Genomic DNA, 72089 nt, shown 5'->3' with positions numbered 1-72089 from the left:
GAAAACCATATACATAAAGAGAAGTGACCAAATTACACATCTACATTAGATACTTTTAGTATCTAATTAGATACTTTTAGTATTAGTATCTAATTAGATAAAAAGTATCTAATTAGTATCGATATTAGATACTTTTCCAAAAGTAGATATGTTCTTGTGCTTTCATGTCAGTAAAGGAATAGATATTTACAAATACTCCCAGAAGCTCAGTCATAGAACCTTGCAATTTCAACTCCTCCTCCCACAGGGAAACTGGTAGATAGCCTCTGACATGGCTCCCAATGATCCTAGCTTCATTACACTATTCCACTTCCTAGTATTCACACCCCTGTGCAATCCTCTTCCCTCTGACAGTGGGCTGAGTCTAGTGAATTTCTTCTAAAAATATGGTGAAAGTTGTGAGGTTTTACTTCCATGACTAGGCTATAAAAGACTGATCTCTCTCTCTCTCTCTCCCTCCCTCCCTTCCATTCTTGGTTTGGTGACACTGGTGCAGCCAGTTGCCATGGTAGAGACACTCACATGGCAAGACATTGAGAGTGGTCTCTAGGCAACAGCCAGTGAGGAATTGAAGTCTTTAGCCCCAAATTCATAATGATTAATGCTGCCAACAACCATAAGAGTAAGGTTGGGATGTGATCCTTCCTTGTCAAGCCTTGAGATGACTGCAGTCCCAAATGGCACTTTGCAGCAGGGAGAGACCTTGAAACAGAGGACTCACCTAGATTCTTGACATTCAGAGTCTGTGAGATAATAAATGTTATTTTTTCAAGCACTAAATTTTGGGGAAATTTGTTTTGTAGTAACAGATAACTAATTCCGAAACTTTAATCTGACTTCTAACACCATAAATTACTACTGTCTTTCATCTTAATCTGAATTAAATTATACAGGATGTTTTGTTTTTGTATTTCACTTCTTTTGCTTAACATTATGTTTTTATAGTCGTTCAGGTTGTTGAGTTCAGTAAAAACATATTACTTCATATATTAATGAATAGTTTTCAATGTGGTTGTCTGAATTTATACTCTCACCATCAATGTATAAGAATTTCCAATGTTCCACATACTAACCACCGGTTAGATATGTCAGACATTTAGAATGTAATCATCTTGGTGAGGGTGTGGTGAGTGTAGTAAATGCAGGTTTACTTTGCTTTTCTTTGATAATCAGAGAGTTTAAGGATCTTTTCATATCTATCGCTTATTTGGATATCCTTTTTGTCACACCTATTCAAAACTCTTGTTTATTTTTCTAGTAGGTTGTCTTTTTTATTTCTTGATATAAAGATTGCTTTATATATTCTGAATTTGAGCTGTGTGTATGTGTGTCTGTGTGTATAGATCTAAACTCATCAATTCTTTATTTCTGTTTAATGTTCTGCGTCCTATTTCTCAACCCAGAGGATGTAAAAATAAAGTCTTTGTTATTTTCAAAAAAATTTATTTTTTCTTTCATATTTTGATCTACAGTCCACCTGGAATTGATTTTTTTTAATGCCAGCTGGTATTGAGCAGTGCACCTCCTGGATGTTCACCTGGCTTAAAAGGAGAAATGATCAGACATAGATTATATACTGATTCATGGCCTAATGGACAATGGTTTGGCTGGATGATCAGGGACTTAAAAGGAACATGACTGGAAAATTGGTGGGAAAGCATTTGGAGAAAAGGTATGTCTACTGTTCTCTCTGAATGGGTAAAAAACATGAAGATATTTGCATCCTGTGTGAATTCTCACCTAAGTGTGACCCTCAGCAGAGAAGGATTTTGGTAATCAAGAGGGAAGGTGGCAGGGATGGAGGTCATACGTGGGCTCAGCAACATGGACTTCTGCTCACCAAAGCTGCTCTGGCTACCACCACTGCTGAGTGTCTAGCCAGTAGCAGAGATCAACACCAACCACTGACATGGCCCATGATACTGCCTTCTCTGCAGGTAATGCTTTTGTCAAGATTACTATCCGTGGACTTACAGCATGCCTTATCCACCACCCTGGCATTCCACACAGCATTGCTTCTGATCAAGGAACTCACTTCACAGCAAATGAACTGTGACAATCGGCCCATGCTCATTGAATTCATTGATCTTACTGTTCCCCACCATCTTGAAGCAGCTGGCTTGATAGAACTGTGAAATAACCCTTTTAAAACTCAATTACAGTGCCAGCTAGGTGTCCACAAACCTTGCAAGGCTGGGGCAGGTTTCTTCAAAATACTGTATATGCTCTGAATCAGTGTCCAATATATGTTGCTGATTCTTTGACAATCAAGACTCTTGAGTCCAGGAATCAAGGGATAGAAATAGGAGTGGCACCACTCACTATTACCACTAGGAACCCCCTAGGAAAAGTTTTGCCTCCTCTTTACACAACTCTATGCTCTGCTAGTTTAGAGGTCTTAATTGCAGAGGTAGGAATGCTTCCACCAGGAGACACAATAAAGATTCCAATGAACTAGAAGTTAAGACTGCCATCTGGCCACTTTGGTGTCCTTGTGCCTCTGAATCAACAGGCAAAGAAGGGAGTGACAATGTTGGCTGGAATGATTGACCCTGATTACCAAGGGGAAATTGGACTACTACTCCATAATGGAGGTGGGGAAGAGTGTGTCTGGAATATAGAGGATCCTTAGGGCATCCCTTAATATTACCATGCATAATTGTTAGCGAAAGTGGGGTCCAGCTGCTCTCCACTTGAAAGCCAATAAAGAGGCAAGGTTGGTGGAAAGGACAGTTTGCTTTATTTTGGAGGCCAGCAACTGGAGAGAGGTGGACTTGTGTCCAAAGGCCAACTCCCCCCACTGATAGTCAGTGGGAAAGAGCTTTTAAAGGGAAGTTTCAGGGATGTATAGGCAGGAGGAGGGGTCTACATGCAGAAGTAGCACAGTAAGCTCTGGCAGTCATCTTGAAATTGGTTGTGCAATGGGCTCAGCATCATCTCGATTGTTTTAAGTAGTGAATCTTCAGTTCCAGGATCGGTTTGTTCCCATTTCCCTGAGGCCGGTTGTCAGAATTGTGGCAGCTTATGTCATGGCTACAGTCTGGTCATCATGTAGTTAACTTCTTTCTCCTGGTGGGGGTCTCAGTACCTAGAAGACAGCTCACACGATATGGCTCAGAATATTATCTATAGCCCTTGAAGAGGGAACTAAAGGTCCTTGTCTTTGTTTAATGTCTAAACTAATATTATTTGGTCTTGTTTGACTGTTTTCTTTGCTTCTATATTTTCTCACTTCTCTGATTAAACTTATTCTTTGGATAAAGTTTTCCTACAGACAAAAGGCAGGCAGAGGACATGGTGGGGAAGGACCAGAGGCCCTGCTCCGTTTCATAATGATTAAGGTCAACAGAACACTAAAACAACCCAATCCAGGCAGGACTACTAATGGTCCAGACCCTTCAGAAATGAAGGTTTGGGTCACCCCATATCATGTAAAGAACCATGACCAGCTGAGATGCTTGGTAAAGGCAAAGAGAATATGAAGTGGGTAGTAGCAAAAGGTAGTTATACATACCACATGACTAGTTACAGAAACACAGACTGTAATTGTCATGAGTATTTCCTCCTTATTTAGCTATAATATGTTTGCATGTATGTGTATATATACAAATTTTTGTTTTCTTTCCTCTCTCAGTCTTTCAAGTAACATAAGACTTACTGATTTTACATCATAGCTTTAAGCACTGTTAACTTTACATCACAGTATTTAAGTTATGGGATATCAAGGAGAAGAGTAAACATTACTCAAGAACTTTACCTCCTTTTCTGGGGAAGGGATTAGTGCGCTTTTGAATGTGTGTACTATAGCTGTATCATGTTATATGGAACTATGACCTTGTTATTGTCTTTATTTGGAGAATAACTATGATTTAAGGAACTGTGTATGGGTGCCAAATTGACAAAAGGTGAACTTATGATGGTTAATCTTATGTTTCAACTTGACTGGCTTTGGACTGCCCAGATTAAACAATATTTCTGAATGTGTCTAAGAGGGTGTTTCCAGATGTGATTAGCATTTGAATCAGTGGACTCAGCAGATTGTCCTCTCTAACATGGTGGGCAAAATCCAATCCACTGAAGACAGGAATAGAACAAAAAGTATTGGAAGGAGGAATTCATTCCTTTTTTTCCCCTGCTGCTTCACTGTTGAGCTAGAACATTTCATCTTCTCCTGCCCTTGGAATGGAATTTACACTAATGGCTTCCCTGGTTCTCAGGCCTTGGGACTCAAACTGAATTCACGACCAGCTTTCCTGGGTCTCCAGCATGCAGATGGCAGGTCATGGGACTTCTCAATTAATTACAAGAGCCAAATCCTTAATGTATGTGTGTGTGTGTGTGTGTGTGTGTGTGTGTGTGTACAGATAGATACATAGATAGATAGACATATTATCTTTTTATTTTTATATCTATCTATCTATCTATACACACACACACACACACACACACACACACCCCTACCTCTAGATAGGTAGGTAGGTAGATAGATAGATGGATAGATAGATAGATAGATAGATAGATCCATCTCCTATTGGGTCTGCTTCTCTAGAGATCCTAACTAATACATCCCCTAAAGGGAAAATCAGATCAAAGAATGACTCCATTTTATTCCTGTGATATGACATTTAGGTGGTTCTCCAGGGCTGGCTGAGACCATACTGAGTCATTGTCTGATCTATTGTAGCATGAATTTTCAGTCATGGTGAAGGTGAACACTCAGTTTTTGGATTGGAATTTATGTGAGGTAGAGTTGGAAACAGCAGCTCTTATAAACCCTACTCTCAAATGCAGGCTATATAAAAATCATGCATTAAGTGTAGTAGATTCCATTAAAGGTGTACTGAAGGGGGCATCTCTTTTCCTAAGACTTCTTTTCTCATCACAGCTTTGATGGGTATACAAGCCTTCTGCTCCACCAAAACTCATTCTCTTTCTACCTTGATGACTCCATTCTCTCTTCCTTACTCTGTCTGCTTTCCTCTACTCACTACCTTGCTTTTTGGAATAAACAGGTTTCTACTGGGACTTACATCCTTGTATTTGCTACCTCTGCTCCAACAGGCATGTCAATAAATTTTTACAGACATGAACATTTCCCCTTCCAGCAAGAATTTTGGTGTGAAATGTTCACTACTAAACATATGCTTTACTTTTTATAATATGTTATCCCAGTAGCTCTTCCACTGCTAGAGAGTAGGGGGCTGAATTAAAAATGTGGGGCATTGTAAATTGTGCACAGACACCTGTGCTCTGGAAACCATGTGAAAAAATGTCCTACAGGAGTCCAGAGGCATGCGGCTTAAAATGAATTATACATTTTGCGAGCTCTGAGCCTTTGGTGATGTTTCCAGACAAGCAGAAGCTGCATGTGAAATTTTTCTAGCCAGGGAAACACAGGGGGCCACAGTGGAAAAAGGAGGTTATCTAGTAACCATCTTCAAAGCCATCCTCAGGAACTGGCTTCATTGTCCTTTGAACAATTTTTATGCAGTCTGGTACAAGTTTAAATATTTTAAGAGTCATGTTCTTGTTTTGCTAGAACAGAAGAGCAGCTGATTTCCTAGAATTGAGCCTGTTATAAAAGTAACTGTTTGTTGCTTTCAGTTTCAATATGAATTCCATCCCAGAACATGCTGTTTTGAGTAACCTTGAATTGACCTAAGGGATTATTTTCCTGGCTGGAAAACATTGAGTAGGAAAACATTTACAGTAGGTCATTTAACAACATAATATCTGGAAATGCCTGTAACTTTTGGGGGCTATGGAGGGAGTTCCAGCGCTTCCCTTTTATTGTTGCTTTTCAGGAGCAAGTGTGTGGCATTTAGATCTTTTAAATCTTTCTACAAACAGGCTGATCAATACAGGAAGCTGCAGAGGGAACAATTGATAGGGCTGATATCATGACTTATAATCATTATTTTTGATTGTTTTCAATTCATTCTCCACTCAGTAGGCAGTGATTTAAAAAAAAAAAAAACACACAATGAATTCTGTTGTTTTTATGCCCAAAAGTTTTAAAAAGTTAAAATCTTCCAGTTGCAGTGCGTATAACATCCAGTCTCCTCTGTGACTTGCAAGAATCGACATAGTCTGGCTCCCGCCTACCTCCTCTCTAAACCCAAGCTATCTCTACTTTACCACATGAGCCTTCATTCAGGACCAAACACACCAAGCTGTTCCTCAGTGAAGCGTTTTGAACAAAGTCTCCTTCTACTTGGAACTCCATTCCCTCCTTCCTTTCCTGACTCAATTTTCTCCTAGTAAAAATTCATCTTACATGGAAGCATCCTAAATGTCCATCCACAGATGAATGCATAAAGAAGATGTGGTACATATATATTCCATGGAATACTACTCAGCCATAAAAAAGAATGAAATAATGCCATTTGCAGCAACACAGATGGACCTAGAGATTGTCATACTAAGTGAAGAAAGTCAGACAAAGACAAATATCATGTGATACCACTTATATGTGGAATCTAAAAAATGATACAATTAACTTATTCACAAAACAGAAACAGACTCACAGACATAGAAAACAAACTTATGGTTTTCAAAGGGGAAAGCGGGAAGGAAGGATAAATTAGGAGTTTGGGATTAGCAGATATAAATAACTGTATATGAAATAAACAACAAGATCCTATTGTATAGCACAGGGAACTATATTCAATATTTTGTAATAAACTCTTGATATAATGGAAAAGAATCTGAAAAAGAAAAAATATATATATATAATTGAATCACTTTGCTGTACACCAGAAACTAACACAACATTATAAATCAACTATACTCCAATAAAAAAATTCATCTTAACTCTCATTTTCCCAGGGAGGCATTTCTGACCAACAAATCTACATTGGGTTACCCCTCTACACTTCTTCATGCATCCTGGACTAGTCCCTTACAATGCTTTTCAGAAGCTGAAATATTACACTTATTGATGTGACAATTTGTTGATGTCTTACTTGTGAACTAAAAAAACTTTATGAGCATGGGGACCATGGCTGTTTTACTAACCACAGTATTCCTCCTGTTTTCCCCAATGGCTTCCACAGTGTCCAGCACATGGTCAGTGGTTGATAACTATTTATTGAATAAATAAATGCAATCATGTTTAAAAGCACATGCCCTATGTCAGTCAGGTCTACATCTGAGTTTGGCTCACAGCATCCTGGGTGTTTGACCTGGTAGGACATAATGTGGGAAATCTACCTCAAGATGCTCAAACATGACTTCATGAATATGACCTCCTTTACTATTGTACTTGTTACCATCATTGTTGTCATCATCATCATTATCATCTTCTCATGTTCGATTTAGCTTCATGGCTCTATGACCGAAAAGAAACCCTTGTCTCTGTGAAGTACGTATGTTGTACAAGAGGCAGTAACCTTAGGGGTTTTACTTAGATTTGTCTTATAATTTTCATGATGGTGTTGGATTTTATTCTGATATAAGTTCTTTACTTAATATTATTCTGAGTAGAAATAAAAAGGAGAATTACAAGATGCTTCTGATTCTGGCAACATTTTTTTCTTTTTTTATTAATTTTTATTTTATATTGGAATATAGTTGGTCAACAGTGTTGTATTGGTTTCAGGTGTATGAGTGCTCTCTGAAGGGTCCAGGGTCGTAGTGGGTTCTGGTTGTCAGATGGGCTAATTCTGTGTATCTTGAGGTGCTCCACCCCAAACCTGACCACCAGAATTAGGTGACAGTGGCAGAGCTACCCAGCAAATATTCTTCCCAAAGTGTAGGAGAAATGAGCAAACCTGAAGAAAGAGATCAAGTCCTTATAACTGAGTAAAGCTGTAGCTAACTTTTACTAAGACTGTATGCCCAGTATATTTCACCAAAGTTTGACAGAATCAGCATCCTTGATGCCTTTTTTCTTTCTCTTTTCCTTCTTCTGTCTTGTTCTCTTCCTCTTCTCTCCTTTTCATCCATTTTGCTCCTCCCACTTCCTGGAATATTATACACAGCCTGTTGAATCAGAGATATCTACTTACAACAAAGTTCATTCCACACATTATTTTGTTAGCTGCCATGGATACACCATATCCAAATAAATATAAACTGTCTGCCACTATGAAGAGGTAGAATCATTAAATATACACACATTATTTCAGACTAGTAATGCTTCTGAAAGGTTATTTTTCTTTTAGGAAACGTGTTTATTTCAAGATGACTCAACGTAGACTCAGGAAAACTGTTTGGAACCATCGACTTAAGTTGAACTTAAGTTCCCTATGACCTGGCCATTTCACTCCTAAGTACACATCCAACAGAAATGTAGTTACATGGGCATAAAAAATAGGGACAGAATGATCTAAGCAGCAGTATATATAAAAGCTCTGAAGTGAATGTAACCCAAATGTCCATCCACAGTAAAATAGCTAAATAATCTGTGATGTATTTGTACAATGGAATGTCTTATAGTAAAGAAAATAGTGAAATTATAGTTAAACCCAACAACACGGATTAACCTCACAGTTATAATATTGAGGAAAGCAAACTGGACACAATAGAATACATGTTGTTGAATTCCAGTTACGTAAAGCTCACAAAGAGGCAAACTTAGCTTCTGATGAGAAAAGTAAGGAGAGTAGGCATCTTTGAGCAGGATGGAGGGTTTATTCAGTGAAAGGGGCATAAGAAAGTTTCTGGGGTATTGACACTGCTCCCTTTTTTATTTTTTTTGCCTAGGTCACAATTACAGGAATGGGTTCATTTTGTGTGTTTCACGTACTGAACACTTTTGAGCTGAGCACTTTTCTGTTTCTATGTTATGCTTTCATTTAAAGCTTTAAAACTTACTGCAAATGTTCTTCTACTAATGAAAGGGCCACTTAGGACATTTACTTATAAATGCTGTACCGCAAAACAAAGTTAAAACAACAACAATAACAACCGCAGCAAAAAAAAAAACCCACAGAAAATAAAACTCTTGCTTCTTTTATGTCACAGTTAGTAAATAGAATTTGGACCCTTTTTGTGGAAAATCTGGACAATTTAAAACCTGATCTAAAATTCAGATTCTTATCCAAGCTATCAGGAATATAGGCTCAGATGAGGAAATGACCAGTAAGTCAACAGATTTGTGGCTATATGCAGTGTTTATCTGAGAGAAATTGGGGAAGAACTCAACAATTTACCTGTCTCTCCTCTTGCCTTCTCTAACTTCTTCTGTCTAATTAATATTTTGCAAACGATAAGGTTTAAAGTTTATCCTCACCTTCTGTGGGTGTGAAATTTCTGAGTCAACTTCAGGACAAAATTTGATACTCCGTTTTCTATTAATGTAACTGAGAATGAAAGTGAAAGTGGAGCAGGGCTACATTGAAATCTGACTAATGCTCGGAAGTCACATGTTTTTCTTCTGACCAATGAAGTCTTCGTTTGCGACAGAGAACAAAAAAACATTTCAGAGATGATAGAAAGGTTATGTGAACTTTGTGATCTGAATTTCCTGTCTACCGATCTAACCCCTTCCCAGATAACCCAAAGTGATTTATTGCATGCAGATAAACTTGGAAATATTGATAAGAATCATTTAATTTGTGGTATGTACAATATGGATCTAATTAAAAGAAACATAAATCAGTAAGGCGAGGATAAAATCCTAGAAGAATAAGCACACTAAAATTAACAGCATTTCTAGGTCATTGCAAGGATTGAAGGGTATTTTTATATTTTTGTGTGTTTTGCAAATTTATTTCCAATGAATGTGAATTATCAATATTTTTCGTTATAAAAGTACACATATATGATGATATTTTCCAATTTGAAAAAGAAAACTATTTCAAGTAATATTTTCTGAGTATTTTCTATGTAGCAGGTATTGCAATTCAACTAGTAATTTATTGGCTAAAGTATTTAAAATGCACTAACTACATCCAAAACTCTATCAGACATTAGAGCCCAACTGGCCATATTTATGTTGTTTATACTAAGAGAGGTCATAGGAAATGCTGCTTGGACTGAAATATTGTCCTGGTCCCCATGGTTTGGACAGAACCTGGGCATTTGATGTAGTTGCGTAGACCAAAAAAGGTATTTTATCCTGGTGAGCAAATAAGAAGGCAAAGCTTCATGATGACAGCAGATTAGCAGTGGGACAAATTATTATTTTATCCATGTGATGATTTAAATTATACAGTTTATGCATCTTTTTTCACTTTACATTGAATCCTGCAGATTTTCTCACATTACTTAAAATAGTATTTCCCTCTTTATTTTAGTGACTGTATTCCTTTATGCATATGTCCCATGACTTACATTTCTAGTACCTGACAGGTGGATTTTGGAGTTGTTTCAATCTTTTGCTCTCACAACAATGCTGCAACAAATATCCTGGGACATAAGTCATTTTCCACCACAGCAAGTATGTCTGTAAGATAGATTCCTAATGTGGACTTGCTGGGTCATAGGTTTTCATGCATTCAGAATTTTGATAAATAATTTTACCATCTGTACTGTAACTAGCAAATACGAGAGATTCCCCTCTCCCCAAACGCTTTGCCAACCAAGTGTCACAACAAATGTGTTATTTCTTGATAATTTTAGAAGTGGAAACATGTAACTCATAGTTTTGATTTGCACATCTGCTTGCTATCAGTAAATAACATCCGTATTTTCTTCTACGATTTTTGCTCATTCTTTTTGTGAAGCCATTGCTCTTTTTCTCACTGATATATGCAAGGCTCCTAATGGCATGAAGAAATGACCTCCTTGTCTGATACAAGTTGCAAATGTTTTCTTCATCTTGCCCTTTGTCTAACTTTTTAGTTCGGTTTTTCATGTTTCAACTTGATCCATCTGAAACTTATTTTGGTAAAAGGAATAAGGGAGTCTCCAATTTTGTATTTTTTTCATATGGCTACCTCTCACCAAAGAGGGTATAAAGGGAACATATCTCAACATAATAAAAGCCATTTATGACAAACATACAGTCGATATAACACTGAATGGTGAAAAGCTGAAAGCCTTCCTGCTGAATCCTGGAACAAGACAAGGATGCCCACTCTCACCACTTTTATTCAACATAGAATTAGAAGTCTTAGGCACAGCAATCAGAAAAGAGAAAGAAAAACAAACTGGAAGGGAAGAGGTAAAATTGGCACTATATGCAGATGACATGATACTCTATGTAGAAAACCCTAAAGATGCCACACAAAAACTATTAGAACTAATAAATAAATTTAGCAACATAGCAGAATACAAGATTAATATACATAAATCTATTGAATTTCTTTAAGTAACAATGAAATATCTAAAAGAGAAGTAAAAGAACAATCCCATTTAAAATTGGGTCAAAAAAAATAAAATATGTAATTATAAACCTAACCAACGGGGTCAAAGACCTATAAGCTGAGAACAATAAAATATTGATAAAGGAAACTGAAGATGATTCAAAGAAATAAAAGAAATAATACAAGTGAGCTTATTTACAAAACAGAAAACAAAGGGGAAAGAGGGGCAGGAGGGCTTAATTAAGAGTATGGGATTAACAGATACACACCACTATATGTAAAATAGATAACAAGGATTTACCATATAGCACAGGGAATAAATTTGATATTATGTAATAGCCTACAATGAAAAAGGATCTGAAATATATATATATCTGAATCACTTTGGTGTATGCTGTACACCTGAAACTAACAAAATATTGTAAATCAAATGTACTTCAACAAAAAAGAGAAAAATGGTATTACTTTTACTGAATTCTCCATATTCTTTCATTAATGCCAAACACCAGATCCATCTAGTATTGAAATTTCAATATGAATTTGAGTCTATTTCTAAACTTTCTCTTCTGTTTGATTGCTGCTTAAATAGTCAGGTGTCAGTACCAGTGTGCTAATTGTTGGATTGTTTTATCATATGATTACAGAGGGATCTCCCTCATGTATAATTGTTATTTCAGAGTTGCATGGGATATTCTTGCTTTAATTTGTGCATGACTAGTTTAAAATAAGTTTTTCTTCTTTCAAAAAGCTTAACATCACCATGTAGTCCCATAATGATCCCATTGCCAACTTCATCAAGAAACTGAAAATCCTGAGTTTTCATTGTTTTTAGCTGTTTCGATCTCTTTTTCTCAGTAGATTTATCTCTTCATTTATTCCTCAGTTTTCTTTTTAAATCCTTCATTAAGCAGTTTTTCTTGAACTTGCAAAAGAGACAGTGTACTTTTGAAAACTCCCAATTATCAAGAGGTGAAATATTGCATTTAACAACTTCAGCAGCTAAGGATGCATGTCTGCTTCTCTACCACCTTAGAGTACTCTGTGAGGGGATCATCCAATATTTTCAGACTTTTGGACCTAGGTACTGAGAGTATCCATCATTTGAATCTTCCTAAGACTCCCTCAGCACCATCTCACTGGGGTAAGGAGAGGTTAATGATAGGCCAGACCTGAGAATTATCCCTATAATGTGTTCTAGTCCAAATGATGCCTTTTGAGAGGTAATGTAGGTTTGATGTTAATTAATTCTCAATTCCAAATGAGGTAGCATGGCCACCCACATTTAAAAAAATAATTCAATACTGACCCTGTGTGAAAAATTGTTCATCAAGCTCCATGCTGAGTCAAAGAATTTTCTTCTCTACTTTATAGGGTGACACATGAAGATCTAGAAACAAACAAAGCAAATTTTACATCGTTCAGGATCCCATATTAAGTATAAGGTCAAATCTGATACTTTCTAATTGAAAGGCTCTATTTAAGATCTCATTGATGGTTGCAACAAGAACCCTGTTAAAAGGCTATTTAAAGATTGTGGATCGAGAAGACTAAGGCCCTATTCAGTTAGGGCACAATAAGACCTTCCTCATCACCACCTCTCCTACTTCCTTTCCCAAAACCATGATTTTGCCTTGTTTCAGTGAGTCAGAGTCATTCTAGAAAATCCCATTTTGAGAGCCAGCTGGACTCAAGAGTCCCCAAAGCCACCCTATGGGTTCAATAATTCAATAGAAATAAACAAAAATCTCAAAAAAGTTCTATGCTCAAAGTTACAGTTCATTACAATGAAAGGCTACAAGTCAAAATCAGCAAAAGCAAAAGGTGCATAGAATGGATTCCAGGAGAGACAAGGCAAGACTCCTAATTGTCCTCTCCCAGTGGAGTTGCACAGGCAACATCTAAGTCTCCCAGAAACAATGTGTGACAAGATGTATGGGATATTGCCAACCAGGTCAGCTGATCCAAGCCTTGGCGTCCAGTAGTATAACTGGAGGCAGTCATGTGGGAATCCTCTTAATTACTCAGACTCCAGACCCTCCAGATGTCAAACTGATACAGTCTACCCCAAGACCCTCACCATACATCACATTGTCAGCATAAACTACCCGGTATGGCTCTAAGCTCTACACAGATATACAAAATATTCTTATGAGGCAGGGATTTCAAGGACTTAAGATGTTTTCTTCTAGGAACCTGTCAAGGGCCAGACATTTCTTTGGAATTTGAAGAAGCCCCAAATCTACTGAGTTGGCCTTTATTGGACAGGCTGTAAGAAGGGAAAAGGTGACGTTGTGAGAAAGGTAAAATGAAGGATTTTGTCATCTGACTGGTGGGTATGTCAGTGTTTTATTCTTGACTTTTTTTTTGGTTGCACCATGAGGCTTGTGGGATCTTAGCTCCCCAACCAGGGATTGAAGCCAAGCCCCTGGCAGTGAGAGTGCAGAGCTCTAACCACTGAACCACAGGGAATTCCCTATTCTTGACTTTTTAAAGTATAAATATCCTTCTCTGAAATATGTAACTACCCAGGCACTAGTAAAATATATTTTGTGATGTATGTTAAGTTTTAAGTCCTTTTCTTTCAATGTGATTTTTTGCATGGCAACTTCCAATCTGATTAGCTTCTTTTCTCTATATAGAACTAAAGGAGCATTTGGTAAGGAAGACAAGCATGCGAGTCTTGGGAAGTTATAGCACTGATGGTAACCTGGAACTCTTTATATGGTACAAATTTGTCTAAGATCATTTGGTCCAATATTGAGTTTAAATTTCCTTAGTGAGCTTAAACTCTGGTTGCTGAAGTTTTTCAGGTAATAGTAACCCGTTAAAAAGTATTCCTGTGTCAAGATGGCAGAATAGGAGAATGCGGAATTTGTCGCTCTTCACAAATACCTCAAGAATACATCTACAGATGGAGCTCTTCTCATAGAGCACCTGCTGAACATTAGCAGAAGACTTCAGACACTTAAAAGGACAAGAAAAATCCCCTCACAACTGGGTAAGATGAAAGAAGGAAGAAAAGAGGAATCAAAAAAGGAACCAGCAACCCTGGCAGGAAGCTGAAGGGGAGGGAGGGGAGGTCCCCGCACTCAGAAAAACTTCCTTATAGTGGGAAAATCAGCTGGGACAAAAAAGGACCTTCAGGAGACCAAAGGAGAATGCAGCAGACAGTATGTGAAAGTCAGGACAAAGTAAGAACTTATCGAGTGGTCTACACTGCAGCACTGCGCATTCCAGCCTGAGTCATGAGTTGCCTGCTGTGGAGGGGTGCTGCGTGCTGGAAGGTGGGATTTGCAGTGCGGACCCAGGGAGGGGACCGCTGTTGGCTGTGAAAAGACAGCCTGAATGGACAGGAGTAAGGAGCTCCACAACCGGGAAAGTTTGCAGAAAAAGTCCAGGATGCCATAGAAGGAGGGCATCATTGTTGAGTGGTGCTCAAGGGGCGGGGCCACATTACAACCCCTTTCCCCAACAGGCAGCTTCTTCATCCTCCTCGGGCACTGGGAGGGAGTCCCATCCGAGCAAGCTCACCCACCCCTCTGGTGGGGGTCTCCTCCACCCGTGTGGGCTCCGGGGGCCTGAGCGCCGAACATCCCAAAGCCTCCTTGGGAATCAACCCTGGAAGCCCGTGCCTGAGATGAGAGTCCATCAATGCTGGTGGGAACTGAGTGCTAAAGCATGGGGTTGGAAGAGGATCTGGGGAAAGAGCACTTGGTTGCATGGATACAGCAGAGGGATGGGAGTGAGGGGATGCATGACCAGTTATGTCTCTAGAGGAAGCGAGGTCTGCCTGAAAAGTGAGGCGCCATTGTTGAGTGCATGTGGAGGGTGGGGCCACCACCACCCCAAGCCACCAGCTCCTGCCTCTGTGGGCACTGGGAGGGACTCCCACCAGAGCAAGCGCACCACAGTCTGTTGCAACTGCCTGCTGGTCCCTGCCGCTGGCAACTCATGAACAACCTAATAGTGACAGCCATACCCCTCCCTGGCCTGAGTGAGTAAGTATGCCCCAATCAGCCATTACTTTTGCTCCCTCTTGCCTGGGCAGGGAACAGATGCCTGACGGCGGTGCACACAAAGAGGCAGAGTCAAAACCAAAGCTGAGACCCAGGGGCAGTGCGACTAAGGAACAGGAGCGGAAATCTTTCCATGCAGCTGCACAAACCGTGGATTAAATCCCCAAGATAGGCTTGGCAAATCCTGCATGTGTGGAATAACTGAAGAGACAATGAGAAGAAGTTACAACTGACACCACGGAAATACAAAGGATCATAACAAACTACTACAAGCAACTATATACCAATAAAATGGACAACCTAGAAGAACTGGACCAATTCTTAGAAAAGTACAAACTTCCAAGACTGAACCAGGAAGAAAGAGAAAATATGAACCGATCAATCACAAGTGATGAAATCGAAACTGTGGTTAAAAATCTTCCAGCAAACAAAAGTCCAGAGCCAGATGGCTTCACAGGGGAATTCTATCAAACATTTAGAGAAGAGCTGACACCTATCCTTCTCAAACTCTTCCCAAAAACTGCAGAGGGAGGAACACTCCCAAACTCATTCTACGAGGCCATCATCACCCTAATACCAAAACCAGACAAAGACATCACAAAAAAAAAAAAGAAAGAAAGAAAGAAAGAAAATTACAGACCAATATCACTGTTGAACACAGATACAAAAATCCTCAACAAAATACTGGCAAACAGAATCCAACAGCACACTAAAAGGATCATACACCATGATCAAGTGGGATTTACCCAGGAATGCAAGGCAAGGTGGGAGCGAGGCACAAAAGGGAGGAGATATGGGGATATATGTATACATATAACTGATTCACTTTGTTATGCAGCAGAAACTAACACAACACTGTAAAGCAATCATACTCCAATAAAGGTGTTAAAAAATAAAATAAATGTAATGTTTGAAATAAAAGAAAAAGAAAATTACAGACCAATATCATTGATGAACACAGACACAAAAATCCTCAACAATATACTAGCAAACCAATTCCAACAGCACATTAGAGAGACCATACAGCATGATTAAGTGGGATTTATCCCAGGGATGCAAAGATTCTTCAATATACAAAAATCAATCACTGTGATACATCATATTAACAAACTGAAGAATAAACACCATATGATCATCTCAATAGAGGCAAAAAAAGCTTTCAACAAAATTCAACACCTATTTATGATAAAAACTCTCCAGAAAGTGGGCATAGATGGAACCTACCTCAATATAATAAAGACCATATATGACAAACCCACAGCAAACATCATTCTCAATGGTGAAAAACTGAAAGCATTTCCTCTAAGATCGGGAACAAGAAAAGGATGTCCACTCTCACCACTATTATTCAACATAGTTTTGGAAGTCCTAGCCACAGCAATCACAGGAGGAAAAGAAATAAAAAGAATCTAAATTTAAAAAGAAGAAGTAAAACTGTCACTGTTTGCAGATGACAAGATACTATACATAGAAAATCCTAAAGATACCACCAGGAAACTACTGGAGCTAATCAATGAATATAGTAAAGTCACAGGATACAAAATTAACACAGAAAACTCTTGCATTCCTATACACTAACAACGAAAGATCAGAAAGAAAAATTAAGGAAACAATCCCATTTACCATTGCAACAGAGTGAATAAAATACCTAGGAATAAACCTACCTAAGGAGGCAAAAGACCTGCACGCAGAAAACTATAAGATACTGATGAAAGAAATCAAAGACATCACAAAGCTGGAGAGATATACCATGTTCTTGGACTGGAAGAATCAACATTTTGAAAATGACTATAGTACCCAAAGCAATCTACAGATTCAATGCAATCCCTATCAAATTACCAATGGCATTTTTCATAGAACTAGAGAAAAAAATTTACAATTTGTATGGCAACACAAAAGACCCTGAATAGAGAAAGCAATCTTGAGAACGAAAAACGGAGCTGGAGGAATCAGGCTCCCAGACTTCAGACTGTACTACAAAACTACACTCATCAGCACAGTATGGTACTGGCACAAAAACAGAAATATAGATCAATGGAACAGGATAGAAAGCCCAGAGACAAACCCACGCACCTATGGTCACCTAATCTAAGACAAAGGAGGCAAGAAAAGGCAGCCTCTTCAATAAGTGGTGCTTGGAAAACTAGACAGATACAAGTAAAAGAATGAAATTAGAACACTCTTGAACACCATACACAAAAATAAACTCAAAATGGATTAAAGACCTAAATGTAAGGCCAGACACTATAAAACTCTTAGAGGAAATCATAGGCAGCACACTCTTTGACATGAATTGGAGCAAGATCTTTTTTGACCCACCTCCTGGAGTAATGAAAATAAAACAAAAATAAACAAATGAGACCTAATTACACGTAAAAGCTTTTGCACAACAAAGGAAACCATAAATAAGATGAAAAGACAACCCTCAGAATGGGAGAAAATATTTGCAAATGAAGAGACTGACAAAGGGTTAATCTCCAAAATATAAATACAAACCGTTCATGCAGCTCCATATCAAAAAGAACAAACAACCCAATAAAAAAATTGGCAGAAGTCCTAAACAGACTTTTCTCCAAAGAAGACATACAGATGGCCAACAAACACATGAAAAGATGCTCAACATCACTAATTATTATAGAAATACAAATCAAAACTACAATGAGGTATCACCAGTCACAATGACCATCATCAAAATATCTACAAACATTAAATGCTGGAGAGGGTGTGGAGGAAAGGGAACCCTCCTACACTGTTGGTGGGAATGTAAATTGGTACAGCCACTATGGAGAACAGTATGGAGGGTCCTTTAAAAACTAAAAATAGAACTACCATATGTCCCAGGAATCCCACTACTGGGCATACACCCAGAGAAGACCATAATTCAAAAAGATACATGCACCACAATGTTCATTGCAGCACTATTTACAATAGCCAGGACATGGAAGCAACCTAAATGTCCATCAACAGAGGAATGGATATAGAAGATGTGGTCATATATACAATGGAATATTACTCAGCCATTATAAGGAATGATACTGGGTCATTTGTAGAGACGTGGGTGGACCTAGATACTGTCATACAGAGTGAAGTAAGTCAGAAAGAGAAAAACAAATATCGCATATTAACGCATATATGTAGAATCTAGGAAAATGGTATAGATGATCTATTTGCAAAGCAGAAATAGAGACACAGATGTAGAGAACACATGTATGGATACCAAGGGTGATGGGGGGATAGGAGGAATTGGGAGACTGAGATTGACATATATACACTATTGTTACTATGTATAAAATAGATAACTAATGAGAACATACTGTGTAGCACAGGGAACTTTACTTAGTGCACTGTGGTGACCTAAATGAGAAAGAAATAGAAAAAAGAAGGGATATATGTATAGCTGATTCATTTTGTTGTACAGTAGAAACTAACACAACATTGTAAAGCAGCTATACTTCAATAAAAATTAATTCAGAAAAGTATTCCCAATCATTTTTCAAAAATCAGTAATCACCATTAACATGGGTCTCCATCCAGTCTCAAATAAAACTTGATGTCAATGCTGAATCCCACATCTTACTGAAATATCTACCACCCAGGCCACACTCTGATACCTGGAATCTGTTTCAAGGCATCCTCCAGGTTTTCATTTTTGATGTTGGGGTATTGGTTTATCTTCAGTTTCATTATGAAATCCCATACAATCCAAACAAACCTAGAGAGAAACACAAACTCACTGGAATCATCTACTTTTGGGGGTTTAGGGGAGGATTTACCTTGGTTAGCTCTTTCAGTCCAGCCATACAGATGGGATATTATCTAAGGAAAGAGAAGCACTCTAGGAGACAATTTCCAGATGTCACTTAGAAACAAATTTTATAAAAGTTTCATTTGGCATCCTCTTATCTTCAACCATGATTTTGAATCACAGGAAAGAGAAATAGTCTTAGTTATCATTTCCTTTAGCTAAATAAAACATGGTCGTTCAGTTCCTTGAAGGATACTGTAGCTGCTTCAGAGCAGTGGTGTTTGATGGTTCTCATGCTGTAGTGGGCATTGGTGCTGCTCAGAAACACAGCCAAGGCAAAGATCCATGAGTCATTTTTACGGTCAGCCTAAGAAACATGTTGCAGAGAGGGATTTAGGCATCCACTTCTTCATTCAATTGCTCATTCACTATTTCAGCTGAAGTATATATAAACTAAATAGTAGGGCAAAAATCATAACTTGTGAAGACAATCTGAAGTTCAAACCTCAACTTTGGTGTTTATAGTAACCACTCTCAGGGCATCCTTTAACTGTTAAAAGAAATGAATGATGTTGAGGGTTTTTTTGCATCTGTATTAATCAGAGATATTGACCTGTATTTTCTTGTTTGGTAGTGTCTTTGGTTTTGGTACCAGGGTAACGGTGCCCTCTTAGAATGAATTTGGGAGTGTTCCCTCATCTTACATCTTTTGGAATAATTTGAGAAGGGTAGGTACTAGCTCTTCTGTATGTGTCTGGCAGTATTCCCCTGGGAAGCCATCCAGTCCTGAAATTTTATTTGCTGGGAGCTTTTTTTATTATTAATTCAATTTCACTACTAGTGACTGGTCTGTCCAGATTGTCTATTTCTTCCTGGTTCGATCTTGAAAGGTTGAACGTTTCTAGAAATTTGGGAACTTGTTCTAGATTGTCCAATTTTTGGCATATAACTGTTCATAGTATTTTCTCATATTTATTTGTATCTCTGTAATATCAGTTGTTATTTCTCCTTTTTCATTTCTTATTTTGCATGAGTCCTCTCTCTTTTTTTCTTGATAAGCCTGGCTAAAGGTTTATCAATTTTGTTTATCTTTTCAAAAAACCAGCTTATGTTTTCATTGACCTTTTCATATTGTTTTTGTTTTTTATTTTGGTGGGGGTGGTTAGTCTCTATTTTATTTATTTCTTATCATATCTTTATTATTTCCTTTCTTCTGCTGACTTGGGGCTTTATACATTCTTATTTTTCTAATTCCTTTTAGGTTATGATGTTTATTTGAGATTTTTCTTGTTTCTTGAAGTAGGCCTCTACTGTTATAAACTTCCCTCTTGGAATAAATGGAGAAATGTAAATCTTATCAATAAGTGGTGCTTGGAAAACTGGAAAGCTACATGTAAGAGAATGAGATTAGAACATTCTCTAACATCATATACAAATATAAACTCAAACTGGATTAAAGACCCGTCCCCTCACTTTCGGTCTGTGTATGTCTAGCTCTGAAGTGAGTCCCTTGCAAGCAACTTGTAGATAGGTCTTGTTTTTTTATCCAATCATCCACCCTGTCTTTTGATTGAAGCATTTAGACCATTGACATATAAAGGCATTATTGATAGGCATGCACTTAATGCCATTTTGTTACTTGTTTTCTGATTGTTTTGTAGTTCATCACTTCTCTTGTCTTCTTCCTTTTCTTTCATCCCTTGTGTGGTTTGATGATTTTTTTTTAGTGTATGCTTATGTTCCTTTTTCTCTAGTTTTGTGTATCAATTGTAGTTTTTTTATTTGTGTCTAGCATGAGTTTCCTATATATTGACCTTATATATATATACTTGTTTTAAACTGGTAGTGATTTAATATACAATGGAATATTACTCGGCCATGAAAAAGAGTGAAGTTTTGCCATTTGTGACAACATGGATGGACCTAGAGGGTATTATACTTAGTGAAAAAGCCAGACAGAGAAAGACAAATACTATCTGATATCACATATGTGGAATCAAAAAAGTAGTAAATATAACAAAACAGACATTGACTAACATATATAGAGAAGAAACTAGTGGGTATCAAAGGGGAGAGGAAAGAGAGAAGGGGCAAGTTAGGGCTAGAGGATTAAGAGATACAAATTATTCTGTATAATATAAATAAGCAACAAGGATAAATTTCACAGCACAGGGAAATAAAGCCATTATTTTGTAATAACTTTGAATGGAGTATAATCTATAAAAATATTGAATCACTATGTTGTACACCTGAAACTAACATAATGTAGTAAATCAACTATACTTCAATTAAAAAATTGAAAAATTGAAAAAAGTGGTTGATGTTGGTGTCAATGTGTGTAAAATATTTAATAGAGTGCTAAGAAGAGAGTAGGTGCATTGTGATATAGGAGCAATTTTTTTAGTAAATTTTTATCAATCATGGGCTATATTAGGGACACTAGTGCTATAAATTAAACCCAACAAGTATTTTGGGGGCATCTACTAAATAACAGCACTGTATTTTGTTTGTTAATGCAAAGTTCAATATCATAGTTCACCTGCCCTCAAGAAGATGACTTCTTAGAGAAGAAATAAACATGTTAAATAAAATGCAACCAAGATGATAATCTCTGCTAGGTGCAGAATCAAAAACTATAATGTAAAGGAAGATGTGGTCAGTTCAATAAATGGGTACAAGTACTCTTTGAGATCAGAACTAGAAGAGAATAAGTCTGACTGGGAAAAATAGCAGTAGGTTGAAAATACCTGGTCTTTATAAAATTTATGACATATGGACTTGTAAAGATGAAGGGATCATGCCAGTGGAAAGACCAGCACAGGCCAAGTCAGAAATGTTAGAAAGTGCAAGTCCACTACGGGTATTGTAGAATTATTCCACTTGACCAAAGCCACAGGTAGGTGTGCAGGAGAGGAAGATGAGACTAGAAACAAGACTTAGGGCAAAACAAGAAGGGTCTTGAAAGACAGGCAAATAGAATTAGACACTTACCCAAAACACCATAACTCTAGAGTCAGTAGGTAGTTCTCCTGCCATCAGTAGTTTACAATTTGGTATAAATTTGGCCCCTTGAACAACTACTTAAGTGAATGTATCTGGAAGATTGGGAACATTTCTATATTCTGGGGGAAAACCAATTTTCCTTGAAGCAGAAGACCCAGCTAAGCCACACTCAGATTCCTGGCCTATAGAAACTCTGAAGCTATAATTGGTGTTTCAAATCACTGATTTGGGGGAAATTTGTTGTGCAGTAATAGAAAACTACAAAGAAACATTTTTTAAAATTTTTATTTGAGTATAGTTGACTTACAATGTTGTGTTAGTTTCAGATATACAGCAAACTGAAAAAAGTTATATATATATATATATATATATATCTTTTTTGGATTACTTTTCCCATATAGGACATTACAGAGTATTGAGTAGAGTTCCCTGTGCTATACAGTAGGTCCTTATTAGTTATTCATTCTATATATTGTAGTGTGTATATGTCAATCCCAATCTCCCAATTTATCATTCCCTCGCTTTCCCCCCGGTAACTGTAAGTTTGTTGTCTACATCTGTGACTCTTCCTGTTTTGTAAATAAGTTCATTTGTACCATTTTTTTAGATTCCACATATAAGCAATATCATATGGTATTTGTCTTTCTCTGTCTGACTTCACTCAGTGTGACAATTTCTAGGTCCATTCATGTCACTGCAAATGGCATTATTTTGTTCTTTTTTATGGCTGAGTAATATTCCATTGTGTGTGTGTGTGTGTGTGTGTGTGTGTGTGTGTGTGTATTCCACATATTCTTTATCCATTCATCTGTCTAAGGACATTTAAGTTCCTTCCATGTCCTGGCTATTGTAAATAGTGCTACAGTGTATATTGGGGTGCATGTATCTTTTTGAATTATGGTTTTCTCCAGATATATGCCCAGGAGTGGGATTGCTGGATCATATCGTGACTCTATTTTTAGTTTTTTAAGGAATCGCTATACTGTTCTCCATAGTGGCTGTACCAAATTACATGTCCACTAACATTGTAGAAGGGTTCCCTTTTCTCCACACCATCTCCAGCATTTATTATTTGTAGATTTTTTGATGATGGCCATTCTGACTGGTGTAAGGTGACAGTTCATTGGAGTTTTGATTTGCATTTCTCTAATAATTAGTGACCTTGATCATCTTTTCATGTGCTTTTTAGCCATCTGTATGTCTTCTTGGGAGAAATGTCTATTTAGATCTTCCATCCATTTTTTGATTGGGTTGTTTGTGGGGTTTTTGGGGTTTTGTTTGTTTTTTGATATTGAGCTACATGAACTGTTTGTATATTTTGGAGATTAATCCCTTGTCAGTTGCTTCATTTGCAAATATTTTCTCCCAATCTGAGAGCTGTCTTTTCATTCTGCTTATGGTTTCCTTTGGTTTTCAAACACTTTTAAGTTTAATCAAGTCCCATTTTAAAATTTTTGTTCTTATTTCCATTACTCTAGAAGGCAGATCAGGAAAGTTCTTGCTGCGATTTATGTCAGAGAGTGTTCTGCCTATGTTTTCCTGTAAGAGTTTTAGAGTATCTGGCCTTACATTTAGGTCTTTAATCCATTTTGAGTTTATTTTAGGTATAGTGAGTGTACTCATTTCATTCTTTTACATGTAGCTGTCCAGTTTTCCCAGCACCACTTATTGAAGAGGCTGTCTTTTCTTCACTGTATATTCTTGCCTCCTTTATCATAGATTAGGTGACCATAGGTGCATGGGTTTATCTCTGGACTTTCTATCTGTTCCATATCCTGTTCCATTCTATCCTTTCTATCCTGATCTATATTTCTGTTTTTGTGCCAGTACCATACTGTTTTTATTAATGTAGCTTTGTAGTATAGTCTGAAGTCACAGAGCCTGATTTTTCCAGGTCCTTTTTTCTTTCTTGAGGTTGCTTTGGCTACTCGGGATCTTTTGTGTTTCCATACAAATTGTAAATTTTTTTTTGTTCTAATTCTGTGAGAAATGCCATCGGTAGTTTGATAGGAATTGCATTGAATCTGTAGATTGCTTTGGGTGGCATAGTCATTTTTACAATATTGATTCTCCCAATCCAAGAACATGGTATATCTTTCCATCTGTTTGTGTCATCTTTGATTTCTTTCACCAGTGTTTTATAGTTTTCTGAGTACAGGTCTTTTGTCTCTTTAGGTAGGTTTATTCCTAGGTATTTTATTCTTTTGGATGTGGTGGTAAGTGGGACTGTTTCCTTAATTTCTCTTTCTGATCATTTGTTGTTAGTGCATAGAAATGCAAGAAATTTCTGTGTATAAATTTTGTATCCTGCAACTTTACCAAATTCATTGATGAGTTCTAGTGGTTTTCTGATAGCATCTTTAGGATTTCCTAGGTATAGTAATCATGTCATCTGCAAACAGTACTCTATAACTTCTTCTTTTCCAATTTGGATTCCTTTTATTTCTTTTTCTTCTCTGTTTGCCATGGCTATGACTTCCAAAGCTATGTCGAATAAGAATGGCTAGAGTGTACATCCTTGTCTTGTTCCTGATCTTAGAGGAAATGCTTTCAGTTTTTCACCATTGAGAATGAAATTTGCTGTGTGTTTGACATATATAGCCTTTATTATGTTTAGGTAGGTTCCCTCTATGCCCACTTTCTGGAGATTTTTTTTCATAAATGGATGCTGAATTTTGTCAGAAGCTTTTTATGCATCTATTGAGAAGATCATATGGTTTTTATTCTTCAGTTTGTTAATGTGGTGTATCACATTGATTGATTTGTGTATATTGAAGAGTCCTTGCATCCCTGGGATAAACTCCACCTGAGCATGGTGGATGATCCTTTTAATGTTTTGTTGGATTTGGTTTGATAATATTTTGTTGAGGATATTTGCATCTATGTTCACAAGTGTTATTGGTCTGCAATTTTCTTTTTTGGTGATTGGTATCAGGGTGATGGTGGTCTCATAGAATGAGCTTGGGAGTGTTTTTTCTCTGCCATTTTTTTTTGATGAATTTCAAAAGTGTACGTGATAACCCTTCTTTACATGTTTGAGAGAATTTGCCTGTGAAGCCATCTGGTCCAGGACTTTTGTTGGTTGGAAGTTTTTTAATCACTATTTTAATTTCATTACTTGTGATCTATCTGTTCATATTTTCTGTTTCTTTGTGGTTCAGTTATGAAGGTTGTACCTTTCTAAGAATTTGTCCATTTCTTCTAGGTTGTCCATTTTACTGACATATAGTTGCTTGTAGTAGTCTCTTATGCTCCTTTGTGTTTCTGTGGTGTCCATTGTAACTTCTCCTTTTTCATTTCTAATTTTATTAATTTGATTCCTCTCCCTTTTTTTCTTGATGAGTCTGGCTAAAGGTTTATCAATTTTGTTTATCTTCTCAAAGAACCAGCTTTTAGTTTCATTGATCTTTGCTATTGTTTTCTTTGTCTCTATTTCATTTATTTCTGCTCTTATCTTTTAACTTCTAAATTCTAACCTCTGGATCCTAATACATAGATTATTGTCTGTTTTGTGTCTTTTTGTGTATAAACTGAATTATACAGTATGCTTGTTTTGTGTTGACTTCTTTTACTGAACACTACAACTTTTAATTCATTAAAGTTATTGGTTTATTTATTCATATTTATTGCTGCATAGTTTCCCTTTTTATGAATATACCACAATTGTTTTATCCATTCTACTGTCGATGAGAACCTAGGATGTCATTTATGGCACTCAGCACATAAGTAATATTTCAATTGGTTATATATCTAGGACTAAAATTAGTTGATCCTATCGTATACATTTGTTCCTTTAGTGGTAGATATTATCCAACAATTTTCCAATATGGATATCCCAATTTATACTCTCAGCAAAAATGTATAAAATTTCCAATGCTTCATATTGTCACCATCATGTGGAAATGCTAGACTTCAAAACTGTAGTCATTTTTGTGAGTGTCTAGTTTAAGTTGCAGATAGTTTGATTTTCTTAGATAATTATTATTGATAAATAGGAAGGTGCAGCAACTTTTCACATCTATTGCTTACTTGGATATCTTATTTTGGTCTTACCTGTTCAAGACCTTGCTTATTAGTCTTAGGTGTTTTCTGTCTTTCATTCTTCACTTGATGGTCCCTTTATATATTCCAAGGTTGAATTTCTTTTTGTGTATGTGTATGCATACATATATACATACATAATACATGTCTGCAAACATACCTGTCCATATATATATACATATATTTAAAATCCTTGATTTGCTTCTCATTCTTTTATGGTGTCTTTGGATGTACTGGGAATCTGAATTTTAAGAAGTTACATTTTTCAATTCTTATTTGTGGTCAGTACTTTAGTGTCCTTTTCCTAAGCCTGGAGGACATGAAAATAATCTCTCTAATGTTTTCTTAAAACTTGATTATTTTGCCTTTTACATTTGGATTTACAATCCCTGTACAATTTATTTTGTGAATGTTGTGATGTAAAAATCAGGCTTTGGGGTTTGTTTCTCCATAGATATAACACTGACCAAGCACCATTTATTCAAAAAAATATGGTTTTCCTATAGTTGCCATGAATCACCCCTCCATAAATGTGTCAGTCTGTTTCTGAGCTCTCTAGTTGGTTGCATCTATCCATTTCTTTACGTGTGCACCAATATCCTGATATCTTAATTATTCTAGCTTTATAATAAGATTTGACATCTGATAGAATAAGTTCTTTTATTTTGTTCTTCTTCACAATTGCCTTGTCTGTTCTTGGGTTTCTGCATTTTCATGTAAGCTTTAGAATAACCTTATCTTTTTGTTCACAAATATATAGGCTTTGGAATTTGGTTTGGAATTGCATTGAATCCATAGATAAATTTGGGAATAAATGACTTTAAAAAAAATGAATCTTGCATTCTTTGATCTTTATATGTTCCACCATTTATTATGCCTTTTAAAATCTATCAGTAATAGTCTGTACTTTTCCATATATAGCCTTTGTATATGTTTGTTAGATTTATTCCTACATATGTTTTACACAAACTTCTTAGGGCATAAATATACATACAGAACAGTGCACATTTCATAAATGTAGAACTCTATGTATTTTCAAACACAACACATCCACATTGCCACACCTAAATACAAAAATTAGATCATAACTGGACCCCCCCAAAGTTTTCCTCATGCTCCCATTTTGGTTCTACCAATTCCCATCTCTCCCCATCAAGCATAACCACTATCCTGCTTTAGCATTTATATGAATTTAATAATAAAATATGCACCTTTTAGTACACTTTTCAATATTATGCTTGTAAGTTTAGTCTATATTTTATATGTAGATGTAGATCATTTATTCTCATTGCTATATAGTATTCCATTCTAAATGTACACCACATTTTATTTATCCACACAAGTGTTGATGGACATTTAAGCATTGTCCAGTTTTTTGGATTATTATGACAAAATTGTTATCAAAATACTTGTACATATCCTTCAGTTCAAATATGCACATATGTGCACATTCTTCTTTTAAATATACATAGAAAATGAGCTGTAAAAGCATATGTTCAACGTTAGAAGACACTGTCAAACAACCTTATAGTGGTACTAATTTATATTTGCATTAGCAGTGTAGAGATTTCCAGGAGATCCACAACCTCATCAAGCCTAAATATTGGCAGATGTGTAGGGTAACATATTGTAATTTAAATGACTCATACAGTGAGCATCTTTTCACATGTCTATTGGCCATTTGACATCTGCTTTTGTGATTTTATTATAAAAATGATATCATTTATGTATTGTCCACTGAAAAAAATGCACAACCTAAAAGTTGAGAATCATGTTTTATTCAGCAGATTTTCTGAGGACTTAAGCCTGGAAGGCAGCCGCTCAGATAGCTCTGAGAGACTGCTCAGAAGAGGAAAGGGAGGAGCAGTATATATGAGTTTTTGCCACAAAAAACAGGCAGTCAGAACACCAAAAGATTACTGTTAATTAAAGAAAACCAGATGTCTCAAGTTAATGAATTTAGCACTTTTCTAAGTATGGGAAGTTGCAAGTGTCTGGGCTCACTGAAATCATTCCTTAGATATGCAATGTAACTATCTAAGGCCAGTATACTGTTCTTTTCCACCCTGAATCCCCTGATGGGGGCAGCTGCAGTGGGTGGTGGGCTGGTGGCTGACAGCCTGTTTATCTCCATGTTACCAAATGCAGGTTCAGCTGATCATCACTTGAAAGCCAATACTCGAGAGGCAAGTGTTGGTTGGAAAGAAAAGGTTGCTTTATTCAGGAGGCCAGCAACCTGGGAAGAAGGCAACTTGTGTCCAGAAACCAACTACAGAGATCCTGCTGGACCATGATACTTTTTACAGGGAGAAACATTTGTGGAGGAGGGCAGAGTCTTCCTTATCTTCCACTGTGTGGAGACTTTCTTCTGATTGGTTGGTGATGTGGTAACAGGGCGGTGTTCCAGGAATCTTGTGCTCAGCCTGAAGTTACCTTCCTTCACCTGGGTGGGAGGGGGCTTAGTTCCTACAGAAGAACTCAAAGATATTGTTACGTATATCCCTTGAGGAGGAACAGAACCCTGACCTGTTGCTGTGCTATTGTTTCTTAGCTGCTCCTCCCTTGTGTCCTCATTTCCTCCCTTCCCTGAAAAGCCACTGTTTGAATGCCCTTTGGAATTCAGGGAAGGTCAAGGAGGCTAAATGAGGCCTGTTTCCTACAAACAAGAAAGGAGGAGCACAGAAAGTATTTGTACCTGAGAGGGCCCCACCTGGTCCTCAAAGATATTGTTATGTGTGTCCCTTGAAGTGGAACCAGGACCCTGCCCCAAGGTTGCACTATTGTTTCTTGACTGCTCCTCCCTTGTCTCTGCATCCCCTCCCTTCCCCGGTTGGCAACTGTTTGAAAGATTTCCGTGCCCAGGAGCCCCACAGGGTCCTGCTGTGTTTCATTCCCAGCTAAGCAGAAGCTGAACAATCCATGGGATTTTTCTGGCCAGTGAAATACAGTGTACCCCAGAGGAAGAGTGTGGTGTCTAAAGATAATCTGCAGAAGCACTTTAGGGACACTGACGTAATTGTCTGAACACTTTTCACATTCTGCTACGGAGTTAGATTTTCAAAATCAGGCTCTCCTTTTGCTCATACAGAAAACATGCTGATTTCCTAGAAATGAGCCTGTTATAAAAGGAGCTCTTCAGTGCTTTCAGTTTCAGTCTGAATTATGTTTACAAGAAATGCCATTTCAAGTGGCCTTGAGTGATTGAAGAGATTGTTTGCCTGGCTGGAAAACTGTTATTCTAGATCATTTTGAAAACTAATTACTCTTCACCTTAAACATAAACTATGGGCTTCCCTGGTGGTGCAGTGGTTGAGAGTCCGCCTGCCGATGCAGGGGACGTGGGTTCGTGCCCCCGTCCGGGAGGATCCCACATGCCACGGAGCGGCTAGGCCCGTGAGCCATGGCCTCTGAGCCTGCATGTCCGGAGCTTGTGCTCCGCAACGGGAGAGGCCACAGCGGTGAGAGGCCTGCGTACCGCAAAAAAAACACAAAAAAACAAAAAGACACAAACTATGTTATATATCTATTATATCTCACTAAAGCTAGAAGAAATAAAAAAGAAGTCATGACTGGGAGCATGTGCAATTTGGAGGGAACAAGGGGAGAAACATTATGTGAAATAAAATTTATATTTTATGGCAAGAGAAGAAAAATTTAAGCATAAACATTTTCTCTGCCCTTTGGCTGCCTGTCTCCCTCCTTCTGTGCATTGTGTATATGCATTATACATCAACCAGGCTTCCAGCATTGGCAGAAATACCTGCTCAACCATAAAGGGCAACATTCTCCTAGCACCAAGACAACTCTTTAAGAGATAACATTCCTTCTTGATCTTGTAAAGGGCCACAATGACGCTTAGCTCTTGATTGTGTGAACTACCAATAGTACGTCATTTTATGTACAGCCCTCTGTCTCAAAAATCTTTTAAAACTGTGCCTTGTATAGAATAGATAACTAATGAGAACCTGCTGTATAGCACAGGGAACTCTACTTCACTTTGCATTACAGTAGAAACTAACACGACATTGTAAAACAAATATACCCCAATTTAAAAAAACAAACTGTGCCTTGACTTCTAATGGGTGAAACGAGTTCTCAGAGCTTTCTGCGATGCTCTTCCCAGGTTATAGTCCTCAAATTTGGCTTGAATAAAATTTCCCATTTCTTTCATAGATCAACTGATTACTTTTTCATCCACAATTACATCTAAGAGTTACAGCACCTCTCATTGTTATTTTTCAAGAGCAGACTGGCTTGTTTGTAGGGCTGATGGCATGGCCAGGTATCATCATTTTTATCAGTGTCCAATTCGTTTTCACCTAGTATTCGCAGTGAGGTTTTTAGAATACAAGGTAAGTCACGTCACCTTTCTGCATAAAAGTCTTAAGAGCAGGCATTCTCCATATGGAGGTTACAGGATCCTACATCATGGGGCTCTTGCCCGCCCCTCCCTTCCTCACGTGTTATCTCAGTTTCAGCATATGGCCCTGCCTTAAGGTACCAAACACACCCAACTCTTCTCCAATCAGGAATTTATACACAAGCTCTCCTTCTGTCTAGAATTCACTTCTCTCATTTTGTTCCTTATTGTGCTCTTACTAAAATTCATCTGAACTCTCATTCTGTCAGGGAAGGCTTGCTGACTGACTAACCTAAACTGGGTCTCCTTTCTATACTTACTCATAGCACCCCGTGCTGTATTCCTTTACATTGCCTACCAGAAATTCAAACATTATACTTGTTTGTATAACTTGTTTTAATGTCTTATTTATGAGCTAAAAAAAAGAAGCATGAGCAGGGACCACGGTTGTTATACTAACCACAGAATGCTCGATGCCTTCCCAAATACCTCCCACAGTACCCAGCACATGGTCAGTGGTCAATACATGTTTTCTGAGTGACTAAATGCAGTTATATTTAAAAGTATCCACATTGATGTCATTCAGAACTGTGTATGACTTTTGCTCTCTGCAGTGTAACTTTGTTTTTAAAAAATATAGAAAATCCATCAATAATAATCAAAGCATGAATTGATGAAGGTGAATCCTGCTAGTATTGTATTTGTTGCTCTTGTCATCATCATCATCATCACCATCATCATTTACATTGGGTTTGCCTTTGACGGTTCTGTGTCTCAAAAGAAAGCACTCTCTCTATAAGATAAATGTATTATACAAAGCAGGGAAATTTAGGGATTTTACTTAGCCTTGTTTTGAATTAATACTGAGAGTTTTGGATTTTATTCTGAGTCCAGTTGTTTACATAATATCATTCTGAATAAAAAATGAAAAGTTATTGAAAAAATTTGGTAAAGTAGGGCACACTTCCTTCCCCGTTAACAAAGCAACAAAAAACAGAGACCTGAGGAAGTACAGCCTGAGTCAGTGGATTGAACGCTGTTACTTTTATCTTCTACACAGAGAGTTAGGCAATTTAAACATATTTTAAGGCAAACAAGACATCTTCTGTAGACATTGTTAAGTGGCCCCTTCCTCCATGCTTTTCTTCAGTCCTTGAGACTGTTCAAACCCTGGAGCACCAATTATGAGATGGAGATGTGCTTGCATACAGATGGTTTTAATTATTCCAGCTCAGTAGCTCCCAATGGTGCTGATTTTGCCTCCAGGTAACATTTGACAATGTCTGAAGACATATTTGGTTGTCATAATAGGCTTGGTTAGCCCTCTTCTCTGGAGAATTTCCCTTGAGTAAATGGGAACTGCTCTGCCCAAAGGGGATGACCCACGGTCAATGCCTGATGTGGTGGGCTATAGATATCCAACCCTTTGCTTCAAGGAGGGACCAACTCTAGTGCTGGTTGTGCTACAGAGATCCCACGGGATGAGCCTGAAGCCAGTTTCTACCTGAGACTATAACCTTTTTAAATTTTTACTTTCTTGCCCTCTCCTGCTTACCTCAGACCCCTTGAAAACCCTCCCTCAATAAGTCACTTGCACAAAACTACATCTCTCAGTCTCTGCTTCTAGGGAAACCGACCTAAGATATTACAAATCCTGCCTTGTGGTTTAATATATGTAAACTTCACGTGAAGGTTCCAAGTCTGTTTTAAAAGAATGAGTATTCTGTTTGGGGGTGCAGGCTCTACAACTGAACATTAGGCCAAGTTTGTTCATCATGTTTTTCAAATATTTTCTAACTTCTCTGACGTTTTGGTCTTTTATTTTATGAATTATTGAGATGTGTTAAAATCATTTTTATACCTCACAGTATGGAAATTGAAAGCCTTCTCTGTTCTTTATCTGATTATAATTTAAGGGAAAAAATTCATGCTTAAATCGTCAAACTCAAAATTATTCACCTTTACTCTCCTCCAGGATAATTCAAAGACCTTAGAACACTTGATCTATATACCACTCTTTCTGAATTATTTTATGTTAATTCTGTCTTCTCATTTTTCAATCCCAGTAGATATTATTTAGACTTCCTGTCTCTTGGATCTTTTTACTTCTGCTTAAAGTAAAATATTTAGAACTTCCATTAGAGTTGGTCTGCTTATGGTAAACTCTCCTCCAGATATGAATTTTGTACCCATTTTTGAAAGTTTTTTTTTCCCTGCATACATCTAAGTTGACAACTATCTTTTTCTTTACCTTGAACTTTTTCTCTTGCACTATCATTCCACTTCCATTGATGCTACTGAGAAATCAGCTTTCTTTTGCCTTGCTGTAAACTAAATGTTTTTCCTCTGTAAATATTTTTCAGACATTCTCATTTGTATGCTATAATTTCGCTCTGATTCCTCAGGTGTATATTTACAATTTTTTTCTACTTGAACTTAATCTTGCATTTGCACATGGATGATTTTTAAAGTTCTGGGAAATTCTCTGACACTGTATCTTCAAATATGACCTCTGTCCCTTTTCTCTTTCCTCTGCTACTACTTCTGATTACATATAGGCTAGACAATTTGCTCTATTCCCTCCATTACTACCCTAATTTTCAACATGCATCACTTTTTCTGATGTTTCTCTACCTCAATCAGTTTCTCTTCATTTGGGTCTAATCTGCTTCTTAAACATATAGCCCCTCCCCGAGTGACAAAGATGTTCTCTTTCACCAAATATTAGTTAGGTTTCCTCTGAGCACTCTTCTAAAATAGGACTTGACCTTGACCCCTGTCCTTAACTTGTCTAGCCCAACTTTAATAAGAATCCTGCTAAGTTAGTTTATTGAATTTCCCCACCTTTGATATCAGATCAAAATCTTCAACACCTACTCTTGATGCCGTGGACTGAATGCTTGTTCCCTCCAAGACAGAATTTGGTATCAAGAAGTGAGGTGCTAAAGTTTAACGCATACCTAAAAATGTGGAAGCATCTTTGGAATTAGGTAATGGATAGAGGGTGGAAGAGTTTTGAAGTAGATGCAAAAAAAAGAAAAAAACCAATATTGCCGTGAAGAGTACTAAAAAGATGATACTGGTGAGAACTCAGACAGAAATGAGAAACATCTTTTTTGAAACTGAAAGTAAGATGATTCTTTTTATAAAGTGACAAAGGACCTGCCCAAATTTGTTCATGTTCTACTATTTGGTAGAAGATAGATGAAACTGGATATTTAGCTGAAGAAATTCTAAGAAAAGTGTTGAGAGAGAGGCTTGATTCCTTCTAACTGCTTAGAGTAAACTATGAGAAGAGAGGGCTTCCCTGGTGGCGCAGTGGTTGAGCGTCTGCCTGCCAATGCAGGGGACGCGGGTTCGTGCCCCGGTCGGGGAGGATACCACATGCCACGGAGCGGCTGGGCCCGTGAGCCATGGCCGCTGGGCCTGCGTGTCCGGAGCCTGTGCTCAGCAACGGGAGAGGCCACAGCAGTGAAAGGCCCGCGTACCGCAAAAAAAATAAAATAAAATAAAATATATATATGAGAAGAGAGAAAATGATGAAGTAATTGTTAACGAAAGAGGAAACAGAAGGTACAGATTTGGATAATTCTCAGGCTGACCATATTACAAAAAATAAGAAAATGTATTCAGAAGAGCACAGTAAGGTTGTGGAGGCAGGACCATTTGATAAGGAAATCAGTGTGGTGTGAAGCATGGATTTAATTAGCCATCTCAACAAAAAGCAAGAATAGAGATGGGACTGTAACAGCAGAAACACTGCCAGCTGGAACTACAGGTAACAGAGAAAATAGGATAAAATGAAGAAAGACTGTTGGACTTCTTAGACCCAAGAGAACTGGACCATAGTACTATTTGTCTGCTAATATGTGCTATTGTTTAAGATAAGGGAAGAGGAACCCCCAGATACAATCCAGAGATCATCAGGGCTGCCACTTCCACCACAAGCACAAAGTGCATGGACTTGGGGGGTAGGGGTACAGGTCTGCCTTTATTTTGCTTTCAAAGGGTGGGAAAAATGCCCAGCAGAGAATCTGTAGCAGCATGACCTCCACCCCACAGAGCCACAGGCACATGACCCCTGCCAGGAACAGACTCAACCATATAACCCCCACCAGGCAGAATTGTGCAGGCAGGGCTGATGCCCCGGTGGGTCCTGGGGCAGGATTCTGTCCCAATAAATATAGAAGGCAGAGCACTGAGAAAAAGTGGATTATTCTTGTGCCTTAAGATCTAGTAGAGCTTACCTTGCTAGGATTTAGACCAGCTTGGGACACGCACACCTTCCTTCTTTCTTTCTTACTTTTCCCTTTTGGGATGGAATGTCTATCCTTATGCTATTTATCCATGTCCCACCATTGTATTTTGGAAGCATATAACTTGTCTGTGTTCATGAATTCACAACTGGAGAATTTTGTCTCAGGATGATTCTTACTGCAAGCCTCACCATATCTGATTTAGATTATACTTACACGAGACTTTGGACTTTAGATTTTAGAGCTGATGCTGGAATGTGTTAAGAATTGTAACTTGGAGCCTGTTGAGATAAAGTGAATGTATTTTGCATGTGAAAAGGACATGAATTTGGTGGAGCCAGTGATGGAATGCTATGGACATCATGTTTGTGTTCCCCCAAAATTCATCTGTTAAAGCCTAAATTCCCAATGTGATAGTACTTGGAAGTGAGTTTTTTTAAAAGTAATTAGATCGTAAGGTAGAACCTTCATGAATGGAATTATGCCTTAATAAAAAGAGAGTTAAACATAGGATCTCTTTCTGCTCTCTGCCACATGACCATACAATGAGGAAGCAGCTAACTACAAACCACCAGACACAGGATCTGCCAGCAACTTGATCCTGTACTTCCCAGCCTCCAGAACTAAGAAGACGATAGGTGCTCAATATCACTAGTCATTCGAAAAATGCAAATCAAAGCCATAATAAGATACATGTCACACACATTAAGATGTCTACTATTTTTTTAGAATACAAGAAGCTTGTTTTTCAGAAAACAAGTTTTGGTAAGGCTGTAGAGAAACTGGAATTCTTGTTCATTGCTGGTAGGAATGTAAAATGAAACAGCTGCTGTGGAAAACATTATGGCAGTTCCTCAGAAAATTAAACATAAAGTTACCATTTGATTCCGCAATTCCACTTCTAGTTATATATCTCAAAAGAACTGAAAGCAGGAATTCAAACATGTATTTGTACACCAATGTTCATAACAGCATTATTCACAATAACCAAAAAATGGAAACAACACAGTTATCTATCAACCTATGAATGGGTAAATAAAATGGAATATATTATCACCTCACACTGGTCAGAATGGCTATCATCAAAAAAGACACAAGTAACAAATGTTGGAGATGACGTGGAGAAAAGGGAACCCTTGGTACACTCTTGGTGGGAATGTAAATCTGTGCAACCACAGAGAAAACAGTATGGAGGTTTCTCAAAAACCTAAACATATAACTGCCATATGACCCAGCAATTCCACTCTTGGGACTGTAGCCGAAAAAAAAAAAAACCAAAACACTATTTCAAAAAGATACATGCATCCCAACGTTCATAGCAGTGTTATTTACAATTGCCAAGGTATGGAAGCAACCTAAGTATTCAGATGAATGGCTAAAGAAGATGTGGTATATATACACTATGGAATACTCTTCAGCCATAAAAAAGAATGATATCTGGCCATTTGCATCAATATGGATGGACTTGGATGGCGTTCTGCTGAGTTAAATAAGTCACACAGAGAAAGACAAATACTGCATGATATCACTTATATGTGGAATTAAAAAGAATACAACAAGCTAGTGAATATAACAAAAAAGAAGCAGACTCACAGATATAGAGAACAAACTAGTGGTTACCAGTGGGAGGCGGGAGGGGCAATAGACGTGTGAGGGCAGAGGAGGTACAAACTATTGGGTGTAAGATAAGCTACAAAGGTGTACTGTACAACACAGGGAATAACTGTAAATGAAGTGTAACATTAAAAGTTGTATAAAATAAAGTTTTTAAAAAATTAAAAATAAAATTCAGTATCCATTTTCCATGGAATAATATTCAGCCTTAAAGAGGAAGGAAATTCTGACACATGTTACAACATAAATAAACCTGAGGAGATTATGCTAAGTGAAGTAAGCCCAAAGACAAATACCGTATGATACCATTTATATGAGGTATCCAGAGTAGTTAAATGCATAGAAATAGAAAGTTTACTAATGATTCCTGGGAAATAGGTGGGAGGGAAATGGGGACTTATTGTTTATTAGATACGGAGTTTCAGTTTAGGATGATGAAAAGGGCTGGAGACAGATAGTGGTGATGGTTGTAACAACTATGTGAAGATATTCAATTCCACTGAATTATACGCTTAAACAGATAAAAGAGTAAATGTTATGTTGTGTCTATTTCACCACAATGAAAAAAAATTAATATTTTAGGTGGAAGGAAAATAGAACTTGATAGTCTCTGCATTTTATATATTAATGTACAGTCAACAGGGACAGAGAGAGATTGGGACCTCTCCTACTCCAAATATATCAGGGGAGGAATTCATTAATTCATGTTTGATCTGGGCCTGTTCCCTAGACCAATCAACTGGGCCAAGAGTGGACACCATATTCAGTGCAACCTGGGACAAGTGAGCACAAAAACAGTGGTCAGGGAATAAGATGATATTGATGAAGTAAAAGGCTTCCATTCAAATAACAATACTGAGTAAGGAAGCCACACTTCCACGGAAAGGGGTACAGAGTCCAGAGTTGATATATCAGTCATGGTACAGCACAGAAACCACTTTAGTTTGTTTACACATAATACATTTGTACAGGTGATAGAGGAATAGAGATCAAAGACAGGGGCCTGTGACGTAACCCCAGGGCTAAGTAACTGCAGGAAGAAGCAACAGTCTAAGGCTGGAGAGACAAGGGACAAGGTGCTGATACTGAAGTCCGAGGCTTGGGCCTCACAGCAGAAAGTGATGCGTCACAGGGCCTCTGCTGGGGCAGTTGGAGCCGCAGAGGAGATGTACCTCCTCCCAGATACTACCTGAGGAACACAGGAAGCAGAGACCCCAAATTGTCCCTTCCTCCCCACTCACAGTTTTCATCCAAGGCCTCATATCTTGGCTGAACCCAGCAAGGGAAAGGAGGAATATGTGTGGTGCTGAGATTTAATTTCCACAGCAACGGAGAGCAACAGGAAAGGAGCAGAACAGATCTCAGAGCAAACAGGCAAAGACCAGCAATGATAAGCACTCCAGACACTACTATTAGAGAGACAAAGGGATCTTTCTATTTTAAAAAGGGCTGGAGGGGCTTCCCTGGTGGCGCAGTGGTTGAGAGTCCGCCTGCCAATGCAGGGAACGCGGGTTCGAGCCCCGGTCCGGGAAAATCCCACATGCCGCAGAGGGGCTGGGCCCGTGAGCCATGGCCGCTGAGCCTGCGCGTCCGGAGCCTGTGCTCCGCAAGGGGAGAGGCCACAACAGTGAGAGGCCCGTGTACCGCAAAAATAAAATAAAATAAAAAGGGCTGGAAAAAACTCATTTTAGCTAGTTAAAAGGTTCCATCACTCAGACCTTAGATGGAAAATCACATTGAGTATTTGCCTAAGGTCAGAAACCTCTTGTCCTAGCCTCACTCTGGGACCCTGGAGTTCGGGTTCAGAGCTATAAACTCAAACTCTGCTCTGTGAGAGAGTTTGCTCAGTTTTCAGCTTCCTCCAGTCCAGCTATCAAGATGCTGGCATCAATCCAAGGGTCTTAGATTTGAGATCTTTTCTGTATTTTGTTTCCATCAGGTGGAAAAACACAATATTCTCAGCAAACGGCTTTACTATTTTGACTATGGGTAATGGTAGGGATATTTATTACCCCTTGAAATGATAAATATTACACTCGCTTATTCATCCAAACATTCATCTATTTATTTATTCTTTCAATCACCATGCATCTGGGTTTTACTATGCTTTAACGTTATCATATTTGGTCCTTAGGATTCAATAACGCACAATTATATTCCCAGGCAAGATGGAGTAGATTGAAACCAAACTTAAAGAAGGAAGGACTATTTGGTTTCTACTCTGAGTCTTAATCACTATCCAGGCAAGATATATATATATTTGCAACATTTATTACTGCCTGAATATTGCCATAATATTATGTAACTTCCCTATAGGGGGTAACCTGCATGAGAACAAGATCTTTACTTTGCTCTCTTCACATAATCCAGAACAATGGCAGGTAGGGCATGAGAATTTAGTAAACAGTGTAAATAATTGGAACTAAGTATTCCTTAATGAGTACTAGATGTGTGAATAAATTGTTAACTACTTTTGAAAGCCTTTTTCTCTTTTTAAGTGATCAATACAAGTTGTTTTTATTATTTTTTATTGAAAGGAAATAAAAACAGTATTTCAAAGAGATATCTGTACTCTCATGTTTATTGCACTGTTATTCACAATAGCCGAGATACGAAAACAACCTAAACACTAATCAACAGATGAATGGATAAAAAAGAAGTGGTACATGTACACAATGGAAAATTATTCAGTCACAGGGAAGGAGGATGTTCTGCCATTGCGACAACATGGATGGACCTTGAGCCCATTATGCTAAGTGAGATAAGTCAGACAGAGAAAGACAAGTACTGTATGATGTCCCTTATATGTCAAATCTAAAAAAGTCAAGACTTCCTTTTGTTCTTCAATTCGGGGTGTCTCTAGTCTAAGGGATTAGAACATCTGCTTAATTCAACTCTCAGTGAGAACAGATACACAATATTTCTATAGAACAGTTTGCTTTTTCATTAAAGCCTACCATTTATTGGCCACCTATTCATTACTATATGGTTTCTTCCTTAAAAGTCAAAGCCATTCTTCCTTCTGAACACTTGAAGCCACAACTGGATAGAGTCATTTAAAGCTCCAGTGAAGGGGCTTCCCTGGTGGCGCAGTGGTTGAGAGTCTGCCTGCCGATACAGGGGACACGGGTTCGTGCCCCGGTCCAGGAGGATCCCACATGCCGCGGAGCGGCTGGGCCCGTGAGCCATGGCTGCTGAGCCTGCGCGTCTGGAGCCTGTGCTCAGCAACGGGAGAGGCCACAGCAGTGAAAGGCCCGCGTACCACAAAAAAAAAAAAAAAAGCTCCAGTGAAGACGTGTTAACATCCTTGCAGAGGCACAGAGACTGTGATACATGAAGGCACTGAGAAGACTACACCAGAAAAGTTTCTTTTGCTCTGCTAGCCTTTAAGACCTTAAAGGTTTAAAGGGTCACCTTAGAGACCTTAATCTAGTGTGTAAAATCCGAACTATTACCAAAGACGCTTAGAGTGTTCCTAGAAATCTGGCATGATAAGTCACACATGTGTCAGTCTTTTGTTTTTCCAGCAGATTCTTATGTAGTACACTCTGTGCCTAAACATACTCTATGAAGATGTACAGAAAAATATGTAACCGTTTCTGTCCTCAGATGAACTTTACTTTTATTTGAAAACAAATATGAGATCAAATTAGTTGCATGGCACCTGAGCCAAGCCTGCATTTATTACCAGGATCCTGTGTGCCTCTACTTTAACAGGGAGACTGTGAAGTCTTTTCAGGATCTGAGTATCACTGCAAACTTGGATCCTGATTCCAAGAGTCACCGAAACGTTTGGCCATTCCCATTTCCCAGCACACAGGTACCAAGTGAATTTCCAGAGGTCCCCTAGGAGGGGGACTGGGGAAATCATTATCATTTAACCTTGTTCTAGAGTTGCAGAGTCCTTTCTCTTGGGATCCTGCCCTCTCCTCCAGGTGATAGGTTCATGATCTGAAATTGGTTTAGATCAAGACTACGGACGGTGTCTTTTTTATCGAGGCTACCTCTCAGCCTCCTGGTAAACATCCTTGTCTCCATTTGATTGTTTCCTCCCCTCCCTTTTGACTCTACAGACACCCTGTTCTATTTGCCATATTCAGAGGTTTCTCTGCTCAGGTCTGGCTGGCTGCCACTCCAACCACATTATAGACTGAGTGCTTGTGTTCTCCAAAACTCATTTGAGGAAACCCTAACTTCCAATGTTCCAATGTACTTGGAAGTGGGTCTTTGGGGAGGAAATTAGGTAATGAGTATGGGGACTTCATGAATCTGATTAGTGCCCTTATAACAAAGAATCATTAGGTTCTCTACCCGCCTCCTCCCTTTTCCAAAAATGTGAGGACACAGTAAGAAAGTTGCCATCTGTAAAGCTGCCAGAGGACCCTTACCAACAACACAACAGTGCTGGCACGTGCTTTTGGACTTACAGCTTCCAGAAACGGGGAAAAATAAACGTTCTTGTCTTAGCCACCCAGTCTACGGTAATTTTGTTATAGCAGCCTCAGCTAAGACAAACCATGATTCTCATCACTATGGTATGTACTTGGGCTTCTGATGTTTAAATGCTAACAGGTGGCCTCCATGCGTCAGGGTCTATAATCCCCAGTACTATCAGGGCATCCAGTTCTTCAACGATACATCACATCTTTGGCCCTTGCCTGCAGCAGAGAGTCAATCAATGAACATTCAAGAATGATGGGATTCCTCTCACCAGTGCATATTCTTAATGTTTAGTAATTTTCTTCCAATACCTTAGAAGTGTAACTCAAAGAGAGGAAGTGAAGGCTCCTCTAGCTGAGATTTCAAGGGGTAACAGGAAAGTTTATACCTTCTTTTTGAAGAAATATAAGGGATTAAAAACACAGCCAAAGTGAAAACAAGATTAGGATGCAAATTTAATGCTTTCTAGTATTCTGATCCAACTCATTGAACAGACTGATGTCATTTCTAGAAGCAATGAGCAATTTCATCATCTAATAGTCAATTTCACATTCCATTTATTATCATTTTTAGTATTATACTTTATGTTTTCTTTGTCATTTGAGAAACGATAATACAAGCTTTCTTTACAAAATTGAGAAGATAGAGGATATAATGAAAAGTGTGTGTCCCTTCCATCACGAATGCCAAGCTGTTCTCCCCAGAAGGAACCAATGATACCACTTTCTAATGAATCTTCCAGAGGCGTTCTATGTGTACATATATATGAGTGCACATAAGAATTGCATTTTTTATGGTGAACAGATTATACAAACTGTTTTGTACCTCATTTTTTTCACTCTACTATATATCTTCAAGGTTGTTCTATATTTATACATATAAACCTCCACTATCAATTTTTTTACTGGCTACATAGTATTCCAGTATATGTACATGGAAAATGTATATTACCAATTTATATAGATGGACATTTAAGTAGTTTCCAATCTTTTGCCATTAAAAGGGATGCCTCAATGGGCCTCTTGTATGTATGTATGTATATATACATATATATGATTTTGCACACATATATTTCCTAAAAGTGAACATGCTATATCAAAGTGCATTTATTCTATCTAATGTGGGCCAGGCATCAATATTTTCTAGTAACCACTTTTTATATTTAAAGATTTGCTGAATGAAAGTGAAAAGCATTCACACCAAACATAGGCCAGAGCATGTACATATATTGTGTATCTATAATTTCTTTAAAAGAAGAGCTACTTCGTTTTAAATAGGGAGCTCACACCACTCACAATATGACCAAGAAGTTTGCCTAGAATGCACAATAGTGAAGAGATCTCTTTGCCAAATTCGTCCAAGGCTACTGCCAGCCAGGGAGTATCATCATCTTTAGTATTATCAATCATATTTTTCAAATGATTTACCTCTGCATTCATCTCCTCAGATTTCTTTCTAAATCCTTCTTTAAGCAGAGCTTCCTGGACCTAAAAAAAAAAAAAAAAAAAAAGTGAGAGAAGGGAAGTAAAACTTTTTAAATCCCCATTTTTTTCAAGGATTACATTTTGTCAAACTTTAAAACTTTGCAAATTATCTTTGTTTCACTGCTAAAATTGTTCTTTCTTACTCAGTCATGAAAGGAGAATTTTGTAACACAGAATATCTACTGGTTTGGACCTAAACACTAAGAGAAAGTATAGTTTACAGCCTTACTAATATTCACATACCATTGGGTTTTGCCAAAAAGCTAAGCCTGACATGAGGACATATATATGTTCCAGCCAAAAAATGAGAGGTGAGAGGTAACCTTGGTCTGATTGCACTGATTCTCAGTCCCACTCAAGATGGTGCAGTCACCCAAATCATAGAAATCTGTTATAAACTCATCCAGATGGACAGTGAGAAAATTCCCTCTATGTCACATGATAGCTTGGGTATCTATCCACACCTGGAGACAAGGCAGCAAGTTTAGAAGCCGTTGCCTCTCTATGTTTTTAAGTCTGGACATTTCCAATAGTTTTATGACAGCATAGATCTACCTCAGGGTCTCTGGGTGGTAGCAAGGTTCCTGGTAATCGGCAATGATCCTGGTAAAGCAAGCCAGTTGCTGCTCATATCAAATATATGTGGTTGGAATATCTGTTTAATGAAGCCTCATGAGATCATTTAAAAATTCTCAAAATGGATATCCAAACACTATTTATATTCTCCAGGGGACTGGAGGGGCCATAATCATGCTGAACTCTCCAGAGTCTACTTATACAGTAGAACTCAAAGGCTTTTTGGAAGGATTCAAAGGCTTCAGGGTTTTAATATATCACAAGCAGTAAATGGCAGCGGTGCTTCCCTCCCTAGTCTTGCTGTAACCTTCGCCCACCCCTTCCTGATGTACAAGGGTAGTGACCGTCAAGCACTACTAAGGCCACAGCCTGACCTACCTTCAGCTTATGCTCCAACATCATATTGTGCTCTCTCAGTTGCTTTTCTCTTCTCCTCGCCAGCTTCTCTGTCAGCTGGGCTATGTTTTCCTGGAGACTCCTCTGTCGTGCTGCCGTCTGCTGCTCCAGCTCCTGCAGTTTCTGTTTCAGCAGCTCCTGTTCCCTCTCAGCTGTCTCCCTCCTGGCCTGCTCCTCTGCCCCAAGAAGGTTTTAGAGAGGGATGAAAATAAGGTAAGGACTGATCTCTACCCTCCTGACCTCAGAGACCAAATAAAATTGGAAAGGGAGGTAGAAAATCTCTGAAATCCGCCCCCCGTGTCCACACCACCAAGAGCACATTTCAGAATGTGATGGGAGAGGCTCTGTCTGGCTGACATCTAACCATGTCCAACCACAACTCCCCTTGCTGTTTTTGGATGTAGCAGAGCTATCCCACAGATGGAGAAGAGGCTCCTTCTTCCTTATCAGGAAGGTTTTGCTCTCACACCTGTCAGAGGAAACTGCGGGACTGCCAGAGCCCTACTCCGTACCTACTACAGCCTTCTCCCCATCACTGAGGGCTTTATCTGCCTGCAGGATGGATTTCTCTATTGCCACCTGTGACAGCAGAAAGTTCTGGAGGACTTCGTTTGCCTGAGGAACCAAGAAGGAGCACAGAACTTAAAATTCCATTGAGGAGATTAGTGCTGCAAAAACAAGTATGTCCATGTAATTTTTGCTTCATGTTTAAAATTCTACAGTGGTTCACTACAACAAGCCTAAGCTCCTTACAGCGACCTGTCTTCCTCCAGTATCTAGCCCCATGGTACTTCCTTCTACCCACTCCAGATCCCAGCCAGTCAGAACTATGTTCAGTTCTACAAACCCAGGATGTCTGGTGCTTTCCTATATTGCTCTTCCCAATGTGAAATACTGCCTCTAAAATGTGCTGCTGTTTTCCTCTGCTACTTGCTGTCTGTAACTTTAGGCAAGTTAGTTTAACTTGCTAAGCTTCTCCGTTCAGATCTTTAAAATGTTGACAATAAGCGTAGATGCTTCTTAATGTTATTTGAAGGATTAAAGAGTCTAGCGAAAGAGCTTAGCATTATGGCTATAGGCAATAACAGTTCAAAATATGTCAGCTGCATTCTCCTCTAGCTGAGATTTCAAGGGGTAACAGGAAAGTTTATACCTCCTTTTTTTGTTTGTTTTTTGTTTTTTGTTTTTTTTGTTTTTTGTTTTTTGCGGTACATGGGCCTCTCACTGTTGTGGCCTCTCCCGTTGCGGAGCACAGGCTCCGGACGCTCAGGCTCAGCGGCCATGGCTCACGGGCCCAGCCGCTCCGCGACATGTGGGATGTTCCCGGACCGGGGCACGAACCCGTGTCCCCTGCATCGGCAGGCGGACTCTCCACCACCGCCACCAGGGAAGCCCTATACCTTCTTTTTGAAGAAATATAAGGGATTAAAAACACAGCCAAAGTGAAAACAAGATTAGGATGCAAATTTTATGCTTTCTAGTATTCTGATCCAACTCTTTGAACAGACTGATGTCATTTCTAGAAGCAATGAGCAATTTCATCATCTAATAGTCAATTTCACATTCCATTTATTATCATTTTTAGTATTATACTTTATGTTTTCTTTGTCATTTGAGAAATGATAATACAAGCTTTCTTTACAAAATTGAGAAGATAGAGGATATAATGAAAAGTGTGTGTCCCTTCCATCACGAATGCCAAGCTGTTCTCCCCAGAAGGAACCAATGATACCACTTTCTAATGAATCTTCCAGAGGCGTTCTATGTGTACATATATATGAGTGCACATAAGAATTGCATTTTTTATGGTGAACAGATTATACAAACTGTTTTGTACCTCATTTTTTTCACTCTACTATATATCTTCAAGGTTGTTCTATATTTATACATATAAACCTCCACTATCAATTTTTTTACTGGCTACATAGTATTCCAGTATATGTACATGGAAAATGTATATTACCAATTTATATAGATGGACATTTAAATAGTTTCCAATCTTTTGCCATTAAAAGGGATGCCTCAACGGGCCTCTTGTATGTATGTATGTATATATACATATATATGATTTTGCACACATATATTTCCTAAAAGTGAACATGCTATGTCAAAGTGCATTTATTCTATCTAATGTGGGCCAGGCATTGATATTTTCTAGTAACCACTTTTTATATTTAAAGATTTGCTGAATGAAAGTGAAAAGCATTCACACCAAACATAGGCCAGAGCATGTACATATATTGTGTATCTATAATTTCTTTAAAAGAAGAGCTACTTCGTTTTAAATAGGGAGCTCACACCACTCACAAAATGACCAAGAAGTTTGCCTGGAGCGCACAATAGTGAAGAGATCTCTTTGCCAAATTTGTCCAAGGCTACTGCCAGCCAGGGAGTATCATCATCTTTAGTATTATCAATCATATTTTTCAAATGATTTATCTCTGCATTCATCTCCTCAGATTTCTTTCTAAATCCTTCTTTAAGCAGAGCTTCCTGGACCTAAAAAAAAAAAAAAAGTGAGAGAAGGGAAGTAAAACTTTTTAAATCCCCATTTTTTTTCAAGGATTACGTTTTGTCAAACTTTAAAACTTTGCAAATTATCTTTGTTTCACTGCTAAAATTGTTCTTTCTTACTCAGTCATGAAAGGAGAATTTTGTAACACAGAATATCTACTGGTTTGGACCTAAACACTAAGAGAAAGTATAGTTTACAGCCTTACTAATATTCACATACCATTGGGTTTTGCCAAAAAGCTAAGCCTGACATGAGGACAAATATATGTTCCAGCCAAAAAATGAGAGGCGAGAGGTAACCTTGGTCTGATTGCACTGATTCTCAGTCCCACTCAAGATGGTGCAGTCACCCAAATCATAGAAATCTGTTATAAACACATCCAGATGGACAGTGAGAAAATTCCCTCTATGTCACATGATAGCTTGGGTATCTATCCACACCTGGAGACAAGGCAGCAAGTTTAGAAGCCGTTGCCTCTCTATGTTTTTAAGTCTGGACATTTCCAATAGTTTTATGACAGCATAGATCTACCTCAGGGTCTCTGGGTGGTAGCAAGGTTCCTGGTAATCGGCAATGATCCTGGTAAAGCAAGCCAGTTGCTGCTCATATCAAATATATGTGGTTGGAATATCTGTTTAATGAAGCCTCATGAGATCATTTAAAAATTCTCAAAATGGATATCCAAACACTATTTATATTCTCCAGGGGACTGGAGGGGCCATAATCATGCTCAACTCTCCAGAGTCTACTTATACAGTAGAACTCAAAGGCTTTTTGGAAGGATTCAAAGGCTTCAGGGTTTTAATATATCACAAGCAGTAAATGGCAGCGGTGCTTCCCTCCCTAGTCTTGCTGTAACCTTCGCCCACCCCTTCCTGATGTACAAGGGTAATGACCGTCAAGCACTACTAAGGCCACAGCCTGACCTACCTTCAGCTTATGCTCCAACATCATATTGTGCTCTCTCAGTTGCTTTTCTCTTCTCCTCGCCAGCTTCTCTGTCAGCTGGGCTATGTTTTCCTGGAGACTCCTCTGTCGTGCTGCCGTCTGCTGCTCCAGCTCCTGCAGTTTCTGTTTCAGCAGCTCCTGTTCCCTCTCAGCTGTCTCCCTCCTGGCCTGCTCCTCTGCCCCAAGAAGGTTTTAGAGAGGGATGAAAATAAGGTAAGGACTGATCTCTACCCTCCTGACCTCAGAGACCAAATAAAATTGGAAAGGGAGGTAGAAAATCTCTGAAATCCGCCCCCCGTGTCCACACCACCAAGAGCACATTTCAGAATGTGATGGGAGAGGCTCTGTCTGGCTGACATCTAACCATGTCCAACCACAACTCCCCTTGCTGTTTTTGGATGTAGCAGAGCTATCCCACAGATGGAGAAGAGGCTCCTTCTTCCTTATCAGGAAGGTTTTGCTCTCACACCTGTCAGAGGGAACTGCGGGACTGCCAGAGCCCTACTCCGTACCTACTACAGCCTTCTCCCCATCACTGAGGGCTTTATCTGCCTGCAGGATGGATTTCTCTATTGCCACCTGTGACAGCAGAAAGTTCTGGAGGACTTCGTTTGCCTGAGGAACCAAGAAGGAGCACAGAACTTAAAATTCCATTGAGGAGATTAGTGCTGCAAAAACAAGTATGTCCATGTAATTTTTGCTTCATGTTTAAAATTCTACAGTGGTTCACTACAACAAGCCTAAGCTCCTTACAGTGACCTGTCTTCCTCCAGTATCTAGCCCCATGGTACTTCCTTCTACCCACTCCAGATTCCAGCCAGTCAGAACTATGTTCAGTTCTACAAACCCAGGATGTCTGGTGCTTTCCTATATTGCTCTTCCCAATGTGAAATACTGCCTCTAAAATGTGCTGCTGTTTTCCTCTGCTACTTGCTGTCTGTAACTTTAGGCAAGTTAGTTTAACTTGCTAAGCCTCTCCGTTCAGATCTTTAAAATGTTGACAATAAGCGTAGATGCTTCTTAATGTTATTTGAAGGATTAAAGAGTCTAGCGAAAGAGCTTAGCATTATGGCTCTAGGCAATAACAGTTCAAAATATGTCAGCTGCATTCTTACTATCATTATTACTTTTTTATTATTACATTTGTTACTATCACCTTTGTAGCCCATTTTCACAGGTTCACAAGAGTTATAACTTTGTATGCAATTGTCTGTGTATTGGACTTCCTCTCTTGTGATCAGCCTTGAGTACAAAGACTCTGATTTGTAGATCGTCTGCACTTGGCACATCAAAAAGCATGTTGTTGGATGAAGAAATGAACAATTTCTGTTCTGTCTCGTGAACTTTAGAAATCCATAGTCATTTTGGGGGAATGGACATTTCTCCTCAGGAATAAAGAACATTGTATGGACCTCAAGAGCTAAAACTGTCATGATATGCCCATGCTCTCTCATTACCCACACCTGGTGCTGTGCTTTCAGATTTTCAGGAACCCCCCTTGACTCTATTCTGTAGACTCCCATGCTCCCCTTATTCCTCACCTTCACTCCTTTCCTGGGCACTTGGCAATACTCGCTTTCAACCATTCCCTTTGCTTTCCTGTAGAGTTCATGACCTCCAGGAACAGAAAAAGTGCCTGCTGAAATATTTTCCATTAGGGCCTTGGAAAGCTCCTGAAGTTTAGCCTGGCAGTATTTGACAGATGCCTGTTCATTCTGCAGCAAGAAACCCTCCTTCTTATCCTTTATGATTTCCTGCAAGGGAAATGTAGAGAGATGTCACCAGAAGCAAGGAACAGAGGAGATACGTTTCCAAGGAATCTGGTAGAAGGACTGGTGTGACTGTGGTCCTCAGGAGAAAAGCATTCTGTTGGAGTACAGGGAATAAAACAGCAATCACAAGATCTGATCTACTCACAATCTTGAAAACTCTCTGTAAGACCACAGGAAAGTTTCTAAGCCTCCCTTCAGGCTCTTCATCTGAAATGTTGGAGGCACATTATCTAATCTCTGTGGTTCCTTGCAGCTGCAACATTCAGTGATTCTATATTCAATGATACAAGGAGCAACCTAAGTTGAAAATGGCCTGGAATGAAGGGCTGATAAGAGAAATTTTGGGTGCTGGTCATGGGAATGTGTTCACAGGAAGAGAAACCAGCTTCAGAATGACTTTTGGATGCTCTGGACAGCCTTGGAATCCACAGAAGTATTTACTTTATGAAGATATCTATACTGATTTTACATCAGAGTTGAGAGACATTTCCAGATAAACTGCCTGAGGCTTGGCAGAAAAAAGAAGGAAATGTAGTCCTTTGAAGCCCTATATCCCTGATGGGAACACAGACTACTTTATCCTTGAGAGAGGGATGAGCCATGGGTTCAATAAAGGCTCTGCTAGGCTTTTGACAGATGCCTCTTCATTCTGTCATATTCTCCCCTTCTTCAAGAGAAGGGGACAAATAGTAAATACTAAGAGAAATTACCACAAGATTCTTCTGGAATTCCTGATTTTCATCCTTGAAGGAGCACTCCATGAAGATTGCAATGGCTTCCCTCTCACAGGCTGCGTGCACCTCCAGAAGCTCCTGGAGCGTGTCCGTGGGGAGCCTCAGTTGCTGGGCCATCTGCTCACTGTAGTGGTCGGCTGCCTTCTGCACGGCCGCTGAGTTCTCCAGCTGGGCCAGAGTTGTCACTGCGTTCTCCAAACAAGGTACAGCTCCAGTATTGATGGTATCCACATAGGTCACAACCAGAGTCCTCAGACCTGAATAAGCCAGGACATTTAAGGGATAAATATTAAGTTATCAGTCAATAGGCACCAGGATTCTGAGGCTACATTTCTAAGGTCTCACACACACACACACACACACACACACACACACACACCACTTCCCCCTTCTACTATCCCTACCTTCATTTCCCTACTGACTCTTCATTTTTATGGTTTTCCAGCCCACAGGGCTGAAAAAAATTAAAAATTTACCTGTATGTAAAATACTAGGGGATATCTGAAATATTGAAAGCAAGATAGATTACAGAGGTATTAGATGAGACAGGGTATATCAGATTATATCAGATTATATTTATTCCCAATTCTGGGGCTTTGAATGGATTTTTCAGTGATTTATGGGCTAATATTTATTTTTGGACCACTGTAAACTCCCAAAATATTTTTTGTATTCTCTTGTGAAGAACACTTACTATACAAGACTTCCCCTGAGAAAATGGAATTTTGTTTTTATACCCAGATAGTGAATTTTTTTCTTAGTGTAGGAATTTTTCAGATCAGTGGAAGCCACAGATTTCAGTGACAAAACTTGCAATTTGGGGGAGAGATTTTTAAATCTCCGAAAGTAAGATAAGTATAAAATATACACATTTCTTCATGGAGTATGAATGTCTGTAAAACCTAAATTCTATACGGAATCACACAAAACTACTGAAAAACACATATATAAAATATTCAGTGGTCCCACGGAAATGGGAAAAAGAGTCTCACGGTTCCCAGTGACTGTGATTCCCTCTCTGAGGGTCTTGGTTTTTGCATTGGTGAAGATGTAAGAACAGAAATTGTTTGTTTGTTCCAGGAATTTAGGATCCAGTTGGTCTTCAGACACATTCTCAATATCAGCTAGAAGTTCTTTGTCATTTGTTGGCCGGTCAAAGACAAAACATTTCCGTGTTGGAAAGAAATGCCTGATACACTCTCTGGGTAGATTTGATGTTTGGGCTTTGGGATTCTTGCCTGAGGGACAGAAAAACAGAGATTAGACTGGGAAGAGTCTTGGGACAAGGGAGCTAATGGTTTTTATGACAGGGATTTGTGTATCTTTGCTGTCTTCTATGTTTATAACTCCTTTAACATAGACATTCAGTACTTCTATGCATATCAAACTTATACCAATGATGTAATTCTGGAGAGAAATTTGGGGAGACTTCTGATCCAGTAAAAGAAACCTATGGCTGGTATCCCCAGACCTGCACATGGTAGAGTAGTTGTCTATTAGATGTTTACTGAACTAATGGCTAAAAGAATGAAAGGTCAAGTGTAACTTTTTGCTCTACTTAATCTCATGTAGGAATTGAGCTGTGGGACTAAAAAGAAGAGCCACAAAAAAGGGATACTGAACAATATCAGGAATATTAGGAATGACACCAGATTATTTAGGTGAAATGATTTTGATGCTAAAAAATAATTGGTACAGAGTTAGCTAATTTTTAGTAAAAAACACTGAAGGGTAAATGTACCTAAAATGTAATTTTAAGATGTCACCACTAATCAATAACCTCTTTGACATAAAGGATTATGTTTGATCTGACAGTTGTCTTCTCCCCCCTAGCCAATTTCTCAATAAATATTTAAAGAAAGCATAAACAGAAAAATGAAAACAAAAAGGAATAAATCAGAATTGTTATATCTTTCAAGATTTCGTCAGATATACCCACGGTAAATGTAACCCATTAAAATAATTTATTAATTTGTAATTAAAGCATGGGTAAATATATGGGAATTAGGAGAAAGCTGTGATATGGAATGTAAAATGAATGTTCTAAAAATTATTGCAAATATTGAAAAGGCATAGATTGAAAAGACACACACTTCTTCAGGATTACTTAGAACATGAAGTCATTTTGTAGATGATATACTATACAGGATTAGAAAGTTCCCTCTTTGAGAAAAATAATACCTAGCTATGTGAAATGCACTTTTTTTTTTCATTAGATTGACTTTTCATTTTAATTTCATGTCTAACAAGTATCTTGTCAGTTTTTTTCCTCAACAAAAAAAGCAGAAGCCAAAATAGGGAACTCAAGTGTCTGGTCTTTAGAAGAATTAGCACCCATTGTAATCTGGATGCTAAGTTAAAAATGGTATGAAAAACAAATTGGTTTTGAATAATTTCACTTTACCTTACACTTTACTTTTCTTAAGAGAACTTAGACTCTAGTCCCTAGAGCTTTGCAATCCGCTTTCCAGCCACAGTTTCTACAGACTTTGATCGAGTCTCAAATACAAATGCAGCCCCAGAGATGGTGGACGGTGTGTAGTAGATCCCACCCTCTATTGGACCATCCACTGTCCAGACCATGCTCTGATACCTGGAATCAGCTTCAAGGCATTCTCCAGGTACTCATCTTCTGTGATAGGGTGACCGTTTAACATCAGTTCCAGGGTGAAATCCCGTACAGTCCAGATAAAGTCTGGAAAGAAACTCACAAACTCTGTGGAATCTTCTAGTACACCAGATCTTGAAGAGGACTTGGCCCTGATGAGTTCTGTGAGCTCTGTCACATAACTAGGAACTTGGTCAAGGAAAAGAAAACCCCTACACACAATTCCCACATTTCCCTAATTAAAAAGTATTATAATCACTCTCTTTTGCCGTGAGTCCCCTCCACTCCACTAAAGGCAGCTAAATAACAGGGAAGGAGAAACTGACTCTATCTCCATTCCCAAAAACTCAATGAAACTTGGTGGTTCAGTTCCTGGAAGGATACTGCAGTTGTTCCAGGGCCTGGTGGTTGATGGTGTTCATGCTGTTGTAGACAAAGCTGCTACATAGAAGCACAGTCAGGGCAAAGATCCACGAGTCATTCTTAGGGTCACCCTAGAAAGCACATTTGAACACAAGACTTAGGAGTTTACTCCTAAATTAGAAATTCATTCATACACTTATTCTATCATATTTTCATTTATTATTTCAGCTGACATACTCACCATGCAAAGAAATTGTTTGAAGAGAAACATAAATACAGATAACAGCTTTGACAATTACAAAGACATTTTTATGTTTCCAATTTTTTCATATATAAAATCCTTCTTATCTTCATAGTGCTTTTTTTCCCCTCAATTGGATGAAGTAAAATAACATATACATAAAATCGAGTACAGTACTTGGTGTGTAATTATGTATTCAATGATGACTGTTAGCACTTATTTATTCTACAAATATTTATTAATCATAGCCCATATAAAATATACCACAGTTGGCATAACTGGGTATTTAAATTATATCCAATCAGTAAATATCTGCAAGTAGTTACTGAATGCTCCCTACTGTTTCTTAGATTTCAAAAAGCCATGTTAAAAATGACAATTATTCCTTTCAAGATGCCTATTTCAAAGGAGTGACAAACATCCATAACAACAAATGTAACAAAGATGACAATACCTATAAAAAGCTTACATCTTAGTAGTGTATATAAGCAGTTGAACTTATAGCTATAATATTAAATTAAAATTTGTCAAGGAAGAATAGAGCTATGAAAGCTGGAGAAAGAATCTATGGTATGAAAGCCTCCTCAAAGTCTTGAACTGAGTATTAAAGGATTGGTTGAATGTGGAATTGAAGAAATGAAGGTGGTCCCATAGATAGAAACACTCACAGAAGCAAAATTAGACATGGGAGAATACAGGGGTCTTGTAATGAAAATAGAGTCATTTCATTTGACTGGAGCAGAGGTTGAGTGGAGAAGTACATTTGAACTCTAGTGCAGCCTGATGAAGGACCTTAAAGGCCAGGCTAATTTGTTTGTATAAATCATAGCACTGTCTAAGTAATAGCATACATCCAGAGATCATTTCTACTATAACGGTTGTGAAGCTATTCCCTAGAACAAATGCAAAAACTGTGATTCATGTCAAGAACAGTCTATATTGGAGTTTGGGGGGGAAATAATCTATTCATCACTTTATTTCCCCAAAATGCAATTTTTAAAAATAATCAATTAGGATAAGAAGAAGTGGTATTTATGACAAACAATAAATTATTTCAACAACAAGACTATATCATTGCTTGATATATGATTTTAAATAAATACAGAATTTCTAATTCTCCTTTGGGAAGAAATAGAAAGCTATAGAAATTTAGATACTATTTCCAAATAAGTCTCAAAGTAAGTGGAAAAAAAGTAATTTATTTCATCCATTAGTAGAAAGCTAAAATACCAAAAATCCATCTTAAAATGTTTCTTGTAGGACAAACACATGCCTTTATAGAAACAGCACATTCAGAGGTATCTTACAGCATTCTACAATGCTCTGTGAGTAGTTGATGAACTTCATCATAGAAAATATAAACCCATCTCTTAACTCTAACCCTCAAATACATTCTTCATCTGGTAGCTAAGAAGGTGAATCAGAAAACTTTCCTCACTCCCAGGTTGATGTTTCTCCACTTTCTTACCAAGGCATCCTTACACTTAACTGTCAATTATGGAAACTGTGAAGTGCTGCCTGGATCACGTTTCAAGACTGAAGGACTTAGTCCCCCAGCTGTTGGGAGTGCTGGTGAAAGACAGTCTTCAGGTGTCAGGCCTCTTAATTAGAAAGGCTTCCAGAGCAGGCTTCCAATAATTTATCAGCACCCTTGTCCCAGCTCAGGATAACTCAAAAGGACCTTTCAATCTAGAGCTCACATGGAATTGACAGAAGTTGGAGATTGCAACGCAGCACTTCTTCCTCTCTCCAACCTGCTTCTTTACCAATCATACTTTATTAAACCCGACTGCATATGTGCGGCCTTGTCAACTGGACTAAAGACTCTTTGAGGACAGGACCTTTATTTTGGTCAGTGATATCTACAGTACTAAGTCCAAAGGTCTAGAATTCGGTTGTTCAACAATTATTTATTAAATGTAATCAAGTCATCCACACAGTGCCAAGAAATAAAAGATTTTATCTAACATACCATGATACATTACCTAGAAGTGAGATTCAAACAAACCATAGTCTGCCTCCTTTACTATAGGTGATTTCTAGACTTTACAAATAGACAACAGCAGTTAAATGTGTATGATCATCAAGCAATAAGGAGAAAATCCAGAATAAAAAGGATTTATCTGTGATTTTCTGCCTTACCTTTTCCACATCGCCCAGGCCCTCTGTGTCCAGAAGGACCAGGGTATGGTCTGACTTGGAAGGGTGAGGCACACACCACATCCAGATGCCCTTTGTTTTAGACTGCACTGTAGAGCCCAGAGGGAAACCTGCAAGGGGAGGGGAGAAAGCAACATTCAGTTACAGCAGATAATCTAAGCAGCCCAGGGGCTACAAAGTCAGACTTACTGGAGTTTAAGTACCCCAGCATACAACATGGTGCTTTCTCTATTTCCTCAAGAATGTCCTACTTTGTCTGTCACCTATTTCAAGGAGGAGGGGATATTAATTGTGAGAATGACGCCAAGCAAGGGATCAACAAGGAGACAAAGAGGTATCCATGAATCAGACAAAACAGAGGTCTCAGGTAACCATAAGAAGAGTATTTTGAAGGAATGGTGAGGTTCAGAGACAGAGAGAAGTGGATTGCAGTAAAATATGGGCAGGTAAAAAAGTGGAAAAAAGAAATTGAGATTATACTTTTTGCCAGACAAAATAATTTTTGAAAAGGGTAAGAGGTATTAGCCACAATAGGATATGAAGTCCAGGAAGGGTTTTTAAGATAATACATAATGAAACATCTTTATATGTTGATGAGAATATCCCATAGAAAAGCAAAATGTGTTTCGAGAGAGAGAGAAGACACAATTGCAAGAGCCCAGTACTTAAGCAGGTAGAAGAAGGTAGGATTTTTTGCATACATAGGAGAAATATTGCTTTATAGGAATAAAACAAAAAATATGATAACAGATCACAATAAGGTAGTGATTTAGTGGTGAGAATTAGAAGTGAAACGGTGGCTTATTGAGAGGAATTTGGTTCTCCCTTCACATGACCAGGGAAGAAAATTAAGAGGCTGAGATATCAGCTAGAGTCAAACAAATGGATCCTGACCAAGTATAACACTCACCATTGTTCTGTCCTTTAAGACGGTTCATCAAGTAGGATTTGCCTGTACGATACAGTCCTACAATGGCCACCACCACCAATGGCTGTGAAATCTTCTCAAGAATCTGTAGAGCTTCCTGGTTCACTGACAGCAGGTCATTGTCATTTTCCACCAGACAAATGGGGTCCATCATGTTGGGTCCAGATGCCATGGCAACCTGCTAACCTAGAAGTGATTCCTAGTAGAAATAAGATTATAAAGTCATTCCCTAACTCAGAGTCATACAAGCACTTGTCAACGTTGGACTTGGTAAGAATTCTGTACTTTCCATGAGACGAAAGCTAACCTAGAATTAGCAGACTACAGAGGCTTCCCTCCATCATTCCCTCAAATCTCTGATGAGGTTTGTAGTGAAACACAGGCTATTATCACTCTCTATAATTTTACTTCAATAATAATAATAAAATTCAAGTTATTGTTACTACACACTGAAGGCCTAGAATATACCAAGCCCTATGATACATAAAGTACATACCCACCTAAACGCATACTTAAAAGAACCAACCATGCTATTAGAGACATGGAACATTCAGCTTCATCCCCCAACCTCTGGGGATCAGAGAACAGCTGAAAGTTGTGTAATCATCAATGACTAATTGTTTAATCAACCATCCCTATTTAATGAAGACTTCATTTAAAAAACTGAAAAACCCTAATTAAAAGGGTTCAGAGAGATTCTGACTTGATGACCATGGAGGTGGTCAAAGGATGGCATGTCTAGAGGGGACATGGAAGCTCCACAACCCTTTCTTACCTTTCTCTATGCATTTCTTCTATCTTGCTGTTCCTGGGTTGTATCCTTTTTTAATAAACCAGTAATCTAGTAAGTAAACTGTTTTTCCTGATTTCTGTAAACCATCCTAGCAAATTATTGAAACTGAAGAGGAGATGGTGGGAACCTCCAATGTATAGCCAGTTAGAAGTCCAGGTGACAACCTAGACTTGCAATTGGCATTTGAACTGGGGGGCAGTCTTGTGGGACTGAGCCCTTAACCTGTGGGGTATGGACTAACTCTTGGAAATTAGTGTCAGAAATGCTTAGTGTGAAAAAAATGCCCAGATATGTGGTGACCAGAAGTGAAGTATGGAGAATAGAAAGTTGAGAGGAGAAATTGAATTTTTCCTTTTCAGGGTGGAGACAAACAATAGATGATCAAAAGACCCAAGGAGAGAAACTTTGGGAAATTAAGATATTTAAAAGCAGCATATACAGGGGAAAACTGAAAAGGCACACACAGGTTCAGGGAAGATGCATGCTCAGAAAAGCCTAAAAAGACTTTATGGTTTCTCTTTAGCTTAATCCCAAGCCTCAAAACCAAGGGCCAGTTTAGTGAAAGAATTCCTTGGCACAAAGCCAGTATGCAAAGAATGGGAAAGTTAGCTGCTTTTATAAATGCCCGATTTTCAACAAAAGCAACAACAAAACAAAAATCACAAGGCATACAAAGAAATGTATGCCCATTCAAGGCATACAAAGAAAATGTGGCCCTTTCAAAGGAAGAAAATAAAGTAGTATGAAACACCCCTGAAGAAATACATGCACTAAGTGTTCTAGGCAAAGACTTTGAAATAACTTTCTTAAATATGCTCAGAAAGCTAAATGAAAACACAAAGAACTAAAGAATACCAGAAAAACAATATGTGGGGACTTCCCTAATGGCCCAGTGGTGAAGAATTTGCCTTCCAATGTAGGGGACACAGGTTCGATCCCTGGTTGGGGAACTAAGATCTCACATGCTGCAGGGCAACTAAGCCCATGTGCCTCAACTACTGAGCCCGTGCGGCACAACTAAAGAGCCCGCATGCCTCAACTACAGAGCCCACGCGTTCTGGAGCCTGCACACCACAACTAGAGAGCCTGCATGGTGCAACTACTGAGCCCATGTGCTATGGAGCCCATGCACTACAACTAGAGAGAAGCCTGCATGCCACAACGAAAGATCCCACATGCTGCAACTAAAACCTGAGACAGCCAAACATTAAATAAATAAATAAGCTGTAACTCCATCCCATCCACACATTTCTAAAAAAAAAAGAAAGAAAAGAAAAACAATATGTGAACAAAATTTTAAAATCAACAAAGTGATAAAAATAATAAAAAGGAACCCAGTAGAAATTCTGAAACCGGAAAATACAATAACTGAATTTAGAAATTTTCTAGATGGGATTAGACTTATGCAGTCAAAAGAAAGAATCAGCAAACTTAAAGCTAAGATATCTGAAGTTATAAAGTCTCAGGAGCAGAAGGAAGAAAGAATTTTTTAAAGTAATATAGCCTAAGAGATTTATGGGATATTGTCAAGTAGACAGATACATGCATTACGGAAGTCACTGAAGCATAAGTGGAGAGGCAGGGCAGAGAGATTCTTTGAGGAAATAATCACTAAAAATTCCCAATGTGATGAAAAAACATGAATCTACAAATGCAAGAAGTTCAACAACTCAAATAGGATAAATAATTAGAGACCCATGCTGAAACGTATTATAATAAAACTGTCAAAAGACAAAGAGAGAATCTTGAAATCAACAAGAAAGAAGCAACTCATCACAACCCACCACCCAAAAGAATTCGAAAGAGAAGAACAAACAAAGCCCAAAGTCAGCAGAGGGAAGGAAATAATAAAGATCAGAGAGGAAATAAATAAAATAGAGATCAAAAAACAATAGAACAGATCAACAAAACCAAGAGCTGGCTTTTTGAAAGGATAAACAAAATTGACAAACCTCTAGCCAGGCTCACCAAGAAAAAAAGAGAGGACCGAAATAAACAAAAAAGAAATGAAAGAGGAGAAATAACAACTGCAACCTAAGAAATACAAAATAACATTAATGGATACTATGAATAGTTATATGCCAACAAATTGAACAACCTGGAAGAAACTGACAAACTTCTAGAGACATAGAGACTGCCAAGTCTGAATCAAGAAAAAACAGACAATTTGAACAGACCGATCACTAGAAGTGAAATAGAATCTGTAAAAACAAGCAAACAAACAAAAAATCTACCATAAAACAAAAATCCAGGACTGGATGGCATCACTGGGGAATGCTACCAAACATATAAAGAAGAACTTATACCTATCCTTCTCTAACAATTCCAAAAATTGAAGAGGGAACACTCCCAAATTCATTCTATGAGGCCACCATTTCCCTGATACCAAAACCAGACAAAGGCACCACAAATAAAGAAAATTACAGGCCAATATCTTTGATGAATATATATGCAAAAATCCTCAACAAAATATTAACAAACTGAAATCAACAATACATAAAAAGAATCATACACCATGATCAAGTTGGATTCATTCCAGTGTCACAAGTATGGTTCAATACAGGCAAATCAATGTGTTACACCACATTAACAAAAGGAAAGACAAAAATCACATGATCAATTCACTAGATGCAGAAAAAGCATTTGACAAAATTCAATATCCATTCATGATAAAAACTCTTGTCAAAGTGGGTATAGAGGAAGCATATCTCAACATAATAAAGTCCATTTATGAGAAACCCATAGCCAACATAATACTTAACAGTGAAAACTTGAGAGCCTTCCACTAAATTCAGGAACAAGACAAGGATGCCTACTCTCATCACTTCTCTTCAACATAGTATTGGAAGTCCTAGCCACAGCATTCAGACAAGAAAAAGAAATAAAATGTATCCAAATTGGAAAGGAAGAGGTAAAATTGTTACTATTTGCAGATGACATGATACTCTCTGTATAGAGAACCCTAGAGTCTCCACCCAAAAACTATTAGAACTAATAAATGAATTCAGCAAGGTTTCAGGATACAAGATTAATAAACAGAAATCTCTTGCATTTCTATACACTAATAAAGAAATATTAGTATGAGAAAATAAAGATATCTCATTTAAAATCACATCAAAAATAAAATAAAATATCTAGGAATAAACTTAACAAAGGAGTTGAAGACTATACTCCGAAAACTATAAAATATTGATGTAGGAAATGAAGATGATTCAAAGAAATGGAAAGACATCCAGTGCTCTTGGATTGGAAGAATTAATGTTATTAAAATGGCCATACTACCAAAGCAATCTACAAATTTAAGGCAATCTCTATCAAAGCATTTTTCACAGAACTAGAGCAAACAATCTGAAAATTTATATGGAACCATGAAAGATCCTGAATTGCCAAAGCAATCCTGAGAAAAAAGAGTAGAGTTGAAGGTATAACCCTCTCAGCCATCAGACTACATGATAAAGCTACAGTAATCAAAATGACATGGTACTGGCACCAAAAAACAACATGTAGCTCAATGGAACAGCATAGAGACCCCAGAAATAAGCCCACACTCATATGGTCAATTAATCTGTGACAAAGGAGGAAAGAATATACAATGCAGAAAAGACAGTCTTTTCAACAAGTGGTGCGGCGAAAACTGGAAAGCCACATGTAAAATAATGAAATTAAAACATTCCCTCACACCACATACTTAAATAAATTCAGAATGGTTTAAAGACCTAAATGTAAGACGTGAAACCTTGAAACTCCTAGAAGAGAACATAGGTGGAACATTCTGACATCAATTGTAGCAATATTTACTTAGATCAGTCTCCTAAGGCAAAAGAAATCAAAGCAAAAATAAACAAATAAGACATAATTAAATTTAAAAGCTTTTGCATAGCAAAGGAAACCATCAACAAAACGAAAAGACAACCTACAGAATGGGAGAAAATATTTGCAAATGATGTGACCAACAAGGGGTTAATATCCAAAATATACAAACAACTCATAAAACTCAACCTCAAAAAGCAAACAATTCAATCAAAAAGTGCACAGAAGACTTGAGTAGACGTTTTTCCAAAGAACATATACAGATGGCTAATAGGAACATGAAGAAATGCCCAACATCACTAATTACTAGAGAATTGCAAATCAAAACCACAATGAGCTATCACCTTACACCAGTCAGAATGGCTATCATCAAAAAGATCACAAATGACAAATATTGGAGAGCATGTGGAGAAAAGGGAACACTCATACACTGTTGGTAGGAGTGTAATTTGATGCAGCCATTAAGGAAAACAGCATAGAGATTCCTTAAGAAACAAAAAATAGAACTACCATATGATCCAGCAATCCCATGCCTGGGTATATATCCAGAAAAAATGAAAACTCTAATTCAAAAAAGATACATACACTCCAATGTTTATAGCAGCACTGTTTACAATAGTTAAGGCATGGAAGCAACCCAAGTGCCCATCAACAGATGACTGGATTAAGAAGTTGTAGTATATAGACAATGGAATATTATTTGGCAGTAAAAAGAATGAAATACTGCCATTTGCAGCAACATGGATGGACCTAGAGAATATTGTGTTTAGTGAAATAAGTGAAACAGAGAAAGACAAATAATATCAGTTATGTGTGGAAACTAAAAAATAATACAAATGAATGTATATTCAGAAACAAATACAGAAACAAAGTCACAGATGTAGAAAACAAACTTGTGGTTACCAAAGGGGAGAGAAAAGAGGGGAGGAACAAATTAGGGGTATAGGACTAACAGATAAAAAGTACTATGTATAAAATAGATAAGCAACAAGGATATACTGTATAGCACAGGGAATCACACCCATTATCTTATAATAACCTTTAATAAAATATAATCTACAAAAATACTGAATCATTATGCTGTATGCCTGAAACTAACACAATATTGTAAATTAACTATACTTCAATTTTTAAAAAAAAATTTTTTTAAGAAAAAAGAACTCTTTCCATAAAAACTGCTCTCAAAAATGAGGTAGAGCTTAAGACATTTCCAGGTAAAGAAAAGCTGAGATATCCATTACTACTAGACCTGTCCTGGTAGAAATGCTAAAGGGTTGAAATAAAGGACACTAGACAGTAACCAGAAAACCATAGGAATATAGAAAGATCTCTGGGAAAGGGAATTTATCAGTAAATATAAAAACCTGTATTATTGTAATTGGGGGTTTAATTACACTTTTTCTACAGTATATAAGAAACAAATACATAAAAATTATAAATCTATGTTAATGGATAGACAATATATAAAGATGTAATTTTGTCATTAATAACATAAAGTGGAGGAAGGAAGAGCAATGAAAAAGTAGAGTTTTTGTATGCATTTGAACTTAAGTTGGCACCTTTTCAAAATAGATATTATAAGTGTTACTGTAATCACCTCAGCCATCACAAAGAAAATATCTATAGAATATACACAAAAGGAAATACAAAGGGAATCAAAATATGTCACTACAAAAAAAATCAACTAAACATAAAAGAAGGCAGAAATGAAGAAAATTAGAAATAAAAATCAATAAGACATATAGAAAATAAATACGAAAATGGCAAAAATAAGTTCTTCCATATCAGTACTTACTTTAAATGCAGATAGATAAAACTCCCCCTAACAAATGTAAATGGATTAACTCTCCAATGAAAAGGCATAGATTGGCAGAATGGATGTTTTTTTAAAAGTGCTCCAACTACATGTTGTCTAACTCACTTTAGATCTAAGGACACACACAGGTTAAAAGTGAAAGAATGGAAGAAGATATTCTATGCAAATCGCAGTGAAAAGAGAGCTGGGGTGGTTATACCTACATGAGGCAAGAGAGAATGAATGTACTTCAAACATTATTAAAAGAGACAGAGAAGGACATTATGAATAGGTAAAAGAGTCAAGTCACTGGAATATAAAACAATTCTAAATATATATGCCTCAAACATCAGAGCTCCAAAATATATGAAGCAAGCATTGACAGAATTGAGCAACAGAGCACTCAAGAATAACAGGAGACTTTAAAACCCTACTTTCAATAATGGGTAGAAAAACCAGACAGAAGATCAATAACAAAATAGAGGACTTGAACAACACTACAGATTAGTTGGACCTAACAGACATATATGGCACACTCCTATTCAACAACAGGAGAATACACATTTTCCCAGGTGTGCATGGAATACTTCCAAGGATAGACAATATTTTGGGCCACAAAACAAACCTTAAATTTTAAAAAGTCTGAAATCATACAAAGTATCTTTTCTGATCACAGTGGAATAAAACTAGAAACTAATAGCTAGAGTAAAACTGGAAACCTCACAAGCATGTGGAAAATAAACAACACACTCTTAACCAACGGGTCAAAGAAGAAATTCCAAGAAATATTAGTTAATATTTAGAGACAAATGAGAATGAAAGCACAACATAACAAAACTTATAATATGTAGCAAAAGCAATACTAAGACGGAAAGTTATAACTGTAAATGATTGCAATAAAAAAGAAAAAACCTCAAGTCAACAACCTAAGTTTACTACTTAAGTAACTAGAGAAAGAAACAAGGTTCAGGGCTAGCAGAATGAAGGAAATAATAAAGATTAAGCAGAAATAAACAACAGCAAAGCAATAGACAAAATTTTAAAAAGCAAGCATTGGTTCTTCAAAAAGATCAGCAAAATTGACAAACCTTGAGCTAGACTGACTAAGAAAAAAAGAGAAGTCATATTACTAAAAACAGATATCAAAGTGGGATACTTCTTGGACGATGGCGGAAGAGTAAGACGCAGAGATCACCTTCCTCCCCACAGATACACCACATCTACAAGTGGAACAACTCCTACAGAATAAAAATTTACAAATTAAAAAAAAAAAACAGCAAAGAAAATGTGATTCATAAATAGGCAAAGGACCTGAACAGACATTTCTCCAAAGATACACAAATAGCCAATAGACACATCAAAGGATGCCTAACATCACTAATCATTAGGGGAATATGAATCAAAAGCACAATGAGATACCACCTCACACCAATTACGGTGGCTATTACCAAAAAAAAAAGGCAAACAAGTGCTGGCCAGGATGTAGAAAAATTGGAACCCTTGTGCATTGCTGGTGGGAATGTAAAATGATGCAACCACTGTGGAAAACACTATGGTGGTTCACCAAAAAATTCAACATAGAACTACTATTTGATCCAGCAATTCCACTTCAGGGTATATACACAAACGTATTAATAGCAGGGACTTGAACAGATATTTGTACACCAATGTTCACAGCAGCAGTATCTAAATTAGCCAAGAGGTGAAACAGCACAAATGTCCATCAAGGGATGAATGGATAAACAAAATGTGGCAAGTCATACAATGGAATATTATTCAGCTATAAAAAGAATGAAATTCTAATATGTTACATTGATGAACTTTGGAGACATTATTCTAACTGAAATAAGCCAGACACAAAAGGAAAAATATAATATGATTCCTCTTATATGAGCTACCTAAAATAGTCAAATGAATAGACAGTAAGTAGAATAGTGTCTAGCACGGGCTGCAGGGAGAGGGAATGAGGAGTTTTTGTTTATTTAAAGGGTACTGAGTTCCCATTTGGGATGGTGAAAATATCTGGAGTTGGATAGTGGTGATAGTTGCACAACTATGTGAATGTACTTAGTACCCCTGAACTAAGTAAAATGGTTAAAATGGTAAATTTTATGTTAAATATATTTTTTCACAATAAAAAGTTTAAAAAAAAAAGCAGACAATCTATTTTTCTGTGCCATGCTACTGCAACCAATTAATTGGCAGAATAATCTTCTGCAAAGACATTGGTTATCCTATAAGTTCCTTTATCAATAGCCAGTGGTAGCTTTCAAGTGACCATCATACACCAAAATGTGCTAACACTTTAGTGTGATCCTATGTGCTCATCTTTTACCTGCAGGTATAGAAGAGTGTTAAGTAGAAGAAGCAGCAGCTGTGTGGGAATGAGGTCAATAAAAAGGATGCAGCCTCCCTTTCAAAAAGAGAAGGCAGGAGACAGGAGAATGTCTTGTATCTTAAGGGATTCAGGCTGAAGTACTTAGCTGAGAAGGGTCAGGTTTTTTTGCAACTTAGTCCCAGAAATGAGAATAAGAATAAAAATGCAAATATCATTTTATATTACATTGAGAGAGATATACATGTATTTAGAGAGAGAAAGCAAATCTAGCAAGAGATCACCACTGGGTAAAGCTAGGTGAAAAGGATATGGGATTTCCTTGTCATTGTTTTCCAAGGCAAAGTTTGATTTGAAAAATTAAGTATTAAAAGCACAATTATACCATGGGTCTCCTAGCATATTTTTGATTGCTATTATGTTAAAAGTTTCCTATAATATCTATGCATGTTTCATTATCAGAATATACAAACATGATATAATATTCAAATATCTCAAATATTCAGTTTTATATTTATAGGTCAAGTATTCAAGATACATCTAATATTATCAAAAAAAAAAAAAAAACCGGAGAAAACAGCTCTATCAGTTACTACTCATGTGGCCTTAAACAAGGAGTCTCACCTAGACAATTTTAAAGATTGGGGGTGGTGGTGGTGGTGGGATGAACTGGGAGACTGGGATTGACATATATACACTAATATGTATAGAATAGATAACTAATAAGAACCTGCTGTATAAAAATAAATAAATAAAATTAAATTTAAAAAGAAAGATAATTATAGGGGTAATGTGAGAAAAATTATAGGTCCCGCCTGGAGAATGTTTTGATAATGAAATTAAATACTATAAGCTTATATCTGAGCATAGCATGTGACACGAAATAGGATTTCAGTACATGTTTGTTGAATTAGATGGAGATTTATCCGTAATAATTGCAGTGAACAAGTTGGTCCGTTGGGTGCGTTTGAACACAGTCTGTGAACTCGAGGTTACTAAGAAACAAGGCCTACAAATAGAAATTTTTTATCAGAGCAAAGCAGCAAGCAAATTCAAACACTGCTCCTGCACCATCTCCTTTTGTCTAATTCTTCAGTGTGGGGAGTAAAGAATACAAAGGAAAACATGGGCCTCTAGCAGCTACATTATAATTTCTGCAGTTGTCCAGTCCCCTCTTTAGAGTGAAGACTAAAGGAAGCTGTAGGAAGATGTGAGAGGAATAACTGCAAACAACTTTATATATGGAATCTTAAAAAAAAAAAAAATGGTCATGAAGAACCTAGGGGCAAGATGGGAATAAAGACGCAGACCTACTAGAGAATGGACTTGAGGACACAGGGAGGGGGAAGGGTAAGCTGGGACAAAGTGAGAGAGTGGTAGTGTATATATGGACATATATACACTACCAAATGTGAAATAGATAGCTAGTGGGAAGCAGTCGCATAGCACAGGGAGATCAGCTCGGTGCTTTGTGACCGCCTGGAGGGGTGGGATAGGGAGGGTGGGAGGGAGGCAGACGCAAAAGGGAAGAGATATGGGGATAATATGTGTATGTATAACTGATTCACTTTGTTATAAAGCAGAAACTAACACACCACTGTAAAGCAATTATACTCCAATAAAAACGTTAAAAAAAAAAGACCCCACCCGTTCAAAGGGCTAAAAATAAGATAAAAGGGGGAATCAAAAAACCCTGCAGGGGTGCCCCACACTCTCCTCTGAGTGTTTCCTTTTGCCTTTGCCTCAATAAACTGCTTTTTTGTTCTCTTTGCTCCAAAAAAACAAAAAACAAAAAAAACAGATTTGTGATTTCTTAGCTGTGAATAGGCTACAGAATTTTTAACTTCAATTAACAAAGTACAACTGTTCAGCCCTGCTCAGGAGTGGTTTTCAAAATTTGATCTACAGAAGAATCATCCAGAGGGGTTGTTAAACCCAGATTGTATAGATTTTTTAAATGCTACAAAAGACTCCAATGTAACTATGAAAAACAAACCAACAAACACAAGGGCGTGGGGGAGAAGAGAGAGGGAAGAGAGAGAGGAGGGGGAGCCAGAGAGAGAGAGAAGGAAAAAGAGAGAGTTTTGAAGAGATTTTTAATTTTTAACTAATAAAAAATCAGCTATGTGGGGACTAAATGTATCTCTACATAGATATTTTCAGAGCTCTCGCTACGAAGCTTTCTTAAGTATGACTGATAGAAAGATTAAAAGAAACAATCTCTTCAGATGATAATTGCCTATAACCTCCTTGGCAGAGACTGTCTTTTTTTTTTTTTTTGCTGTACGCAAGCCTCTCACTGTTGTGGCCACTTCCATTGCGGAGCACAGGCTCTGGACGCGCAGGCTCAGCGGCCATGGCTCACGGGCCCAGCCCCTCCGCGGCATGTAGGATCTTTTCGGACAGGGGCACGAACCCGTGTTCCCTGCATCGGCAGGCGGACTCTCAACCACTGCGCCACCAGGGAAGCCCCGCACAGACTGTCTTATTCTCTGAATTCTAATGCCAGCCACAGAGCTGGATAAAGCAAGACAGGCAAACTCCCATGAGGACTCTTTCGAGGAGCAGCACATCCAGGGAGACAGAGTGTGCCCGTCACTTTGCAGACCTTACTGATCCAGAGAAGCTGAGCGTCCTCCAAACTGAAGCCAGCCATAGACCTCTGCACCCCAGACAATAGGCAACCTACCCTCTCTCAATTGTCACTTTGAATCAGAAATCAATTTGGGGTTGCACATAAAAGAGATAGACATACCTGCTCCACACACACCAAGAACAGTTCCAGTTGCCTCTCACCTGTTGCTCACTTGCTCCTTGCACCTTTCTGTCCCTCCTTTATCAAAGCTAAAACAGACTGAGCAAGCCAGTCTCCCCTTCCAGTAGAGTAACGGGATAAAACTGAAATTGAAAGTAATTCATGCTGTTTTTGAGACAGCAGAGTCATGCCCGATTTAGTGACTACAGCACAAATATGTGGGTGGGGTGCAAGGTGAGAGGAAGTTAGAAAAATCCAGTCACCCAACAGTCACATCCTAACACATTCCACCAGCTTTCTTTGGGCCTCCCCACATTGAAGACTTCCCTGGCCTCTCTTCTTGATACACCTCTCTCCCGGGTGTAAGGTTGCTTATGGTGGCTTACGTCTCCTTGACAAACAAGAAAATTAGAAAATCCATGGCACAAATGTAAGCAAAGCAGTATAAACTAAGTATATTTCAAGTATTTTTCTCTTAGCGAGGATTCCTGAGTGCTTTGTTTAGTGAAGAGCTCTTAACATTTTAACCTGTTCCCTAATATATATAAATATTTAATGAAACAAGTATCTTTTATAATAATTAGAAAATAAAGATAAGTAAAGATGAAAATGAATAACCCTTCATGGTATTATCCTGGGATGCTCACTACTGGCTTGGCATTCTTGTACTTCCCCAAAACATGACCCTCTCCTAACACAGGTACAGCTCCTTTTCTACAGAAGTTTAGCCAATTGGACCAGTTTCAAAGGGATTTATTCAGTCAGATAAGAAAGTGATTGGGTGTGCCTGTTTGTTAGTGAGGAAGGAAATGGAACAGTTTATAAGAGAAAAATGCAGGTGCAGTAGGAAGATGCCCAAGGAAGTCAGGCTGTGAGAACAAAGGAGTCCTCCTCCTTCCTCCTCTTCTCCACCTTCCTCACCATTCTCCTTGTCTATGGAAACTTTTCCATAAAAGGCCAGATAGTAAACACTTTAGGATTTGCAGGCCACAGATCTCTGTCACAACAATTCAGCAAAAGTATCCATAGACAATGGGTAAACAAATGGGTGTGGCTATGTTCCAGTAAGATTTTATTTACAAAAGTAAGCAATAGGGCGGATTTGGCCTATGGGCTATAGTTTGTCCACCCTTGGTTTAGGTAAGTGTCATGCTACTACATGCTAGGGGTTGTCACTGTCTCATGTATCATTGTTTTACAGGCCAAGTGAACTTTGGTCTAAGTCCAAAGTCTCAGGCTGAGTATCTGCTTCTACGGCCATTTGGGTCAAACAGTATCTAACTATTCTTATTGTTTTGGAGCAGAGAGATGGAAAAGGAGTGCGTTTGCTGTCCATATGTCTGAGCATCATCCAGATGAGTTCCTACCTGGGTGCCTGAGCCATGCATCCACATGTCTACATAATTGTCCAACTCCCAACAACATATCACTGCAAGTAGCTCCTAAACAAGCCAAAGAGAAACAAGTGGTGATAGAATATAGTCAGTGGTAGTGATTAAGAGGCTGGCTTGGTTGTGGGACACCTGGCCAGGTCTACAGGCCTCTGTGAATGAGTGAAGAAGCCTAACATCTGGGTACATGTCAAGGTGACTTCAGCCTGAGTGGGCTGTGCCTTGGTGAAGGTTATACAGACTTTTCTGCCTGCATTTGCTAGACTGTCCATTCCAAGAACAGATGAAAGAACACAGTTCCCGAGGATGCGGCACAAGGCCAAACCTAAGATATAAAGGCTTGCAGACACTGCCATCATGTGGTAACTCAAAATCATGATCTATCCAGTCACATATGAATGTTCCTGTGAAAAGTACTTCACTGAATTCAATATAAATTCAATATAGAATCTATAGAAATTCAATTATAATAAAGTAGAAATCCATATATACAGATGTATCACATGCATGCAATGATAATTTTGCCTTTATATGTTTCCTAACGTGAACATTGGCTATAATGTAAGTTCTCTAAAGGTTAATTGAAATGAAGAGAGAAGTAGTATGGTCTTAAGCTCCTTTGGAGAAAATGTTTCTACCTGGGTTTTCCCTCTCAGAAAAGAGACTTGGATGCACATAGTTATTTGAGAAGTGATGACAAGAAGCCAGAGGAAGGGAGAAGCGGGGAAAGGGAGAGTAAAAGAGGGAAATGGAAAAGTCAAAAAGGTGAATTATTGAGCTGGTTACCCTTGTGGGAAACTGGAGATCAATCCCAACATGGATATTCTGAAGAACTACATGGAATGCATTTCAGAAGTGTCCCTTTGAAGGGAAATGTGAGGATTTTCCCAACAACTCATTGATTGAGAGTTACCATAGAGGTCTTTAACCCCTCTAAACTTACAGCTGTGAAGAAAAGCCTGAGAGAGAATAGATGAAAGACACTGGAGTAGGACATAGAAGTATGCTGACTGGTACCATGAGTGCACTGCTACAGTGGGTTTGAGAATAGAGGCAAGAGACAGAATGAGCAGATAATAAGCACTGGAAATACTGAAGCCAAGGAATTGGGAAATACAGTGACCTAATCTGAATAATGTTTCCAGACAAAGTCTTGTACTGGAAACAATTTACAATTCTGGATTTTAAAAAGTATCTTTTTAAAAGCAATAAAATTTTTTGGCAAACTAGTAATGAATGACATTATTAGGTCAAATTTCATGGGAAAGTGGGAACTCAAAGAGTTGGGTGGAGCATTAAAGCTGCTTTTTCCTGATAGCGTTTGCCAAACAAGGGAATGTACCATCAGCTTTGAAGGCATTATGAGATTAGGGGCCAGAGATCAAAAGTCAAAGCTTGCCCAAAGAGTATATGAGGCTGTAATATACTACAGTTAACATGGTGACTATAGTTAATAACACTGTATTGTATGTTTGAAAGTTGGTAAGGGAGTAGATCTTAAACGTTCTCATCAAGTGAATAGAATCTGTAATTTTTAAAAGCTCCCAGCAAACAAAAAACAAGAACCAGATGGTTTCACCGGGGAATTCTACCAAACATACAAAGAACTTATACGTATCCTTCTCAAACTCTTCCTAAAGATTGAGGAGGAGGGAACACTCCCAAAGTCGTTCTATGAAACCACCATCACCCTGATACTAAAACCAAAGACACTACAAAAAAAAAAAAAAGTACAGGCCCAAACTTCCACAGACACTTTATAGCAGCCAATACGTGTGTAGTTGTAATTGTAAAAAAAAGCCAATACTGTTAGGGTGGGCATATACATGGGTTTGAAGCTTACTTCTTTTATTTATCTCTTGGGGGTTATCACATTAATGATCTAATATTTCTGTAATGTTATAACACTGATGAAATATTATAGATAATTTTTTCTATCTCTCCCCTCTCCTAGACTATTTCCTCAAAGATTGAAGTCACTGTTGTTTACCATGATACATAATATATCCTTAATAAATGTTGAATTCTTTATCATCCAAAAAGAGAGTTCTCACTATAAGAAAAAATATTATAGCATTTGTGGCAATGGATGTTATCTAGACTTATTGCGATTATCAATTCACAAATATATGCATATATCAGATTATTATTTTATACACCTGAAAGTAATATAATATTATATGTCAGTTGTATCTCAGTTTAAAAAATAACATGAAAATGCACCAAAATGACAAAATATTATAATTCAGAATCAAAAACTGCTAGTCTATGGCTAACAATAAGAAGAATAAAAGGTAAAGAACTTATGCTTTATAACATGATATTGAATCAATTATGATAAGTAAAGGCAATATAATGGAATGGATAATTCTATACTCTTGCCTCTCAAGAACACTGAAGATTAATGAGATGATAACACAGTGCCATTCGACACAAAAGGTGATGAAGCTTCAACGAAAATGTGTCTTTATTAATGAGGAAACATGTTTTGTTTGGACTTTAAAAATTCTAAGCTTGGAATTCCCATACTAGATCCCTAGCAAAGTATTCTTGCTGCGACTTTAGATGCTTACACTTCTGCTTCAAAAGATAATCTCAGATAAGGATGCTCCTTAATCTATATGAGGCAAATGAATAATTGTCTTTTTCTTAGCTTTATAGAGAATAGATACTGCCTCATCCTTCTGAACATTATCCATTATTTCGCATCTCTTAGAGTCATTAACTAGAAACCCAGCCTCATTTAATAATAAAATTAGAATGGGTTTTATAATGTATAATACTATATATTATATTACATAGAAAACATAATAACAGTTTAGTATATATTAATCACTCACCATATTCCAGGCACTGTGCTAAACTTGTTCAATGTTAGCATATTAAGCATGGTCACTATATACCTCATGTGATCCTCAGTGTGATTGTGTTGTTGATCAATTCATTGCTTCCCAACTCCAGGTCTACCCTTCATTCTGCATTTTGAAAAAAAAAGAGCTGACCCCTTTAAACATTTTTCCTTTGCAAAATGGCACAAAGTTAAGTTTTGTCAGTATAGGGTGTTAGGAGGACAAAAAAGAGTCTCGTAGAAGACCTCTTTTAGATGTTAAAAGGCTAAATCAGTAATTCTTAACATTTGCTGCACATAAACATCAATGGGATGCTCTCTTAAAAATGCTCATATTTCACTTCTGGACTATCACCAGTCTCTGATTTAAAAGGTCTGGATTTTGAGCTGAGCATGAGTGTTTTTTAAGGCCTCTTCCCCAAGTGATTCTAATTGCAGTCAAGGATGCAAACACCTGGAGTAAACCTGCAAAGAAAGTGTGAACTAAAAGTAAATCTGCCATCTCTCACTCTCAATGCCTTATGTCCAAGGTTGATTTGCTACATATAGAAAAGAGAAAAAAGAAAAGAAAAAAAGATCACTGGCTATCACATATATTTGCAGCCTGGGGTTTGTTTTTAAAAGAAGATTTTATTATTCAAATATGGTAAGGCCAACACATCCAGAGATGATTGCCATTGAAAAGACAGTTTGTTGCTTATAGTTCCCATGATGAGAGAATATGCCATGCCATGCATGGCCACACAGTAAAGCATGAGGGTCAGTTAGGAACACAGGGAGCAAGATGAAACATGGGCAAGAGCTTTATTGTGATTTCTGCAAGAAGGAATAGGTATGGCAAACAGGGTTAGGATTGGCTAGTTGGAATAATATCAGTGGGCTCTAGGTTACGGGGGTATCTATAGTTATC

General features: G+C 37.9%; 1 protein-coding gene across 4 annotated transcripts; it reads right to left on the bottom strand.

Annotated features, from left to right (window-relative positions):
• Positions 1–39554: 39554 nt before the first annotated feature.
• LOC115850189 (guanylate-binding protein 6-like) lies at positions 39555–67109 on the bottom strand. 4 transcript variants are annotated; one of them, XM_060303080.2, is made up of 14 exons: positions 66941–67105; positions 55435–55651; positions 54507–54634; positions 52145–52254; positions 51746–51942; positions 50145–50390; positions 49129–49409; positions 48188–48400; positions 47159–47261; positions 46629–46822; positions 45491–45682; positions 43696–43798; positions 43166–43359; positions 39555–42214 (listed from the first exon to the last, which is right to left on the bottom strand). In XM_060303080.2, the coding sequence occupies exons 2-14, from the start codon at positions 55622–55624 to the stop codon at positions 41987–41989; spliced, it is 2379 nt and encodes a 792-aa protein (XP_060159063.1). In that variant the 5' UTR covers positions 55625–55651; positions 66941–67105; the 3' UTR covers positions 39555–41986. The 4 variants fall into 4 exon arrangements, 3 of the variants coding, with proteins under 3 accessions (XP_060159063.1, XP_060159066.1, XP_060159072.1); XM_060303083.1 differs by having other exon boundaries at positions 66982–67090; XM_060303089.2 differs by lacking the exon at positions 45491–45682 and having other exon boundaries at positions 66941–67109.
• Positions 67110–72089: the final 4980 nt, after the last annotated feature.

Source organism: Globicephala melas, chromosome 1 (genome assembly GCF_963455315.2).
Source record: "Globicephala melas chromosome 1, mGloMel1.2, whole genome shotgun sequence".
NCBI classification, from domain to species: domain Eukaryota; kingdom Metazoa; phylum Chordata; class Mammalia; order Artiodactyla; family Delphinidae; genus Globicephala; species Globicephala melas.
The sequence above is the reverse complement of the archived record's forward strand: the minus strand, read 5'-3'. Positions and strand labels throughout refer to the sequence as shown.

Bases quoted from the DNA above. Each gene is read 5' to 3' on its own strand.
- LOC115850189 (XM_060303080.2), bottom strand. From the start codon at position 55,624: ATGGCATCTGGACCCAACATGATGGACCCCATTTGTCTGGTGGAAAAT. The intron at 52,255-54,506 runs GTAAGGCAGAAA...TGTGCTTTCTAG, and splicing joins GCCTGGGCGATGTGGAAAAG to GGTGACCCTAAGAATGACTC. The intron at 43,799-45,490 runs GTGAGTGGTGTG...TTGGTTCCTCAG, and splicing joins GCAAACTTCTTGGTCATTTT to GCAAACGAAGTCCTCCAGAA.